General features: G+C 44.6%; 1 protein-coding gene across 1 annotated transcript; it reads left to right on the forward strand.

Annotated features, from left to right (window-relative positions):
- The first annotated feature begins 43,569 nt into the window (after nucleotides 1-43,569).
- On the forward strand, nucleotides 43,570-46,235 carry Crnn (cornulin). Its single transcript, XM_038312108.1, has 2 exons — nucleotides 43,570-43,707; nucleotides 44,793-46,235. The coding sequence occupies exons 1-2, from the start codon at nucleotides 43,570-43,572 to the stop codon at nucleotides 46,233-46,235; spliced, it is 1,581 nt and encodes a 526-aa protein (XP_038168036.1).
- Nucleotides 46,236-60,948: the final 14,713 nt, after the last annotated feature.

Consider the following 60,948-nt stretch of genomic DNA (forward strand, 5'->3'; position numbering starts at 1 on the left):
TAGATCCAAATTCTGAAGTCAAGGTATTTTCAAGATATCTTTCTTGGATTAGTTCACCAGCATTTATAAACAAATATCTTTTAGCAGCTGTTGCTCCTTCCTCGGCATTCAAACAATTCAAAGAGAGCATAATAGTATACAGCATCAAGATTCTTTGTGTATTTTCCATCTTTGTACAGCTTTATTTTAACCTCTATTTCATTTATTTTTACTTTTATTTTTTATTTTTTGACAAGTTCTCTGTATATCTTTGACCTGGAATAACTCTGCAGACCAGGCTATCCTTGAACTCACAGAGATCCACTTGCCTTTGCTTCCCAAGTGCTAGGATTAAAGGTGTTTGTTACCACACCTTGAACTCACAGGGATCTGCCTGTCTCTGCCTCCCAGGCATTCGGATTAAAGGTGTGTGCTACCATACCTTGAAGTCACAGAGGTCAATCCACCTCTGCCCCTTGAAGTCACAGAGGTCAATATACCTTGCCTATAAGTGTTGGGATTAAAGGTGTGTACCACCACACCCTAGCTACTTCCTTTTTTCTTTTTTACTTTTAAGAACTTTAACCTTTAGCTTACATATATTTTTAACACACTGAAAAACATTTAGAGGTTTTCTTCATCTTTGAATCTCTCTTTATTGTATATCTCTCTTTTTCTGACCACATGAGTCTTTAATTTACTGAGCAATATTGGTAGGACTAAAGCCGTGACTTTGGCGGTTGGATCCAGCCCATTCCTTAGCTTTCTGCAATCACAGCCTTGTGGCTGAGATACCAGCCAGAGCCAAGTTCATTGCCACAACTCTACAGTGTTTCAAGGTCCCTGCCAGCAAGCAAGCTGCAACAGTGTTAAGCAACAATCAAAAGCTCCATAGTCAGGACCGTCTGCTTGAAAGAGAGTTTGCTCTGGCAGGAAGGCCCAGAAAGACAGCATTTTAAAATGGCACAGCTTTTTTCCTGCTACGGCTGAAAACCGAAAAACACACGTTCAGCTTTTCATCAACACCATTTAAGTGTTTCGTGGCAGGACCTCTTAAAAGAGCTGCACAGTTTTGCAGCTAAAGCTGAGTCAGGAAGCCTCTCTTAGATGAGAGCGCTTTCTTGCCTCTAGCAAGCAGAGCCAGACCCAAAAACATGCTTTATTCTTTCCCAAGCTTTCTCAAGCTTTCTGTGGATTCAGTTAACCACGTTGGATGCCATTCTGTAGTGGGGAGCTGTTGGGCCGCTTCCCGCCGCCCAGCTCCTGGCCGCCCAGCTCCTGCACGGCTAGCTTTACACGCGAAATAACAACACACAAATTGTATTCTTTTAAACACTGCCTGGCCCATTATTTTCAGCCTCTTATTAGCTAATTCTCACATCTCTTGCTTTAACCCCTATCTAATAATGTATATAACACCACGAATGGTGTCTTACCGGGAAAGATTCAGCACATCTGACCTGGTGGCTGGCTTCATCGCATCTGGCTCTCTGAGGAGAGACATGGCATCTGCCTGAGCCATCTACCTCACTTCCTTCTTCCTGTTCTGTCTACTCCACCCACCTAAGGGCTGGCCAAGGCAGTTTCTTTATTAACAAATGAAATCAACAGATAGATAGAAGACACACCTACATCAACTTGTGTTTGTGATCTTAGCCATTCTGACAGGTGCAAGATGGAATCTCAGTGTCATTTTGATTTGCCTTTCCCTGATGGCCAATTGTGTTGAACAGTTGTTTCTTTCTTGGCCATTTGAGATTCCTCTGTCAAGAATACTCTGTTTAGACCTGCACTCCAGTTTTTAATGAAGAATGCAAATAGATCCATACTGACATCCTGCACAAACCCAAGACAAAGTGGATCAAAGACCTCAACATAAAATCAGATGCACTGAACTTGATAGAAGAAATGTGGGGAATAGCCTAGGACACACTGACACAGGAAACAACTTCCTGAACAGAACGCCAATCACACAGACACTAATATCAGCAAACAAATCGGACCTTGTGAAACTGAAAAGCATCTGTAAGACAAAGTGTAGCATGTCTTTGGACCGCAGGCTAGGGTTAGGGTTAGGGTGAATAATGACGTGAAGACTTCTTGTTAAGTGTGAAAGCTTGGCCTTAGCTTAGGCCTGTTTCCCACTAGCTCTTAAAACTTATATTAATTTACATTACATTTTATATTATATTAATATATATTTATTTTTAATATATATTTATTATATATACTTTAATATATATTTATTTTATATTAATCTACATTCTGCCATGTGGCTTGTTACCTCTCCTCAGCACTTGTTGTATGTCCAACTTCCTCTGCATTCGGCTGGTGAATCCTCCACCTTAGATTTTTTTCCTCAGAGTCCTGTCTCTGCCTGGAAGTCCCGTCTATCTTCTCCTGCCTAGCTACTGGCTGTTCAGCTCCTATTAAACCAATCAGAAGGTGCCTTGGGCAAATGAAAAAGGACAGAGACATATCTTCACATAGTGTACAAAAAGATTATCCCAACAGCAAGGACACTGTCAATAGGAAAAAAAGGCAGCCCACAGAATGGGAAAAGAGTTTCACCATCCTCACATCTGATGCAGGGCTAATATCCAAAATATATAGAACTCAAGAAACTAGACATCAACACACTAAACTATTTTTAATAATAGCAAATGACAGAGAGTTGAAGTTCTCATATTGTCTGGAAAGCAATAAAATACTAAAGTAAGCTGTAGCTTGGAGACCCATTTAGGCTATCTGCTCTCTTGCCCCCAGCCCTTCTACTTGCAGTGAAGGCCAAGTCTTCTTGGCCCCTCACCCTCCCCTTGAGAGTCCCACAGCCCAGACAGCTCCCTATCAGAGGCTCTCTAGCCATCATGTGTGGCCTGGAGACTCAGGAAGCTCCTTCCATTTGGGATGTCCAAGCCCTGTTGTTCCTGCTCCTGGCCCTACTCTCTATCCTTAGGACTCATCCAGGCCCCTCTCCATGAAGGACTCAGCCAGTTATCTAACTAGGACCCTTTGCTTGCAATGACCTTGAGATACAGACCCAGTCCATATTGCCAGGAAAAATTTGTTCCAAGTTTCTTGGCCAAGGCTCTGAAGGCACACCAGACTGTGGCTGTCATGCGAAGACCTGAGATTGAGGCTGTGGCTCTAAGTACTAGGCAAACAAGAAATCAACATCCCAATCCACTCCTGAGCACTGTAAACACCCAGTTTATAGAAGAAAGGGGTTTGAGCAACAGCAACAAAGATGAAAAAAAGAAAAAGTCAACAAACTAACTCCAGGTTTACAAACCCCAAGGCAGGAAAACATCAACACAAAAACCAAAATAACATGTATCCTCCAAAAAGCACAAATCCCATAGTGATGACCCCTGATGAAAATGGCCTGGAAGAACTTCCAGAAAAAGAATGCCAAAGAATGATTATAGCTATAGATAAGACAAAATGATGAATAAAACAAGGAAGTCAATCCAAGACAGGAAAACAGAGTCTGAACTTTCAAAGAAAATCCAAACTGAAGCCTGGCATTGGTGGCACACACCTTTAATCCCAGCAGAGGGAGTTTGAGTTTGAGGCCAACTTGGTCTACAGAGCAAGCTCCAAGAAAGCTATGGCTGTTACACAGAGAAACTCTGTTTCAAAAAACAAAAAATTAAAAAGAAAAAGGAAAGGAAAGGAAAGGAAAGGAAAGGAAAGGAAAGGAAAGGAAAGGAAAGGAAAGGAAAGGAAAAGGAAAACCCAAACATAAAGACGCTGGGAATGAGGAAGTCAGTATGCCATATGCAAACGTCAGTGAAAAGCTTCACCAACAAAAGCAACCATGTGGAAAACAGGGTTGCTGGGCCTGGGGGTGCAGGCTCATGAAAACATGCCAGACTCTTACATAGGTGCTAGCAGCCAAGTCAGTTCTTTGGGACGGCGCAGCAAGCTCTCTGCCCACTGAGCCATCTCCTAAGCCCCAGAAGACGATTCCACAAATCTACTGAATTAAAGATCTGAACCAGACATGATGGCACATGTCTTTAATCCCAGCACTCAGGAGGCAAAGACAGTTGGAACTCTGTGATTCTGAGGTCAACCTGTTGTAGGATATACCCTAAATAGCAAGTTGCAGGCCAGTTGGATACAAAGTGAAACCCTGTCTCAAGAAGAAGAAAGAAGGAGCAGGAGAAGGAAGGGAAGGTAGTGGAGAGACTGGGATAGGATTATCCAGATGGGCCATCCAGATCTATTTTTATATAAGAAAACTTTGCCTGGCCCTGTGCTAAGAGGGAGTTGCAAGCACAGAGAATGTCGGGAAGGGGCACTGTCGTCAGCTCTGTAAACTGAAGGAGCTGGGAACAAGACCAGGTAGAAACTCTCTAGGAGCTAGAGAGACAGGCTTCCTTAAAGCAGTCCTGCTAACACTGAGTGCCGTGTCCTTTACTCGCAGAACTGGAAGGTAATAAATGTGACCATTTAGTTCCTGACTTTGGGTTCATCTATTATAGTACCCATAGAAAAATAATAGGAGGACAAATGGAATCTTTTATTATGATGTATTTATGAAAGAAAATATTTCCAGTTATATAAAGATCAAACTCCAAAATATAGATGAACCATCAGTAAGTACAATATTACATAAAAGAAATAGGATACAAAATAGCATGGAGTCTATGACTCCATTTATTTCTACTTACATGAAGTTAAAGAAGATATAAAAACAAACCTGTAGAAATAAAGTTCAAGGCAGTAATTCTCCTTTGTACTGCATGAAAGAGTACAAGAGGCAACTTCTTCAGGCACTGAAAATACCCTATATGCTGACCTAAGTGTGATTGCATGAGTGTATATGTATGTAAATCTCTGCTCACTGAGTATTAGCATGTGTATGTGCGCATGTGCACATGTATAATGGTTAAAACATAGATGGTTTAATTGATGTTGAGACAATCCACACTGCTGTGGGAACTCCTTCAGCCAATAGCCTTTAAAACCATGCCCAAAGTAGGCCAGAGTGCCATTGGTCAAAACAACTTTATTCATTAATCAATAAAAGCAACACATATACAGAAGGACACCCCATATCAGCATACAGTAAAAAGCATTTTTAAACTTTTCAATCCTGGATCATCCACAGAGGGTGCCATTTCAAAGAGTGAGTATTAGCCACTCAATGCTTGCTTTTGTCAGCCTACCCAGTCTGGTTTTCCAGCTCTTCAAACATTTCCTCACAGTTCTGAAAAGTCCTATTCATGGGAAACTCACAGCCACATGTTCACAGTGACATATAGTTTAGAGCATAAAGAAAGAAAAAGAAAGGAAGTAAAGAAGTAAAGAAGGAATAAAGAAGGAAGGAAGGAAAGAAGAAAGAAAGGAAGGAAGGAAGGAAGGAAGGAAGGAAGGAAGGAAGGAGGGAGGGAGGGAGGGAAGGAAGGAAGGGAGGGAGGGAGGGAGGGAAGGAAGGAAGGGAGGGAGGGAGGGAGGGAGGGAGGGAGGAAGGAAGGATAAAGCTAACAACTAGGTAATATTTGACAAGTTGTCTGTGTGGCCAGATTAAAAGATGAGCCTGTCTGCATGCAAAAGAATCTAAATAGATCTGTACTTACATCCTGCACAAAATTCAACTCCAAATGGACCAAAGACCTCAATGTAAAATCAAATACACTGAATCTTATAGAAGAGAAAGTAGACATGAGCCTTGAACTCATTGGGACAGGAGAAGACTTTCTGAACAGAACACCATTAATTCAGGCACTAAAATCAACAACAAATGGGAACTCATAAAACTGAAAAACTTTCTATATGAAAAAGAACAGTGTCATTTGGATAGTCTACAGACTAGGGCAAGGTTTTTATCAATTACAAATCTGATAGAGGGCTAATATCCAAATTACATAAAGAAATCAAAAAAGTAGATACCAAGAAAAAAATAACCCAATTTAAAAATGGGGTACAGATCTAAACAGAGAGTTCTTGAAAGATGAAATATGAATGGCTGAGAAACACTTAAAGAAATGTTCAGCATCCTTAGTGGTCAGAGAAATGTAAATCAAAACTACCTTGAGATCTCATCTTAGAACAATCAGAATGGATAATATAATAAAAATAAGTGACAAGACAGGACGTGCTGGGGATGCCGAGTAAGGGGAGCACCCATCAGTTGCTAGTGGAGACACAAACTTGAACAACCACTTTGGAAATCAGTATTAACAGTTCCTCAGGAAGATGGGAATCCATCTACCTCAAGATCCAGCGATACCACTCTTACACATATACCCAAAGGACACTTCATCCTACCACAGAGACACTTGCTCAACAATGCTCATTGCTGTTCTTTTCATAATAGCCAGAAATTGGGAACAACCTAGATGTGCCTCAGTGGAAGAATAGATAAAGAAAACATGTAGTACATTTACACAATGGACTATTACTCAACTGTTAAAAATGAAATTACCAAAATACAGATGGGGTGGGAATTAGGGGACTAGGAAGGAAACACAGGGAGAGACATCTAAAATTAAGGGCCATTTGGTGGTTAGTATAGTAACCTAATATAGTAGATATGGTAGAAGCTTCCTAAAATATAGACTTATATGAAGGCAATCTAAATCAATGAAATCATTAAATAATTGTGGAGATAGAGCCCATGGCCGTCTCTTGTCACCAAATGAAGATTTCTGTATTGGGATTGGGTTACATATAGTTGATTGTTGGCCAAAAGGGTCCGACTGGAATCTCTAAAACAACCCAGCCTGTTGCCAAGACCATTGGTTGCTCTCCACAAATGGATGACAAGGCCCATATGTAGGCTGAAAGCAATGCCTTTACAACTCAGTTAACATGAGGAAGTCAAGCTGGTGCCTAGACACAGACTTCACCCCTAGCATCTTTTGTACAGAAAGGTACTCTGCATGCTACTAAGGAAAAACATAAACACCAACCTAGCCACAAGCCTTTGGTGTCCTACCTGAGAGATAAGCTAGTGCAACAGTGGCCCAAGCTTGTGGGGGTTGCCAACCAATGTCTGATTTGAATTAAGACAGACTCCATGAGATGCAACCCACACCTGACCCTGCATGGGTGGCGCCTAGGGATCTTGGGTAAAAACAAGTACTAATGCTCTTTTAAAAAAATTTAAGAATGCAGCAATAAAATGACTCCTGATGACAGATCAGTGCCTATCCCAGTCACCATCAGAGATGCTTCCTCCTGCAGCAAATGGGGACAAACACAGGGACCCACAGCTAGACTTTATGCAGAGTGAGACCATGAAACAGTAAGCCCAAAACGGGGTGGCCCCCTCTCCTCAAGACTCAAAAAGAAGTGGAAAGTGCACGAGCCAGTTGAGATGGAGGACACCAAGAAAACAAGGCCCCCTAAATCAGTAGCTCTCAACCTTCTTAATGCTCTGACCTCATCTCATGGTGTGTTGACCCCCATCCATAAAATTATTTTTGTTCTTGCTTCATAACTGTAATTTTGCTACTGATATGGATCACAATATAAATACCTGCTATACAGGATATATGATATGCAAGCCCTGTGAAAGGGGTGAGAGGGTTGTTAGACTTCCACCACCGCCGCCGGAGACGTCCCAGCCTACAGGTTGAGACGCTGTTCTAAGACAACATGTGTCGAGACCCGTGTGGGTCCAACATAGATAACTATTTTCCCTAACTAGACTGGAACAGAGTTGCAAGGAATAATCAGACACAATTTACACGGTCATCCTTGAAGGGCCAGATCTCCCATTTATTCTCCAGTTTATATATCATCCCATCAATTGAGCGGCAAAATACATTAGGCTGTCTCCTAGGTAACCAGGTGAATGGCCTTTTGTCACGTACGCATCCACCTGTTTGCCAGTATGCTAGCTGTCACGTAGGCCATGAATTAGCATCTCTATAAGACATCCTCCAAATTACAAAAGGAAGGAGCATCAAACATCCTGATCAGCTTCAGCCAACACCTCTCCTCGGGCGATCTACATTAATAACAAAAGAAAATAGGAGCAGCACATCCAGGCTGCTGTTAGGCTGAGACAACTTGTCTGCAAAGCAGCGTGACCACCTCAGACCGGGCCTATGGCTCTTGTGCCATACCGAAATATGGGCCTACAAACATGCTCCAAGCACAAATGGACTGTGGAGCATGCACGCTGTCTGGACAGGTCCGTAGTGGGGGAGGGGGGCTCTAGAGCTGAAAGGAGAGGCAGACACATAAACCCATCTCTAACCCAGAAGCCTTCTCCATTTGATAACCACTCGCAAATGAAAATTTAGTTTCCTCAAGGGAGTCTCACTGGGCAAACAAACTACTCTTCAAGGTAGGCTGACTGCATGTCCAGCAGTAGACGGCCTACAGAAAAAGAACTCAATAGCATCTTTGGAGGTTTCTTGTCTCATAATGTTATGTCAGGTTTTTCCTATCTTTCTTTTTATTTTAACTCAATGTTTACTATTTTATTTTACTTTGTGTGTGTGTTTTTTTCTCTTTTACCCTGTAGGTCCCTTGCATATATATTATGACCTCCAGCATTTGCAAGGGCTTTCTGAGTGTGCAAGCAAGTGGGTCTGTTTCATATGCCTTCTCTTGGATTCTTTTCCTTCTGTTAGTTTCTTTGTCCAGTTCCATTGTGCTAGCTTTTGTTTCATATTATTACATTTTATTTTATTATTATCCCTTGGAAGGCTGCTTGTTTTCTAATGAGAGACAAAAAAAGGAGTGGCTCCAGAAGGGAGGGAAGGTGGAGAGGAGCTAGGATCGGTCATCGGGATATATTAATTTCAATAAAAGGAAAAGGCAAGGTGAGCCTGTGTTAGTAAAACTCAAAATGCATGCAGGTGTTCTATGTGAAAGTCCAGACCGCCACACCTGGAGAGTCTCTGGGAATTTTGACATCTACGAAGCCTTTTAAAGGGGCTGCTCTTGAGTAGCAGCATCAACATGAAGTGGCCCAAGTTTGCAGAGGCGATCATTCCTTAGAAGGTTGTCATTAAAGGGGGACTGTTCTTGTATAAATCGCACTGACAGAGGAGTAGGATGCTTTCTGCGGCTCGCACATTTCTCACAGTAGTGCTCAACACCGCATATACCCTCCGGACTTGGCCATAGCTTAGGAATCAGAGACAAATGGTGCCGACTCACTTATCTTCCACTAGGGGGAGACAGACACTGCAGGTACGGAGGAGATGGACCTAGGACATCCTGGGGATGAGAAGGAGCAGAGTGTTTGGGGACCACTGAGCACGGCTTAGAGTAGATGATCTTTATTTTCGTCTTGATTATTTAACTGATGGTGGGAGGCACAAGCAAAGGCAAAGGACATCAGAATAATGACAGCACAAATGATTTGAGAGCCAATCAAGAACTGATTTGCTAGACACTGTATACCCAGGAGGATCAAGGAAAAATGAGGAGGCCTTGGGTGAAAAGGTAGCTTTCACCCGGACAGCAGGTGGCGCCACACTTCACGCCACAAGCATTCTGGAAGGATTCTTTCCAGGCACTAAGGCCAGGAAGGAACTAAATACCACCCTGTCTACAGTGCCCAAACTCCACCCAACACATCCAACACACACAGCACAGTGCAAATACTAGGCTCTTGTCCCCCTCAGCCACGGGAGCCAGAGCAGGAAGCAGTGAGGTTTTACCAGCTTCAGAGCTGCTCTCTACTCTCTCTTTCAAAACACGAAAAAGTCTACTTGATGTCGACCCACCCCCGAGATAAGAGAGACAGAAATGCAATAATCAATCTCAGAATGTCACAGACGCTGGACCTAAACCGGATGTGAGAAAGCACTCGGGCAGAGGAAATGAGTACCCAATGGGAGCCTGGGGTTTCTCGGGGCCCATTCATCTCCATGAGGCCGTGTTTCGCACTCACGAGGAGAGGCCAGTGGGAGCGTGGCAGCTCCTGGAGGCAGGAGTGGTTCATCCAAAAGAAGAACATACCTGAAGGCAAGAGACATAGCCAGAACTAGGTTCCTGGAACCAGAGCATTGAACTTATTAGCTCACTGACCATGGACAAGTAACACTTGCTGGGCCTCAGTTTCTCAGCTTGTAAACAGATCGACAGTCCGATGACAGGGGAGGTGATAGATGAGCATAAGTAGGTGCCTGGTGAGGCCCAGCATGTCATAAAGACTCCAGTAGTAGTAACCCAGATCTGGGGCTCCCCTCTCGCTGCCCCCCAGCCACAGAGCCTGCCTGCCATATGAGTTAGACTCTCATTCACCACAGAACATTGCCATGGCTTCCCGGAATCCACTAACCAAGCTATCTGCTAGGGGCACTCCCTGATCCACTCAAAAGTAGGGTTTTGTTCCTTCTGGTCCATTCAAATTGCAGGTTAGCCTCCGTACCTCACACTTCCAAGCTTTTTATGTGGCTCTACTTTTACGGTCATTTTCACCTTCTTAGGTTTTATATAATCTATGTATTGGGTTTGTGGTTCACTGACTGTCACCCAAGACTGTGTACTGTCAACAACATTGAAGGAACAACACAAAGAGGCACAATACTTACTTGTTTTTAGAAATGAATGCATGGATGCATGGGTGTTCTTCCATCTCCAAAATTTGGATTTGCTCGCCTGCCAAACAGAAAATAAATGTGAAAAAAAGTTGACTGTCTGTGGGAAGAGGAAGCAGTGCCCATAAAGACCGTTTCCAGCAGCTCTTTGGAGGGCACAAATGAGGTTAGGGAACATCCAGTCAGACAGCGTAGAAAGAGTGCAGAGAAGTAGGGCTGTGCTCACACACTCACTCACACACACACACACACACACACACACACACACACACACATGCAATACCCCTCATGTGTTTAAGACTCACCCTGTGCAGAGAGATGAGAATTTGCTGAGTTCTGTCTCTGGGGAGAAGCACCAAGGGTAGGGAGCTTAGGCAGGGCCTCTGGATTTGGGAGTTTGTGCCTACTGGACTCAGCTGTAGCTTGGTGCAATAAAAGAAGGTAACACTTGGTCCTTACCCTGAGATTCTCCTTTGTCTCAGTAGCAAACACAGAGGTCAGTGCCAAGTCTGACACTATTGAGTTGTGACCACGGGAAACTCTGCACCTGACGTCTGTACCTGTACAGCAGCAACAGTGGCCTCCGGGCTTCTCCTCACCCCAATGCATTTGATTTTCCTTACATGGTCTTCCAATCTGCAACCTTTGATGCAAGGCTGTGCACTTCAGGACATTCCCTGAAGAGGGAACCAGAGTACCACAGAATCCCAAGCCTGACAGTCAAGGCAGTTACAGGAACAAATCAGACAGCGTTCTTTGGGGTTTCCAGACTCAGTCTCCTCTCTCTTAGTGCCCCTACCCTTGCTGTCCAGGAAGCTGTTGCCAAGCATCTCCCCCTACAAAGACTCTGAGATCAAAGCGTCTATGTGATCAAAGCGCTGCCTCTGTCGCTGTGTACGGTTGTGGACATCTTGCTGAGAGAACGCTAATGGTACAGAGGTGTCAGGCAACAATGTGCGTGTTCTAACAGGTGCCGTCTTGAAGATATATTTGCAGACTGTTGTACACTCCCGATTCCAGAAGCAGGTATCTGGTTTACTTCACTCGTATCTGTATTTCATGACTCATATGGGAGATTGGAGTGGATCCCAGGAGCTTTTATTAACTCGAATGCAAACCAGTCCTCACCCAACATATTAGACTATAAAAGTACAATTTCACCGTCCAAAGTGAGATTTCACTCCTTCACCCTTCAGTTTCTCTGTAGGCTAGATCTTTCATTTCATTTTCTACATTACCTGCTTTGTTTGTTTGTTTGTTTTGTTTTTTCTGTGAGGTTCATTCTCTTTGCCTGGCCACCCTTCTACCTGAGGGCATCTCCCTGGGGAGCTGCACCTCCAGAATGAGGTCACCTGAAGGCTCCACTATCATCCTACAGTTCTCTCAGACTCCCAATTGTCATCCCAACTCTGGAGAGCAAGCAAGTCTAACTGTCCTCTGTAACAGTACAGAAGGGCAGCACTCACCACATAAGGCTGCCGTAAGGAATGAACAGGACCAGCATTTTAATGCCAGCACTGTACCTGGTGGGCATCACCATTCTCTGGGGTACAGTTTCCTTTTCAGGACTACAGGCAAGCCCTAGCCGTCTAAAGCAATCTATTATTCCCTCCCCTGCCGTCTTCCATAAAATCCCATGCTGCTAAGTACCCACCCCCACAGCCTGCATTCTGTGAAGTGTACTCTGGACTTCGTTGCCGAGCATTCTGCAGTGACAGCCTTGAAGAACAGAGCCCCACTGTCTCATACTCCTGCAAAGAGTTCAGCATGAAGCTAGGCTGGTCCTCTGTCAGGCTCAGGGTGGCTCATGGAACTGATTTTTTTTTTTTTTATCTCCAGGATTCTCCCAGCTATCATGGGTTCTTGGAATTTGCCCCATGACAGGCCAGACAGTGATTGCGGAACCAGAGACAGAGGCAGAACTGATCTTCATACATTCGCCCTAATCAACAGAAGCCCCTTCAGTCTCTGTTCACAAAGGGCGGCAGGGCACCTTGACCTCTGTGCGTTCCTGGGAGATGCCGATCTGCCCTGATCTACTTCCTCTGCTCTTCCTGCTGAAGGCTTTCAGGTCTCCAAGTGAGGATGGTCATCAAAGAAGCTTGTAGAAAGAAATATTCTAGACCTTAGAACGTCCCTCAAAATTAGCTCTCGAGCTTTGAAGACTAAATAAATTGGCTCTGTGGAGGAAGCAGGAATTTTACCCCCTGGAGGGAAGCGAGATGGCCAGGCTAGTTAGAGTCTGGATGGGAGCTCCCCTGAGATGTGTCCGCCCTCTCGGCTCCTCTCTACTCTCCACCATGCCTTGACCACTTGTGCACAGCCTCTCACCTCTCATCTCTCCGCCACACAACATCTGTCAGGGATTCTGGACCCAGGCTGGCTTTGGAAGAATTGTTAAGAAGTTATGAGTGTAAGAGACGATGCCCCATCTCACCTGGGGAAAATGTCAGTGTTTGAAGGAGTTAGGGTGGGGGTCTAGGGGTGGCATGTTCTTCAATCCATTTGGAATCTTAATAGAATAGAAATGCAACTATATTTTTCTTTTTATCCCTTTGACTGAGTCTTACTGTGCACCCCAGGCTAGACTAGAATTTGAGGCAAAGGAGCAACCATCCCACGCCGGGCCTCCTGACCACTAGGGATAACAAGCGTGTATCACCGCACTCAGCTTTTACACTTTTAGGCTCTAATCTCTGAAGAAGACCACAATAGCGTTATTAAACTATCAAAAGTATAAAATGTAAACTCCTTTTCTATTAAAACGTAGGTGCAGAAATGGCTTTATCCTCCCATTAGAAATATCTATAAAGTTGAAAAAATATAGAAAACGATGCTTTCAAGATATTGAGTCGGAGCTAGCCAAGGTACTGTTGGGTGAGGGGCCAACAAATTAGATCTCAGAGCTGTTTCAGCTCCCTGAAGTGGGTTTCCAGGCATAGAAAGGGAACTAGGCAAACCCAGTGGGCTCCCAGGACCGAAAAATGAAGCTGGGTCCCAGATGACCCTAGGAGTAAAAAATTGCAAAGTTGAGAACTGGAAAAAGATTCTTGTAAAGCACAAGGGAGCTATGAAACCCAGGAGTGGCCCTCTCAAGTCTGTAGCCCTGAGATGTTGAATTCTTAGCTCTAAGGAAGATCCCTTAGGCGGGAGAAGAAGCCATCAGTCCCAGGCAGGAATCACCATGGTTACAAAGAATTTCCTGCCTTTAGAGTGGACAACCCCAAACTTAGCAGGCAATCAGTTCTCCCTCCACAGCCCCAGATGAAAGACTGAAAGGAACAGCAGCCAGCTTGTAGGGCTGAGAACTTTGGGTTTTGGTATTGGGGGTAGGATGGGGCCAACATCCCTGACGGTGTCATATGAACAAAGACTGCTCGGGGACTGGGATAGCTCAGTAGTAAAGTACGCATTGATAGAATCAGTGGATGAGGACCTTAGGGACACTCATGCAACACCACAGAAAGATTCAGCAGAGGCAAAGAAGATGGGTGAGAGGTCTCATATCAAGGTCCTTGAAAGAAAAACTGAGAAGAAAAATAACGGGATGCCACACAAATCCATCCTAGACGGGACGGAGATGGTTAGCAGTACGTTAGTGTTGCAGGTGCCTAACTACGAGGCAATTCCAAACGAAGCAGAGGAAACCAAAGCTCTAGCAGAAATAAATAAGTGACGCGAGCACGGGACATCAATTTCACTGGCCTGACACCTGTGTAGCTGGAGTCCCAGTGAAAGACTGGAGAGACGGTGAAGGAAAACGTAAAGAAATCGTGACCATGCTTTCCAGATAGCAATTCTTAAAGAGAAAACTCGACATCTAAGAATCTTAGCGATTTTCCAACACAGAAGGCACAAAGAAAATTGAGTCAAGGTACATCCTGGTCAAATCCGGTAGGATAGTAATAAAAAAAGCTACCCCCGAGGTAGCCAGAATGTGAAACCATCTGTTTCTCACAGAGAAATGCAGAGGGGAGAGGTAGAAGCCTCCTTGACAGAAACAAGCTCGTCAGACAACGTAGCACGGTAAATGTAAACTGCTGAACAGCCCAGAACTTTATACCCAGCCAAGCTGTCTGTCAGACACGGGGAGAAATAGGGGCGTCTTGAGACACTTTATACCCAGCCAAGCTGTCTGTCAGACATGGGGAGAAATAGGGGCATCTTGAGACACTGAAATGTTGATAGAACCTAGTCAGTCAGAAGCCTGGGTCTCCATGAAGAGATGAGGAGGCCTGGGGTGGTTAATATTATTTATCATTATCAGAATGTCTTTAAAATGGGGCAGTGAACTGGAATAATTACAGTTTTAAAAAATCACAAAGATCGACCTCCCTCTGCCTCCCAAGCTACAGAGAAACCCTGTCTCATAAAAAAAAAAAAAAAAAAAAAAAAAAAAAAAAAAAAAAAAAAAAAAAAATCACTCCACAATGGGACAGGGTACACAGGAGCCAGGTGCCTCTCTCTGATCCTACGCAAAGCACCCTTCAGCTCTTGATCAGTAGGGGGCGACTGTGGACTTCGGAAATGACGGCCATAGCCACTGCCCTGTCCTTCAGGGCAAACTCCCTGGGCCTCAGAGCTATACAGCAGGGACAAGGGTAGGATCCATAGCGGATAGACCGTAAAACCTGAAAGGCTCCGGAAGGATCCCCAATGCCTGTACCAAACCGCTCAGGTCCTTCCCCAGCTTCTTAGCAATTTGTGATGAGACTGTTTGGCCAGCTCCCTCTCTGAGCTCCCCCCCGCCCATCTCTTATTTGCAAAGTAAAGGGTGTGACAGGTAACATCAGGGGCCTTTATGAAATTCTTTGGTCTTTGCCTACCAGGTGTCAACTTGGCCTTTCCAGCATGGTCCGGGTGGAGCTGGTAATCCAGCCCCCAAATTCCAGGTTCACCAGTCATTGCTCCCAGTTCCTACATGCTAGCACTATGTAAAAACACTTGAGGCAATTTTCTCGTTTTGTGTTTTTTATTCTAATACCAAACACAAAGGAGATGGAAATAATGATCCCAATTTTATAGATGAGAAAAATAGAGGCCCCAATATTGAAGAAACTTGTCTAAAGTCAACTGGTAAGGGGCGGGGCTGGCACCTGAGCTAAACTTCATTTCCCACACGCACACAGAAGAAGAAGAAGGCTTGGACAGCATGAGGTTGACACCAGTGAGCTCAACAACTGCTTCCTGGAACCAGAGGCCCTGGCAGGAAAGAGCTGGGTGGCCCTTCCTTCCGTCACCCTTTTCTTTTGCCTGTGAAGCTGACTCCAAAGGATGTTTAATGTTTAAAACCCTTTACAACTGCTGGGTTTCTGCTTCTACACAGGCCCACTCAGACACAGGTGTGGTTTAACACATCCAGACCTTATACTGGGCTGGCATCTTGGGGATTATGAATAGCTGCCATTAGTAATCTTCCTCGGCACTGCATGAGGATGTCTCTGGTAAAATGACTTATTAAAAAGCTCAAACTCATCTCCCAGGAGATATTTCCACACAGCTTGTGTGACTTGACCACAGTCACATAAGTGTCTAAGAGTGACAGCTTCAATCTCTCAGCTTTACCCTGGTGCTCGTCTGTTAAGCTCCTCTGAAGGCTGAGCTAAGTGTCACCGGTGTGAAGAGGAGCTTGGTGTGGAATAAGAACAGAATAAGAACAAGTTGTTGGTGTGGTATCACACAAGAAGAGCCTCCTGCCATGCTGAGGCAGCACCCAGGATGCAATGCTGACTGGGGTCACCCTGCTTCTGCCCTCATTGACTCTAGTATGGAATATTCCCTTTGTGACTGGGCTGGGGCAGTCAACTCCAGACAACTCTTCCACTCAATCTCCCCACCCCTCAGCCTCCTGCAGAAGACAGGGAGGACCCAGGAGCAGGAGGGGATCCTGTACTGTCCTCATCCTTAATGAAGGAGAGATAGAATCACAGCAAGACTGCCTAATTAACACCTTGCCCAGAGTTTCGGTTGCTGATGAAGGGCACTCCTAAGGGCACGCCTCCCTACCGAGGCTCCCATGGGGAAACGTGTTGCAATTTACCAAAGGTGGGACAAGAGCATTAAGACCAGGGCAGGGCTGAGGGTCCCTCCAGCTGGAATTCTTTTCACATCGTAACACTAAATCAGGAACAAAAGTGGCCTCTGATGCAACTTGTGTCTCATCAGATTAGTGAGCCGGTGGCTCACACAGCTAACCCAGACCTCAGGATATCTCAACCAGATCGTTTCCCCACGCCATTCTCCCACCCAAATCCCCTTCTACTCCCAGTGAGATTTCCCCAGGATCGTTTAGCTGAAAACCCAGCATCAGAGTCTAGTTCCTTCTACACTTCAACTCTGGTCCAAGGCCATGAACTTAGTTTTTACAGACCTGACCCCATCCCCAGGCCTTTCTCCTCCCCAGATTCACACCTAGCATAATCTTATCTGCATTCGTCTGCATTATTTAAAGGAAGAACAAATACAAATAAATAAGATCATCACAGAGGAGGTGTGAGATTGGAAAGTACCATCAAGCAAACAGGAGGATGTGTCAAGTTTGCCTGCAGGCCATGAGGCAGTGGCACTGGAGCAATAGCTGGCCCACAAAGTCCTCTGTGGAGGCTGCACACACGTTCTGCAGCCTGACAGACATACTACCTGTCTATCCTCAGCCCACCCTCTGCCCACCAGCATCCTTCCACCCTCATCCCTGCTCTTTCTCCATCGCTCTTGCAAGCCTTCCTCATGCTTTATTTATCGTCTTTCGTGTCCTGGTCTACCACTACCCTGTATGGTAAACTCCAGGAGGGCAGAAATGTGTGTATCTTGTTCACTGCTATACCCTTGGCACCTAGAACAGGGCTTGGCCCTGCAGATACTCACTAAAAACATACACCGAATTAATGAAAATGACATCACTTACCTCTGGCGAGGAGGTAATGGGCCAATTACTTAACTAGCCTTTCAAACTCCTGGCCCTCCTCGAAGAAGCAGTGGTCTCCAAATTACCTTTTTAATTGTGTAAAACCAAGAGGAGAGATATAATACCGACCCACCCACTCTACCCCTGACACACACACACATACATACGGATCATGTGGAAGGAGCAGAGGCCCTTGTCTAGTCAGGACTCAGAACCCAAGTTTCCTTTGTTTTTTAAGAGACATTTTTATCACGTCCAAAGTTTACAGTCCTATTTAGGACATTAACAGAAAATTACAGACTTACAGTTAGTAAAGGGATAAGGCCCACACATGACGCTCACGTGCTCAAGCAGTTAAACATGGGTCACTGCTATTTTAACATTCTTTTTTATTATTTTTATTTTCTTTTTTATTGTTTTTATTAAGCTATATATTTTTCTCCACTTCCTTACCTCTCTCCCCTTTCCCTTTCTACCCTCTCCCTTGACCCCCACACTCCCAATTTACTCAGGAGATCTTGTCGTTTTCTACTTCCTATGTAGATCCATGTATGTCTCTCTTAGAGTCCTTTTTATTATCTAGTTTCTCTGGGGTTCTGGACTGTAGGCTGATTTTATGTCTAAATGCCACTTATGAGTGAATACATATTATATTTGTATTTCTGAGCCTACATTTCCTCATTCAATAATTTTTTTCTAGATCCATCCATTTGCCTACAAATTTCAAGATGCCATTATTTTTACTACTGTGCAGTACTCCTTTGTGTAAATGTACCACATTTTCTTTATTCATTCTTTGGTTGAGGGGCATCTAGGTTGTTTCTAGGTTCTGGCTATTACAACTAATTCTGCTACAAACATAATTGAGCATATGTCCTTGTGGTATGATTGAGTGTCTTTTGGGTATATACACAACAGTAGTAATGCTGGGTCTTGAGGTAGATTATTTATTAATTTTCTAAGAAAATTTCATACTGATTTCCAAGATGGCTGTACAAGTTTGCACTCCCATCAGCAATGAAGAAGTGTTCCCCTTACTCCATATCCTCTCCAGCATAAGCTGTCATCAGTGTTTTTGATCTTGGCCATTCTGACAGGTGTAAGATGGAATCTCAGAGTTGTTTTGATTTGCATTTCTCTGATGACTAAGGATATTGAGCATTTCCTTAAGTGTCTTTCAGCCCTTTGAGATTCCTCTGTGGAGAAGAATCCAAATTTCTTAAGAAGATCCCACTCTTGTTTGGCTTAAGCCTCAAGCCAGAAGTCAACCAGGACTGTTCCCCGTTTTTCATTCCCCACATGTCCAGTCCTCTTCAATGAAGGGTCAAGGGCATCCTGGAGCAGGGGCAGAGCAGCTGCCTTCACTGTCTTCTCTGATGTCACCTAGGTCAAGTCATCTTTTCTACCTGGACCCCTGCAACAGCCTCCTGGTCGCTCTCTCTCCCTCAGTCCCCACTGTTCACACTCTCTGATTGAAACCTTTTATTATTTCTGTTTGCTTAGAATACAGTTCAGCTCCTGAGATCCGCCCCACGCCTCTCCGGCCCTGGCTGGCTACACCACACTCCACCGGGCTCTGTTTCTTTTTAGTTTCCTTCACAGAAGCTCTCCATCCGTCCACAGTGCTCCTGCTCTCTCGGGCCTCTGTTCAAACGTCGCCCCGTGAGGTAGCATTGCCTAGCTCTGTGAAGGATACCCTGCCCCACAGTTAATTTCCCCCGTGCCATAGTCTGTCTTTTACTCCCGGTGTTTGCCGTGCTTTAGTGTCCTTTCTGGTAGACACTAGACTGTGGGTAGCATTTGGTGAAGACTTTATCTCTCGGACTCATCTTCCTTTTCCTAGGTGCCTAGCACATGGTGCTTGCAAGGATTCTCTTGAAAGAATAAATCTCTCATTCTGCCAGTCTTTTACCCACTGAAGTGTTTGCTTGAGATTCTTCTGTGCTCACAGATACTCTCCTACACACACACACACACACACACACACACGGACACCCAACACTCTCTCACACACATGCACAGACATATACACACACATACGCACACACATGCACACACACACACACCCAACACTCTCTCACACACATGCACAGACATAAGCACACACATACGCACACACACGCACACACACACACACGGATACCCAACACTCTCACACACACACACGCACAGACACGTACACACACACATATGGACATACGGACACACGGACACCCAACACTCACACACACAATACACAGCATCATCATCAGTTCTGCTTGCAACTTCATAAGCCTTTGTTGCTTTTGAAACCCTCTGCCTTGAAAACAGCCTCCTTTCTCACTAGGCTGGGTCATTGCATGCTGTTGTGAGCCTCTGGGACCGGCTTTACCATCTGATCTATGTGACCTGCCAGTCCCTCTGCACCAGTGGGTCCTTCATCCTTGCGTCAAGGTACGGTCCAAACAGTATCCCTTCCTGGAAGTGTTGCAGATCCTGGACCCTTTCCTTCTCTATGTTTGTGCTTTGTGGCATCACCGAAATGACAGTGAGTGATCTTGGTAGTGTTGTTGTTGTTGCTGTTGCTGCTATTACTGTTCTGTGCTTCTGTCTTTGTTGTAAAATGTGACATCTCCTTCATGTCAAGGACATTCCCAGTTGTTAGTGCATTCTCAAGGCCTAATAGAGCACATAGGGAGAGTCCAGTACGTGACTAGAACTGCCTGGAGGCCTGAGCCCCACAGAGGGACATTTTTGTGGTTCTGCGTCTGTCTCTAGCTCCTGGTTCCTCTAAAGTTCTTTTCCTCCACCCTCCTAGATGTGTGTGTTTCCTCATTTTTCCATCCTGCACTTCTTCTGCCATTACTCTACACAGATGGTTGGGTTTAGCATCTCTTCAACATGGGCATCTGCAATGGGTCTGAGGTGTGATATCTGTACCCTCATGGGCTCTCTGTTTGCCCAGGCAGCACCCAGGGACAGAAGAGGAATTGGTTCCTTTGACCATTCTGCCTCCTCAGCTCATGGAGATGGGTTTGGCAGAAACAGGCAACATTTTGGGACATCTAGTTACACACACACACACACACTCACATGCACACACATACTCACATGTACACACACACACATCACCACCACCAACAAGAACAAGCAAATAAAACCTAGCAAAGTTTCTGATTCTAATATGTCACTCAGCAATTAAGAAGCCCCCTCTGTGGACTGGTCTTAGCAATGCATAGTAGCTGCATGTGGGTGATTGCCTCTGAAAAAAATGCTATGCAAGCATGATTCTAGAAAAACTATACAATGAGGTCTCAACTCCAGGCCTCTTCTCTGGGCCAGAGTCCTTAGTTAAAAGACATAGCAACACCTGCAAGTCTACCCCCCATCCCAATCAACATTAGTAGCCAATGAGCTTGCAGGAAATCTCAGACTTTGGAGTGAAGTCTGATTCATGATCCCCAAGTTGCACACTGCACCCAACAAGTCCCTCCTGAAGCTATTCAGTGTCTTATGTGGCTACATCCTGTGGGCAAAATGAAGATACACCAGGTCTGGACTCTGGAAAAGTCACTTCAGTGTAGGGGCCTCTGGCTTCCTATCCTGAAGGGGATGACATCTGAAGTTTGAGCATGTTTTCAAGATTGCATGATAATATGTGTAACTGAAGACCTCCACAGCGTCATCATTGTTGGGAAGAATAGGATAATTCCAACATGTTTAAGCCATGTTTAAACTTTTGTACTCCGTCTTTACCCTAAGAAATCTACTCTTAAGAAAGAATCACATAAGCATTTTTTTTTTTTTTTTGGTTTTTCGAGACAGGGTTTCCCTGTAGTTTCTAGAGCCTGTCCTGGAACTAGCTCTTGTAGACCAGGCTGGCCTCTAACTCAGTACATAAGCATTTTTAAAAAATGTTTTCCATTCATATGAAGGAGAAGGAAAAAAATAAAATACCTATTAATTTAATTTTTAAAATTCACAAAGAGCAAAAGCCACAAGCATCCTAAATATTCAACAGTGCCAGAATGAATGGAATATTACATAATCATTTAAAGTGATCACAAAGACTATGTAGCAACAACAACGAAAAATGCTCATGACGTCATGTTGGTGAAGAAATCAGGTCACTGCATAAGCACAGGTATAGAAACAACAAGCTTGCTGAAGAAAGACGGGCCCATGAGAGCTTCTTTACCCTCTGTCTGAAATTCTGTGTGGGTCATTCTGTTGTTAGTTTTCACATTTTTACAGGAGTCTGTTTTCTTTAATCTGCTCTGCTTGCAAGTATTTCCCTCTCACCCATACAGCCTACCCAGCAACTGTGTGAGAGCAAAATGTACGTGTATATGAGCTTTAAATGCCCCTCGCCCACAAGTCTGCGGAAGGCTAAGCTTGTGGCATCCCAAGCCACGGCAATGCTTTCAGTATGAGAATTCTAAAGGAATGTGTTTAGTAGTAAAATTTTTTGCTTTGGAATAGCTGTGGTAAATTTGTTACAATTGTGGAGAGAAGCCTCTTTTCAGAGAGGAGATAAAAATGGCGACATCTTATAAATTATTTAAAAAGGTAACTTCATGGAGCTCAAGTCTTTGAAAAGGCATTAGTTGCTTTTGATTTATTATTGTTTCCTGAAAAAATACACAGGAGAACACTAAGTGGTTATTTAGCCACACAGAGGGAGTCTTCAGAAACTGCTCTCAGAGACTGAAAACAGAGGCACCAGCACAGCTGCACCCCCAGAACCAGCATCAAGCAAGTTCTCTAGTTGGACAGTTCCTAGGCACAGCCTATTTCTGCGCCCATCCGTCCTTGCGTTCTGCCATCCACCCGTCATGAACTTGATGGTTGACGATCTACCATTCATCAGTCTCATCTCTCTGCTCATCCACTCATCCATCTGCCCTTCTTTAAACATTCCTTTATAAGAATGAGGGAGCTTCAAAAATATTCTGAGTCTTCAGGGGGCTATTAATATCAAAGGCTAAGTTCCAGGTTCTCAAATTAGGCCAATGATGTAACAGGATTGGTACCCAGAAGACGTGCTTCTCATTGCCTCCCAGTCCTTGCGGGCAGTTCTGAAGCTGATTCAGTCACTGGGCGGCCTCTCAAAACCTATCTTGGGAACAATAGGCCTCAATAATCAGGCCACTATTTGTCACCAGGGCACACCCATGTCATAGCAGCATCCTGCTGATTGGCTAGAACCGATTTAAGGCACTCCAAGCATTTACCACCTAAATCTGTCACTTATTGGTGCTGTAGGTGGAATGGGAGAGGTTGTGTAGTATATATGACTTGTCAAGCTGCCAGTGAAAACCAGTTTCCATCCACTGAGTGGGGAGATTTCATTACCTAAGCCTGGAACGTGACCTCCATCAAGTGCTAATTGAGGTTGATGAGAACAACCCACCCAGACCTTTCTACTTAGGTCAGAGCATCACTTAGGTTAGAGTCATCCCTAGAATGGGTCTTGATGGAGAGTCAGAGATTGTACCTACAGAGAGTCTGTGATATGTTCACAGAGAAAATTAAACGTCTACTGAATGTGTCCTCTGAGTGAGGGCTAGAGTTAGGTGTTAGGAATCTGGAGAAAAGCCCAACATTTCCTATCCAGGCAGAGCTCAGAGTCTAGCGGAGAAAACAGGCTCACAACAGTGACAGGCCATCCCAGCAGAAAGGACAGCAGTCTGTCTTGAGAACATCTGTCTCGGAACATCTGTCTCAGGAACCCCAGAGGTGTGGAGAAAGCACACTGGAACTCAGCTTGGACAGCCCAGTCAAACACTCCTGAATCCTGCTAAACAAAGCCAAACTAAGCATGGAAGGGTCAGAGAGGGGACCCCATGCTGCCAGGACAGCTCGCTGTTCACAGCAGGCCTTGAGGTAGCTGACACCACTTTTATCATTTAGGTCAGATTTGAAAATGTGAGCAACAGGATGACAGACTTTACCCCTCACACTGGCAGGCCACTGCTCTTAGATTCTTAGTCTTTTCATTTCCTTTCTCACGACAGTCTTTCACTCCAGTTGGTCCTGGAGCCCCCACCCAGCCACCTACTACATTCTCTCTTTAAGACCTAACTCTTGGGCCACCTCTTCTATAAGATGCTCTAGAGTGGGCTGCTCCCAAAGCCATCTCTGCTGTACTTCACATTTAACTCTATTGTCACCTATGGAGGACCACATTCTGGGTGGTTTGTAGGTTCATCCTTGTACCCTCGGGATCTCTCATGGGGGCTTGGCATGCAGTAGGTCCTTCACATCCAACTTCTGAGAGACCGACCCTCCCAGGACTGACTCACACTCAGGTGACCCAGTGCAGCATCCAAAACCATCGCCTACAAGGCTCAGCGTGTTGTCCTGGCTGGGTGCCACTAGCTGACTTGGGTAAACAAGTGATGTGGGATCTGTGAGTGTCCCAGCCACTCTGCCACATAGCATCAGCCACCCCCGGCACACAGCATTTGCTAGTGTTTACAGAAAACTTCTGAGCTCACCAAGCACCTGTCCACAACCAGCACCCAACAAGGATGGGCTGAGCACCCACTGTATACAGGACACCAAAACACCACAAACCTTCATGGCTGGAAAGAGAAGCAGGGGATCTTACTGGTCACTAGGGATGACGTACAGCTGCTTCTTTATAGTCACTTGGAAGTGCACTGTGATTCATATTATCCTCGTAATATTTTCTAGACTTTCCTATAGTGACGCTGTCTTTCATACAGCCAGACATTAAAAAAAATGAAATTTTAAAACAGAGTGGATGTATCAAAGGTGCATCTACATGAACGCTAAGATTTCTAGATCATCAATGGAATGAGATTCAAAATATGGTCAGGTGGCCTCTATCTATGAGGAGGCAAGAACAATGAGTGTGTAAGGAGATGAGGGGGATGGGAGGGTAGAAAGGGCATCACTGGAGACAGCCCCTCCGTCAGCCATCTCCTAGTGCCCTTCTCTCCCTGCCATAGGTCATTGCTCTTGCTATGCTACCTCAGAGGTGGGGACCCCTGGAGCCCTGGAGTTTCTCTCTCTCTCTCTCTCTCTCTCTCTCTCTCTCTCTCTCTCTCTCTCTCTCTCTCTCTCTCTCTCTCTCTCTCCTACTCTGTAAGGAACAGATTAGTTCTCCTTTTTTGCTTAGAAAGATCAGAGATGCGGGCTATCTTCAAAAAGGAACTTTATTTGAATAACCAAGGGAAAACACAGCCAAGAAGAGCACCGGGAAGTGACCCCAATAGAGAGAGTACAGAGCCACAGTCCTTACTCTCAACAGAGAATCCACTGCTTCCCCACCTTTCTGGGACACCAAGGAAGGTAGGAAGAAAACACATTTCTGTGCCTCAACTCTGGGCTCAGCACAGAAGGCAGCGGCAACCACTCATCCCCAACCCAGATGTCCAGAGGCCCTGGATCTCCCTGCACAGCCACGTCTGAGAGCAGGTGAACCGACCTCTCTCCTCTCCCACCTCCCTGAAATCCAACAGACAGATGGTGCTAGGCCTGGACTCCCTGAGCCTCATCGGCCCTCAGGGCCTATCGACACTCCAGTGCACTGCTCTGATGCTGAGTTCAGTCTTCCAGTGCTCACTGAACATCCTGCCAATCACCCCCGACCTCCTCCATCACAGCTGAGATCTAGTATCAGCTTAGCCTTGGCTCCTATGCAGGACTTGCTGGAACCTGCATCCTTGGCAAGCCTCCTGGCGGGCCCAGAAGCACTAAATAAATGCAGCTGGGATGTCCCGACTCCTACCCTCGCTGGATCTTCAAGATAGCCAGACCCTGGTCTCAAGCCTCCATGCCTACTCTGCCTACTTAGACTTCAATTGTTCACTCCCAAAGCCTAAAGACCCCTCTTTTGAACTTTCCAGGAATAAACCATAACTATGAGACGGGAAATAACACTAACACAAAGAATGGGATAAGGTTGTGCTTATGAAAAACAAAACTGTGTCGTGTACTGTTCCCAGTATTGACCCCTGGGCTTTGAGCCAGACAGTAGCTTCTCTCTGTATTCACCATCTGAAATGCATTCTCTCCCTAGCTCAGTATGGTGAGCTCAAGCCTCTGCTTGTTACTTGTTCCTACAGGAGAGCGGCAGGCAGAGATTTTCTTGTTATACACGAGGCTGAACACTAGGTGGCAGTCTGGCCACAGGCCTTGTTGGAGAACCAAGCCTTCCACATAGCTCAGAAGCAAGGTCCCAAGGAATCAATTTCAACCACCCTGGTGCCAGGCATGTCTCCTGCTCCACCTAACTTTACCCTTGTCTCTTCAGCCATGAATATTGGTAAAGGGACCCAAGGGAAGCTTGCTACTGACAAGCTCAGGCTGAAGCCTTGAGGGCAAGAGGAGGAGATTCAGGTTTGGCATTCCGTCAGCTCTTCTGGTTGTGATGGCTTCCCTCACAGAACAAAGGTCAGCGGCAGATGCTGGGGCCTTGGTGGCAGAAGAGGGATTTGCATAGTGTCTCCATGGACCAGAAAGCTGCCATGTCTGCTGTGCCAGGAGTTCTTTATGGGTTGCCACTAAGTTCTGCCCAGGCATGTTACAATCAGCACTTTCAGTACTGACCATGTTCCCCGGATTCAGGCAGGAGGATGGGGCTCCTGTTTGGAATGATTCCTCCTTGCTTGAGCCTCCCTTCTACCCTTGCTTTCTCTGGGCATGCTTTCTTAGCCTCGCTCACTGGAAAGTTGTGTCCGCTCTATCTCCTCATGCCCTTCCACTTGCCCCTCAACCCAGGGTGTTCCAGCCTCTCTTCCATGTGCCTAGATCTGGGTCTGGCACCAGCTATTAGCTTATTGCCAACACCAAGGCCCTGTTCAGTCCCACCTTCTTGTGCTCTTTGCTGCTGCCTACACCTGAACCCACTCGATGGAATTCTTTCCTTGCTCCCGTCTGACCCTCTTTTAAAGATTCTTCTTGATCTGCTTCCTAAGCACAGCTCCTAAAATTTTGGACATTTGAGCGACAGCTTCTATACTGGAGATTTGCAAACCTGCCTCAGTACCCGACATGCTCAGCTAACCCCATCTTATCTCCTGCTGACTCACCGTGCAACACCGCACAACACTGCACAACACTGCACAGCACTGCACAGCACAGCACTCACCTGTCTGCCTCACGTGCCTGTTTCTACCTCAGCAAAAAGCCCCATTGGGAGCCAGAAGAGGCCAAACACAGAGCAATGGAAGCCATTGCGGACTCCTCCTCCCTGCCACTACCCACAGCCACCTCATAGCCACTTCTCAATTCTCCAGCATCTCCCGCTCTATGTCCCATACCCTGTCCCAGGCCAGTCTATGCCACAGTATCCAAAATGGCTTTGGTGCCCACTCTTTCTCGGCCCTCCACACTGTATCATCCTCCCAACAGGAACTTCTGTTCTAAAATTCAAAGCTAAACAGGCCATTTCTATGTTCAAAGCCTTTCTTTCAGAAGAGAAGAGGTGAGACTCTACAGTGTCTATGATCTCTGCCCATGGCTTGGAAACCCTCACCTTCTCACCCCTCACCCCACAAGGTAAGTGTCCACAGGCATCTAATGCCCTTGTCTTCCTGTCTTCCCTACACATTCCTTCCAGCCATGTTTCATGTCTCCCTTTTGTTCACCGAGGTTCAGTTTATGAACAATTAACTCTTCGATCCTAGCTTTATACTGAATTCCCCTTCTTCATGTTTCCTTGTCCAGGATTATCATTGTGAGGTCATATATCCAAACTCAGTTTAAGGTCAGGAACTGTGTTCTTTTGATCCCTTGTAACAAGTCCAGCACCATAATGAGAAGAGGTGAGATGGATATTTGTTTGACCTGTAGCGGGATGGCAGAAAATGATAAATTGCTCCAAAAACTTCCCTACTCATACAGAGCTGGTCTGGAATGTTGATTTCTCTCCATATCTCAGAGCTAATCATGAGTGAAATGGAGACCCAGGACTTCCAAACAAAACAAAGCAGCCAGTTGGATGCCGTCCTCCAGCCAAGGAGCTGGGCCTATTCTTTTTTTAATTATTTAATTTATTTCTTAAAAAAACAGTATTTTCTCATTTTACATGCCAATCCCAGTTCCTATTCCCTCCTCTCCTCCTACTCCCTCTCCCTTCCCCCATCCCATTTCCCATCCACTCCTCAGCAAGGGTAAGGCTTCCCATAGGGAGTCAATAAAGTCTAGCACATTGTTTGAGGCAGAACCAAGGCCCTCACCACTATATTTAGGCTGAAGAAGGTATACCACCAAAAACAATGGGCTCCAAAAAGCGAGTTTGAGCAGTAGGGATAAATCCCGGTCTCACCACCAGTGGTCTCACAGTCTGCCCCAGTCACACAACTGTCACCCACATTTGGAGGGCCTACTTTGGTCCTATGCTGCTTCCCCCACTGTCGGTCTGGAGACAGTGAGCTCCCATTAGCTCAGGCAAGCTGTCTCTCTGGGTTTACCCATCATGCTCTTGACTGCTTTACTCATATTCTCACTCCTCCTTCTCTTCGACTGGACTTTGGGAGCTCAGCCCTGTGCTTCTCTGAGTCTCTGCATCTGCTTCCATCAGTTGCTGGATGAAGGTTCTATGATGACAATTAAGGTCATCGCCAATCTGATTACAGGGGAAGGTCAGCTCAGGCACTTTCTCCACTATTGCTTAGGGTCTTATCTGGGATCATCCTTGTGGATTACTGGGAATTTCCCTAGTGCCAGGTTTCTTGCTAGCCCGATAATGGCTCCCTCAATCAAGATATCTCTTTCCTCTCTTTCCCTCCCTGTCCTTCCCGTGTTTCGACCATCCCATTCCTTCATGTTCCCCTCTGTCATTCTCTTCTTCAGCCTCCTCCCCTCCTTATCTGCACTCTTAAAAGTTTGGGCGCTGCTTCCTACCTCACTCTTGAGTAGAATTCAGACTCTACCAAGATTCAATTTGGCCTCACATTGCCTCAGAGAGGTTGCTCTTGTAGATGGGAACAGAATGATACAACCAAACACTAACTAGAGAAGGAACCAGCCTCTGCCGGAGACTCTGAGCATAGACAGCAGTGGACAGGAAATGTAAGCATTCTTTTTGTTGCCCCTAACAGGAAGAGCAAAGCAGCCACAGTGACCACAGCAGCGGCCTTCTCTACATTTCCTGGCATTTCCCAGACCAAGACTTTACCCACGCTCTCCCAGATTGCTCTGCACAGTGTACTGTTCAAGACAAATGCTCATGTGAGAAGCCCGCTATGAGCTGTCCTACCAGCTTGAATGAAGTCTCTTTCCCCATGCTTACACTATTACACAACAGTGTCTATATTTATTTTATTACACTCAAGTTTTGACTTGTGCCTCATACCCTGCCTCATCCACGTCCCTGGCAAGTCTGTAGATGTTTGTCAGGAAGCATGAGTACTGTCTTCATCCCTGGTCTGGTACTGAGAAATGCTCGTTGAATTGAACACAAATTTTCAAAGCAAGCCAAAGGTTATAAATTCGAAGTAGGCAAAGAAGGCCTTGTAGGTGGAGGGTGTCGGGAAGAAGTCCTAGAATAGGTGTGTCTGGAGGAGGCTGCAAAGTATAGACACTACATCCCTTCAGGAGCCGGACTGCCATTAGGGCTTCTGGGAAAGAAAGGCCAGGCTTCCCTTCCCCGCCTCTAGCCCAGCACAGGATAGCAGCAGTGTATCCCAGTGGATGGAGATGTGGTCTTCAAAACAAACACCCAACACTTAATAGCTGTGTAACCTTGGGCCAACCACCTTTCTTCTCCAAGCTGTTTCTTCACTTATAGAGGTGAAGTTACACTCAGTAGATTATGTAATGATTAAAGGTGTTAACATAAAAAAGCCGCTTACAAGGCCCTAAAACTAATCTAATCCTTTTCATAAACTAATGTACACATTAAACCATTTAATTGTTATATAGCTCAATGCAAGCACTGTTTTTGATCCTGACTCTACTGGTTCAGAAATGGAGATGCAATGACGTACCTAGGGTGAGCCTAGATTGGAGAGATCAAAGCTAATACAGGGTGCTTGGTATCCTCCTACCTAGGGAAGCAGACCATTCCCCTAGCAAGCGTGACATATTTAGAGATGCCCACCTGAACCACCCACCATTTCTGCTGAAAAACAGAGGCACATTTAGAGCTCCAAAGAACAATCACTTTGCTGCTCTGTGATTCATAACCACCAGCCAATACTTCTGCACTTGATCCCTCTACACCCTGTGAAGGAGCCAAATTATCCCAACTTCTGACAAGCATGCCGAGTGGGCGTTCATGCCAGCAAAGGGAGGGTAGAGGTGCTTGTAGCTAGCTAGCCCTGGGAGTGGTTCGGTGCACCCCCTCCAAAAGGCCCCTATTGGCCAGAGCAGCCTCCAGCCCAAGGGGTGGACAACAGGCCTTGAGACATCAGCCAGAGCCTGAGCACTGATAGTCTGTCTAAACAACTGCCCCATGAGTCAGCCCCCTGCCTCTGCCCAGAGCCCCTGCAGCAGCTGGGCCTTGCTCATTCACACTGCCAAGAAAGAGGAGAGTTTCTAGAAATACCACCATGACTCCAGAGGCCAGAGAGGATTGAAAAAAGAAAGGGATGCCTAGTCAGAAGATAAAGTACAACGATCATTTTTAAAGTAACCCACGGAAGAATTGATTTAGAAGACTATAGTTAAGTTTCATCTCCAAGAAAGGGGGACAAAGGCCATGAGCCAGAAAATTAGATACAAACGACCAACAAAGGTGTCCTGAAAAGGATGACAGAGCTAGGACCTACCCCTAGACTCGTCTTCTAATGTAGCAAGTTAAAAAGGCGTGAGGGTCCTGGTCTACAAGAGCTAGTTCCAGGACAGGCTCTAAAAAAGCTGCAGAGAAACCCTGTCTAAAAAACCAAAAAAAAAAAAAAAAAAAAAAAAAAGGCGTGAGGGTAAGTTCACAGGGACTGACCTGGTGGGGTTTAAACTGAAAGCTCACTGCAGAGACGCTCTGGTCCAGGATACGGAGCTGTGTAGTCTCTGCCGTCCTTACACAGTTTCATTTCTGGACACGTGCCTTCAGGTGACCTTGGAAAACAGATGCAAAGCGCAGGCTTAGAGACATTCTGCTGGATGCCTAGGATGTGGTTCAGGGCAGAGCACTTGCCTAGCATGCACGGTACTCTGGTTTCAACCTCTAGCAATAATTTTTTAAATAAGAGGAATATGATATGATTATCTGTTTTCTATAACATAATTGATAAAAGGTGACTGATTCTTTGTTGTCTGCCACTAAGAATGGTATAAATTCCGCAGCCAGGAACCTTGTCAGACTACCACCAAGGGCAGTTCAGATGCCAGGGTCAGGCTGACACTCGAGGCCATGTTCATGCCTGATGATCATGTGACCATTGGAGCCACACAGATCATGATGGCCTGTGCTGCCACTAGGGCCATATTGACATCTGGTCCGAGCTGTGGCCAGGGCCCATGTCTGAGTCCTTGACTCTATTGCAACCAGGGTCCATGTTGAGGTCTGTGGCTCCTGTTGCCATGGAGACAGTATGACTGCTTGGTGTCTCTACCGCCAACTGGGACCATGTTGAAGTCCGGAGTCCATGCTAATGCTGGTCCCATACCAATCTGAGAAGCTTACACTGGGGCCATGGTGACATAACCGGGCGTAAGCTGCTGTTGCTGGCCATGTCTGTGTCTGTGGTCCTGCCACAGCTGGGGTCTGTGTTGATGTCCATTGACTGTTACCACAGGGACCCATGTAAACTATGTATTGAACCATGAGTTGAAATACAAGGACCTCACCAAGTTAATCCTGCCCCTCACTGGCCCGGGGAGAGTCACCCATCCCTCACCAGAGAGCTGATCCCATCCCTCGATAAGCCTGGAATAATGGACCCTCTAATCCGGGCACCAGAAAGCTGGTCATGCCCCTAATAGGAGAGCTGGTTTCCCACAATGGGGAAAGATGGTCCTACACCTCACCAGAGGGTAGTAGCCCCAGCAGCCCAAATTGACCAACCCAGCAGTCACCCACATACATATCTAGGGCTCTGAGCTGGTACACCCTACCATCTACCCCATCTGTTACCTGCTGGAGTGCATGAAAAGATTGGCCAGCGGAGCCATGGCCACTTGGTCTATACAACTCAGGGCAACAGCAGGATGTCTGGGGAGTTTCGTGGGGTTCCAGCGTTGATGGTGTGCTGGAGACCAGATGCTTTGAACCTGACCAATAGCTCATTATACAATGACCATGTGCAAGAAAAGCTGTTTGGACAAAAGAGGATACTGAATGATATCAAGCAGCTCCCAGTGCCACTAAAGACAAGTGAAGAGGCTATGGAGGGGCGAAGATGGAGAAGCAAAGCGTTTTATTTTGTTGGTTTTTGGTATAGACTTGTTTGTTTGCTTATTTGTTTTGTGTTGGTTTGTTAGTTTCCTAATTGATATTCTTATTTGTATTTTTATTTTATTTATTTATTATTTTTTCTTCCTTTTAAAAATCTATATCTTAATTTTTATTTCTTTTTTAGTTTTCCTTTCCGGGGACACTGCAAGGGTCAGGAGTTGATGCAGAGGGACTGGAAGATGGGTAGGATGGGAACATGATGTGAAACTCCCAAAGTATCAGTTGGGAAAGTATGTTTAAAAAGCAAAGATTAAAAAATAAAATAAAAATAAATATACAAATAATGAATTAAAAAATAATGATATAAATTGTTGATGATTATCTAACAATCTTTAAAATATAAATTTCCCCTAATTATGTGAAAATCAGAGAAAATAAAGTGAATAGTTGATACTCAACTATAAACTCACTCCTCATATTATATATATATATATGTGTGTGTGTGTGTGTGTGTGTGTGTGTGTGTGTATGAACACACACATACACATGACAGAGAGACAGAGGGAGTATAAAAGAAGTAGAAGGCCCAAACTTCAGAACCAATGGTTTGAAGGTTCAAGTTCCATTCATTAACTGTAACTTACACTAGGTCTTGTCACCTTTCTGTGCCTTGTTTTCTTTGTCTGGAGATGGAAACAGCAGTAGCCCTTTCCTGACTGGTGCTAGAAGGGTAAAGTGTGTCACCATCTGGGGCTCAGGACAGCCACCATTACCTGTCTGCACACGCGTAATGAGAGAAAAGACACATCGTCTACTCTGGGTAACAGAATTAGTGATGTTTATTTTTCTTTGATGTCTTGATTTTTCTTTCAAGTACACATACACTTTTAATAAGAATTTTTAACTGCTTCATTAAAATACTAGGGAACTGGAGATACGGTTCAGTGGTTAAACGTACTCCGCGCTCTTGCAGAGAACCTGGGCTCAGTTTCCAGCACACACATGGCAGCTCACAGCCATTTGTAACTTCAGCTCTAGGGGATGTGAGATTCTCTTCTGACCTCCACAGGCACCAGGCACACTTGTGGCATACAAATACACATGCAGGCAAAACGCTCACACAGGTTAAATGACAAACAAATGCATCTTCTTAAAAAGACTTTTCTATACTTCCTGAGGAGAAAGACTAAAACAAACAAGTTAAACCTCAAGCTACTGAGAGACTGTGGATCTACTCAGAAGTCTTCTGGGGAAACCATCCATTGTGAGAAACCATGTCTGGAGGAAACGGAAAGCTGTGTTGTCTAAATTTATGGGTCCATGTAACAAATTCTGATACCAGATTTTTGAACAAACACCAATATAGATGTTGTGAAAATGATATGTGTTGGATGGGACTAATATTTCTATTAGCAGAGTTTGAGTAAAGCAGAATATAGAAGGCAGCAAGCACTCCTCCTTCTATGGTTGGCCAAGACACTAGCTTAGGCCTTACAGAATGTCAGCAAAGTGAATTACAAGTGACAGACCCCACGGAATCTTAAAGACAGTCTGAGCTCTATTTCAAGAAGGCATCAACTGTGCATTCACAGTGGCTTCCAGAAGAGCATGCAAGTGCTGCCAGGCTGAATTCCAGTCTTCTCCCTGGGAACTGTGAAGCCATGCATTTGTGGTCCTCCGGATTTTCTATTTGTGCAGTCTATTTCTCTGTCAGCCATCAAACATTCATGTCTCTGTGCCATGACTTTGATAAAGCAACAGAGAGCATTCTGACAAATGTCCATTTGGTCAACTGTGCAGAATTTTCACCCACTGCAACTCAGATGACTTCTGACCTCCTTTGCTACTTGGCGTGTTAAAGCTACAGATGACACCGCCTTGCAACATGCTTACTATCCAGCCATGTTACACTCTAAAACCTGGTCCATGACCATAGGAGCCTCTGGTCTCTCTGTTTAACCACAGTTAGCCTTCTTTTTTAAGGATCATGAGCTCAACTCTAAATTGTCAATACTCCTTTACCAGCTTTGACCCTGTCTTCATTACTGACATCATAAGTCTTCTGTTTATTGAAAGCTTACTGTCACCAGCCACCAGGAAAACGTTTTAAGGTTCATTATTTCACAAAATCTATATACCACCCCAGAAGGAAAAGTATTATATAAGCTCCATTCTCAGACAAAAGACCAAAGCTCAGAGAACTTACAGGATTTACCTCAAGTCTCTGAGCTCCATTTTGGAGGAGCCTCAAGTCATCGGACATAGAGAAAGCCCTGTGTGTGTGTGTGTGTGTGTGTGTGTGTGTGTGTGTGTGTGAGTGTGCACACGCAGAGGTGCCTGTGTACATGCTTGTTTGGGTGGATATGTGTGCATGTAAGCAATGTGCATGTGTGCACACGTGCATGTGGAAGTCAGAGGTCAACATCAGGTTTCTTCTGAGTCTCCCTCCATGCTATTTTTTTGAGACCAGGTCTCTCACTGAGCCTGAAGCTAACCAGTTCAGCTAGACTGGCTGGCCAGTGAGCTTGAGGAACCTACATGTGTCTGAAACCCCAATTCTGTGATTATAGACACTTTGCTGCACTTGGTTTTTATGTGGGTGCTGGAGATTCGAACTCAGGTACTTATGCCTTTAACACAGTAATCTACTGACTGGGCCACCTCCCCAACTCTTCAGTTTCTAGATTAACAACAATAAAAGGTCATTTCTGCTTCAAGATATACTGGGAAGAGAAAGATTCAGAAGAAAGTAGGAAGGTCTTAAGTACTTAGCTAGTGACAGCAGAGAAAGAGGTTGAAATCCATTGTGAGATAATACCTGATAATTCACGGTTCCGTGCCTCAGTCTTGGAGAGTTGCCTTTGGAATTCTTCTCTGCCATGGTGCTAACCTGACTCCTAGTGGGATCTCTCATTTAGGCCCTTGATCACAGAGCCTGTGACACACAGACAATACACCCCACTCCAATCACAGTCCTCCATCGAGGACTCCACGAGCAGCCAATGGAGCCAGGAAGAAAATTCACAGTTCTTGCCCCAGCTCTACCCTCAAAGGCCAACGTGACTTTGGAAATGTCATTTTACTTCACCGAAACTCAGGCCCACGCTTTGAAACACAGGGATAGTAAGAACCTCGCAGTATGTAAAACACTTTGGGACCTGAGAAGCAGGGTATCGGTGTGGTGAGGTTCCAGTGACTCAGTGATTGCCCCAGTCTGCACAATGAAGAGCCTCAGTTCCGTTGTCAGTGACTGAAGTTGGGCATGATGGACAAACAGGATCTCTTCCAGACCCCAGCACATGCGCACACTCCCTTCTCAGGGTCCTATAATACCTATGAGCTGGACATCCATCTCAACCAGAATTTTGCTTCTAGAGTGCAGGCTTGGTTGGACCACTTGGCTTCTGTGACTCAGGATTGGCATCATCCAGCCTTTTAGGCCCTGCCTGTAACCAGCTCCCCTGATGTCAGACCCAGCAGTCAGGCTCAGCTGGGTTTTGTCAAGGCAAATGACTATTGTCTTAGCTACTGCTGCCATTATCCCAGCATACATTTGAAAATCTCAGGGTACAGACAGGTAGAGTTCTTCCATACTCAGCACCAGTTGGCAGGCATGTGGATCTGTGGGCCCCTCCTATACATGGAAAGGTCTCCAAGTGTCTGGAACTTTGGAACTTCTAGGTTTAGAATTATAGGTCTGAAGTAGGGACCAGATACCCAAATGACCAATCACAATCTCCAAAAGCCCCTATCTGCTGCTAGTAAGTTTGTATCGTTGTAAATTGTGTCTAGTTATGCAGACACAAAAGTTGCATACATTGAATATTATTTCTTTCTGTTTAATAGATAATTACAATTTCACTAGCAATTTATTTTCAAATAACAGAACCTATCATTAGCTTTAGTTCTAATTATTCTCAAATTGTGCTATTGTACAAATTACTTATTAGTTGCTTTTTAAAGAATAGAATGTATAAGCCATGTGACTATTAATCTCATGTATATTCCTCTTTCCTGTAATCAAAAGACTCATTCATTATCATTACTTTAAATAACCCAGACATGATCTAGGGCTCATCAGTTTACAAGGTAATTTCACATTTATTGTGCATATGTATATGCTTAAGCTTTTGTCAGCTGGATGTAAACAGAGTCACTTGGGGAAAGGAACTGGAACTGAGCAACTGAGCTCCATTAAACTGGCTTGAAGGCAAGCCTGAGGGGGCATTATTTTATTTTTTGATTAATAATTGATGTGGGAGGATACTGCCCACAGTGGGCAATGCCACCCTTGGGCAGGTGGTCCTTGTTTGTATAAGAAAGCAGTCTGAGTAAGCCACGAGAACAAGATCATAGACAATGTTATTCTGCATGGTCTTTCATTCAGCTCTTGACTCCAGGTTCCTGCTTTGAGCTCCTGTCCCAACTGCCTTCCATAATGGACTGGAATTTGTAGTCTGAAATAAACCTTTTTCACCCCAAGTAGGTTCCAAGAGAACCAAACTTAGAGTGTGCTTTTTAAAAGATCAATTCTGGATTTCAGACTCCACATGCTTGTATGGCAAAATTTCCTGGGTATATTATCTGCACAATCCCTTGATGTATATTATAACCTGGCCATAATGAGCTGATATAAGCAAAGGTCATGGCATTTGCAGATAAGGAAATTAAGGCTTATTAGACCATGTAGCTAGCCACATGTTGGACCAGTGTCTCCATCCCTGAGGATGAGAACAACACCTATGTGTGTCTCATCTTGTTGGTACCAGCCTGGTGAAGGTGGTCTACACAGAATCAATGTATAAATTTAGAAAGTGTCCAGTGACCTTCAGAATGACCTTAAAATTTTGACAATAAGACATGAACATAGGAGGAATACTATTGGCAAGGGCTGCTCGTTCATTCCCAGCTGCTCAGATCTGAAATAATTGCACAAAACTGTATTAATTAAAATACTGTTTGGCCAATCACTTAAGCATATTCCTAGCTAGCTCTTATATCTTAAATTAACCCATTTTTATTGTTTTATATTTTGCCACAAGGCTCATGGTTTACCAGTAAAGTTTAGGGCATGTCTGTCTCCTCCTGTGGTTACATGGCATCTCACTGACTGCACCTTCTTTCTCCCAGCATTCAGCTTAGGTTTTCTGCCTAGCTCTACTCTGCCTTCACAGGCCAAAACAGCTTCTTTATTCATTAACCAATAAAAGCAACACATAGACAGAAGGAATTTTCACATCAGAATACTAGCTAGGAAGAAGGGGGCTAGCAGAAATTGGGGGTAAAGAACAAGTAAAACAGTAGAGGTGAATATGATCATAATACAGTGTTTGTGAGCATATATATATATATATATATATATACATATACATATTTGTCAAAAATAAACTATTATTTTTAAAGTTCTCAATATTCAGCACCTTACTTTATTCTCATCAAATAAGAATTGTGTTTTCAAGTCCCTAGAACAACCTCTACTTAGTCTCTGCACACCCCTGGTGCTCCTTTGTTGCTCAGGACACTGTCATTAGCCATTACCTCTAATCCCGGATACTTCTGTGGGAGGGATCGGTTAATGTGTTAATGTGTTGGTTAATGGAGGAGGAAATAGATAAATGCTGACCAGCCCTACTAGAGAACAACTCCATCAGGTTTATAGAATTCAAACCAGCACAATCCAGTCCACCCTGGAGCAGATCTGCCTTAGAGATTACCCCAGTTTGGTCCCAAGATGCACTTTTGACCTCAGACACAGAAGTGCACTATTCTATCCCCATGAATAAAGAGATAGAGGCCAATAGCTCTAGTGGAGTGGAAACCTGGAGACCAGCGTGGTGTGGATGATGTTTTACCCAGTCTTCACGTACCTGTGATGCTTCCCTGAAAACATGGACAGGACCTCCTTTTCAAGTTGTCGTGCTTACCACAGACCTAGTTTGCTCTCCAAAGAAGGCAGACTGTGGAAAGAAAGCTGACAGATAGTTAAAGACAGTGCTGGAACAGTAAACCAAAGCTGTAAATATGCACCAGCAAGAGTGCTGTGAGCAGAGAAATCTCATCTGATTGGGACAATCTGGAAACTCAGGGCAGAGGAGGCAGTGACAGTCACACGGGAAGGTTTCTGCATGTAGATGATAGAAAGGAAGCATTGAAACAGAGACGCTTGCAGGAGGTCAAGTGTGATGGGAAATGACAGGTCCATACTTTTGACTACCTACTAGGGTAAGAGCAAGAACACAGTGGGAAACATATCTGGTCCCATTACCCATGAGTCAGCAAACCCTAAGTACAACCAGGACACTAGAGTTTGGAGAAGGATTCGCACGAAACAGGAAAAGGAAGCTCCCCTTATCCCCATTAGCTCCGGCCATATATTTTCGTCTTTTTCCAATGGGAAAGAGATTAGGAATTTCTAGTTTGCTTTCTCTATAAAGACTGAGAAATTCAGACTCCTGGACATGGCAGATTACAGCTCTCCTGACCAAACTAAGGTTGCCGAAGACACTGCCCACATGCTCTGCCTGGATCACAGCTGAGAAACAACATAGCCAGCACTTCTGTCTGTCAGGGATTAGACTCAGGAGTGACATAGCCTAAGTCACTAGACTCTTGTCAACAGGGTTATCAGGCATCTACCTAATCTTCCAGGCATTTCCAGGGCTGACTCAGAGCTGCTCACTGGGTTTCCAGCGTGTTCTTTACAGGACTTTACTGGAGAGATAAGGGTTCAATTGGAGAGAGGATCATGGAGGCCCAGAACTGTTGACTGTTTTATTTTGTTTCCGTTCCAAGAACCACATCTCTGACACCTTTCAGTTAGGGTGTGTTGGCAACAAACACCACCAAATTTCTCTCATACAAGCTGGTTCTGGAAACAGCCCTCTACTCTGCAGAAATGTTTTACTCTTTTTCTAAGGCGAAGAAAAAAATTGTTCTGGTTTTAGACATAAACCAACTTTTGCTCTAAAGGAAATAGTTTATACTTTTTTTTTTTTTTTTTTTGGTTTTTCGAGACAGGGCTTCCCTGTAGTTTCTAGAGCCTGTCCTGGAACTAGCTCTTGTAGACCAGGCTGGCCTCGAACTCAGAGATCCACCTGCCTCTGCCTCCCGAGTGCTGGGATTAAAGGCGTGCGTCACCACTGCCCGGCTGGAAATAGTTTATTCTTAAAGATGACCATGACATGATAGCACCAATTCAGGGTGCCTTGGGCAGCATGCTCCATTACGGAAGTTATATGAACATTTTACAGACAGAGAACAAAAGGTAGTTACAAATCACACTTGCTGGACATACTGATAGGACACCACGCAGGTCGGTGATCTCAAGTCAGGGACATCTCCGCTATGAGTATCGGATCTGATCTGACTACATCCTTGTCTTCTGAGTCGGCATAAGCTAGACATGTCAAGCTTAGCAATATATTCCAAGTTTAATCTACAAGTCAAGATGGTGTTAATTCAGACACACAGGTGGAGGATAAATGGCTATTAAAGTACTAAAGGTAGCCTGAGGTCATTTTGGCTCTCACTGTATTCTAACTCTGCAATCATGGAGTTAATAATTGGTCAGTCTTTAGAATATCTTCAAAATGTGAGTGATATTCAGCAAATTCAAATAACATTGTCTGTTTCTTTAGGGTACAGCATAAATGGTCAACCTCTAGCCACCCCCACTTCATCATTGTGCGTTCCTCAGTGCATGTAACGTCTGGCGAGCAGGCTTTCAGGAAGGGATGGATTTGTGGTTGCTGCTATGATGACAGAAATTCAGGCCACTCAAGAATCTTCATTGTGATAAGTCAGCCGCCACTCAGCCCAAGAGAAGCCCTGGTGTGTGTTCACACACCAGGTGATCTGACGGGTGATGAGATGACACTTCATTGGAGGGACGGACTTCACAAATGATGCTGAGTCCACCAAGCTGTCTACAGTTGCCTCCTGTGTGCGTGTGTGTATGCGCGTATGTGTGTGTGTACATGTGTGTGCATGTGTGCGCGTGTGTGTGCCTGTGTGTACGCACATTTGTGCATGTGTGTGTGCCTGTGTGTGCACGTGCACGTGTGTGCATGTGTGCTCCTGTGTGTGCACATGTGTGTGTGCATGTGTGTGTCTGTGTGTGCGCACGCGTGTGCATGTGAGTGTGCCAGTGTGAGCACATACACAGACACAGTTGACCATTATATTCCAGTGACGATGAAATAGGGTAGAGAGAACCCAGAGGAGGGTGTCACTACCGTGAAAGCTCAGCCACCCTCCCAGGACAAACTCACTGACACTTTCACCTTAGATGTTGCTCTGAAGCGTGGAGAAAAGGGGTTTGAACAAATCAGTAAGAAGAAGGATTCTTTCCTTTGGTCTTGCCTCTCCTAGCCACAGGGCCGCTGGGTTCCTACTCTTTAGTGGAAAGACCGGGCACGATCATGTTCAGTCTTTTCTCTCACCAGCTGTAAAATGCTGCCTTTTCAGGGCAGAAAGTGGGTTTTGTTGTTATTTCTATAAAAATCGAAACCACCAAGGATATCACAAGAAAACTCATAAAATCAATTCCCCTGGACTCAAAGGATTTCACAGATTCTGAACCGACCAACATGGAGCCTGCATGGGACTGACCTAGGCCCTTTGCATATATGTTACAGTTATGTAGCTTGGTCCTCTTGTGGGACTCCTAACAATGTAAGCAGGGCTTTCTCTGACTTGCTGGCTTTTGGGACACTATTCTTCATACTGGGTTGCCTTGTCCAGCCTTAATATAAGGGGAGGTGTTTAGTCTTACTGCAACTTGATATGCCATGTCTTGTCAATATCTATGGGTAGCTTGTCCTTTTCTGAATAAAAACAGAGGAGTTGGGGGGTGTAGAACGGAGGTAGAGGAGGGGCTGGGAAGAGAGGAGGGAGGGGAAACTGCTGTTAGGATGTAAAATAAATAAATAAATAATGAGAAACTGAGACCGCACCTGGCATGTATGGGGTGAAGATAGCTCCATCGATAAAGTATTTAACTTAAAAGGCACAGGACCTGAGCTCAACCTCCAGAATCCAGAATAAAAATCTTTGGGTATGGTGGTGCATACTCACAACCCCAGCGCCGGGGAAGTGGATAGAGGCAGATTCCTGGAACTTGCTGGCCAGCCAGCTTACACTACTGGGCGAGTGCCAGGCCAGTGAGAGACTCTGCCTCAGAGAAAGAATGTGGAGTATGGAAAGTACCTGAGGAACAACATCTGAGGTTTACCTCTAGCCTTCATACGTGTGTACATACATGTGTGCAAATACACGCAGACACACACTCATAAACCAGGCAATCCCAAAACGAGAACTTAGAACGTGTCTAAGTGACAGCAGTAGTATCAGAAAGCGAAAGGAAAAAAAAACTTTGAAAAGAATAATCTTCACTGAACAGATATGTTCTTGAATAAAGAAACAGGATTTCTATGACTCTGCAGGCTCCTGGAGATGCATAGTATCCCACAGGATCTCAGGCCTGTGTAAAGCACTGCTTAGCCCATCTCATCAGAAGAAGCCTCCTAATCCTAAGAAGATAGACACAACAAGAGACAGCCCCAACCATGGTGGAAAGGGCCTGTAATTAAACAGAAGCAGCCTTGGGTCAGAAGGTGAGCTGGAGAAGAAGGGAGGTGGGGCTGGGCTGGGCTGAGCCTAGGATGAATCAAGCTTTCTTGTAGGGTGGAGACATCCTGTCTAAAATACATATGAGTGCCATTAAATTCTCTATAAAAGGTTCCTGTCCCACTGACAAGTCCTCCACACACTGCTTAACAGAAACTTGTCCCATCCTGCCTGGGCACTAGGTAAGTTCCCTCCAGAAGAACTTCTTGCTCATTCTCAGTGTCTTGGCAGGCTGAGCTCATGAATCCAGGGCAGTCAGATCTTAGCTGGCAGGTCTCCTTGCCTAGCTGGAGGCAGGAAGGGCCCCCACAGAGTCTTGGCAGGCTGAAGCCAGAGCACCTGGGAAAAAGTGCTTCTGAGGCAATCCGCTTTCTCCTCTCCTGGCGCTAGCCTGCAGCTCTCCTCACTGGACGGTGTGGGGAGCAGCAGTGGAGCCGCCCACCACCCACACACCTTCCTGGATCAGCATAACATTTCCCCCATAGGATTCTGGAAGTATCTTTGCAATGCTCAGAGCCCCTGGAATCAGAATCAGTTTGTTTCTGCCAACCCGGACAATAAATTCATTGTCTTATTGAGCAAGGGGCTAATTTGAACTTCTTTCCTGACTCTAAGTTTATACATAGGCAAGATGAATTTGTAGATTTATTTTAACAATCCGAATCATCACTAAAAGTTCATTTGTTCTTCTAACTATTTATAGGCTGGTGATAAGAGACTGTAATTGTGTTTTAAAACATGGGATGGGGGCATCCATCTGTGTTAAGGGAGATACTTGAACTTCTATGCCCTGAGGCACAGAGAGGGAAGGGTCTAAGCTACTGACTTCTGGGTCTAGAAAAGTTGTCCCTGCACAACTCACCTGGGATATAGACTTCTCAGTCCTCAGACCACACTCATTTGCTTTTTTATTGAACTATGCCTCCTTCCTTGCCTTGCCTCACTCCTTGCTTCTCTACCTATGCCACCTTCTCAACACAGTCCTCCTCTCCACCTCCAAGGTCCCTTCTGGTTTCCCAGAAGCTGCAAGCTTCCATCTCCCCTTGTACTTCAACCCTATCATCTTTAGCACCTCTCCTCCTTCTTGTCTCCCCAAGTCTTCTGCTTAATACATCTGTGTCTCTTGCCCAGTCAGCCACACCCATCTTCACCTTCACCTGTCTAGTGGAAATGAATGCTTTTGCCTTTGACTGGGACCCATTCATCACAAGTCTTTTAGACTTGATGGAGCATGTATCTTTTATAGAGGCTGACCTCTCTGACAGGTTCCAGGACTGAGGGCAGAGAGCAAATGCAGAGCATCTTGGCACCAACAGGTGCATCCCATCTTTTCCACAAGTCCCTTCTCAAAGGAAGTCAGGAGGGTAGGGTTAGACCCTTGGAGATTCTGGGGAGCTTCAAGTCAAAAGAGGGGCTAACCCATGTGTATACTTACCACCCTCTCTTGTTCCCAGTAGGATACTACCACCCTAGAAACAGGCAAAAGAGAAATCCATCCAAAAGTATAAGCTGAAGAACTAATTGCATATGGGTTAAAAGAAAATAATGCGTGACCTTTACAAATCTACCTGCTCTGAGCCCTTCCCCCACCCACCCCCCAGCCTGCGAAAATGTTAGTGATAGCAAGGGTCATCAGCTGTTACACAGAAAAATGCTTTATGAGCAGCTCAGTGTCTGTGGCTGTACACAAATTATATATGTATATATGTATGTAATAATGATGATGATGATACTTAATAGCTACTACTTAGCAGAAAAACCAGGCATCAGCAGGGTGCCTTTTATGCATTATCTTCTAAAGCCTTTATGATAATTCTCTGAAGTAAGTGCTAAGTATTGGCTTCACTCAGTGAACAAACAGAGGCTTGGAATAGCAAAGATCTTGGTCCAGTTCACACCAGGTAGGAGGTGAAGCCTGGCATTAAATGCTGATTCAGAAACTTCCAAGTCCTGGGGGTTCCTCCTTTCCACGACAAAGTCCATTTTGAGGGAAAAGATGAAGGAAGGTAGAGAAACCTTAAATGCATCTGAAGACACAAAGAAAGGAGTGAGCCACAGAGTACGGTGAGGAAACAGCAGGGGCTGAGCTGACTATGGCGCCCATACAGGGACTTTTCCTATCTTCCAGTTAGTTAGCTGCACAGACTATGAAGCCCATACAGGGACTTTTCCTATCTTCCAGTTAGTTAGCTGCACAGACTATGAAGCCCATAAAGGGATTTTTTTTTTATGTCTTCCAGCTAGCTGCACAGATGCCTCAGTTGCTGCAAAACATTCACGGGATCATCGAAGCCTTTGGGTGCTATGCCAGGTCAGAGGGTGGCTGCAAAGTGCTCACGCGGGGGGAGCTGAAGAGGCTCCTGGAACATGAGTTTGCTGACGTCATAGTGGTATGATATGTGGGGATGAGAGGGAGAAACATGCTAAGGACAGTCAAAGTGTGCTTACCTGCAAGGGCTTTTACCTGGGGGTGTAAAGAGCAAACAGCCAAAATTCGAGCCTGCTAGCTCTGTTGGCAGCTGTGCAGGCCAACACAAAAGACATGGAGGGAAAAGGGTCACGGCAGGTGACACCTCTTCATCCTTAGGGAAAGGGCAGATTCTTGGATCCAATTCTCTCTTTAAATTGAGTTTAATTTCAAGACAGGGTAAGAAGACTTCCCCAGGCAAGAACAGACTCTTCAAATGGTCTGGTGGGGTGGTGGGAAGTAGTCGTTGCTTTCTGGCGCTTCTCAAACCTGACACATTTCCTGCATGGGTCTGAAACGGGACTGCTTATTAGCATCCATTAAGACACTGCCTTTGCTTAGCACAAAGCTGCTGAAAAACATTAGCTCACTAGTGGGGTCAAAAATGAGATTTTGGAGCACTAGTTCTGAACAACTGTGGGTGCAGGGACTCCAAGAGAACAACCCCACCCAGAAAACCAGAACTAGAGCCCTAAGGCACATTTCTGCTTTGGGTTAACATCTAAAGTAGACTGAATAATGAAGTCCTTAGGTACAAAGACCAGCACACGAGGATGGTGCCTACATGCTTAGAGCATCCTGTTGTTCTGATAGGATTCCCCATCACGGGAGCTCTCTGGATTCCCGTGGGGCCAGGCTCCTGCTGTGTTTCAGGTAGGGTGGGTGCCAGGGGCAAAGTGGCAAGGGCAGCCACAAGGAGCCAGGAGCCCAGACAGCTGCATACAAGCACAAGCATTCCCTCTCCAATGCATCTTTACCCAGTTGATCATCCTGCAGATCTGAAATCGAGGATGTATAGAACAAAAGGTGTGTCCTGTCCTTGAGTAAGAGAGATGATGCAGCAGAAGACACACTAACAAAACATCACACTGTGATGCTGTGGGCAGCGCTGGGGTCTGAGAGTCCCCAGTCCGCAATGCGGTGAGGGAGCCTAGAAACAGAGTGCAATGGATCTGACTGAGTTCTCCATAGAGGAGCAATGCTGACTTGGCCTCATTTCTCCCCCAGAACCCCCATGATCCCTCGACTGTGGATGAAGTTCTGCGCCTGTTGGATGAAGATAACACGGGGGCTGTGGAGTTCAAGGAATTCCTGGTCTTGGTGTTTAAAGTTGCTCGGGCCTGCTTTAAGACACTGAGTGAGAGTCCTAGGGGTGCCTGCGTGCCTGACAGATCTGAAAGCTACTATCCTGGATCCGGGAAAGAGCTGGAGCAAGGCCAGAGAGGTGGCATTGGAGTGGGAAGAGATGGAACAGAGCAGAGCTATGAGGACAGCAGCCGTGGACAGAGGGATCAGGCGTCTAAGGAACAGATCAGGGTGGGGACACACACCCAGAATCAGGACAGCTACCCTGCACAGATCAGCAGTCACAACGGGGAGGCTGAGTCTCAGAGACGGGAGATGGTAAACCAGCAAACACAAGCAACAGGACAGGTGGCGCAGACCCCGAGGATAGAAGTCAAGAGTTGGACCAGAGAGAGGAGGTCAGAGCAGCAGTCACAGGTTAGCCAGCAGACAGAGGAGACCACATCTGGAACTACAACTCAGACCCAAGAAGGTGCCTTCCAGACACAAGGATTCAACTGTGGCCAGGACAGAGGAACTAGCAGCCATAGCCAAGACAGAGTCCAGGAAGACCAAGATGCTACACAACACTATCAGACACAGGCAGAGTCTCATACCCAGATACACACCCAGATGGTAGAACAGGGCTATAGGCAGCAGACAGGAGGTAGCAGCGTCCAAACACAGGGATCCATCTATGACCAGAACAGAGAGACTGAGATTCACAGTCGAGACAGAAACCAAGCAGGCCAGGCTGCTAAAGACCACCACCAGGCACAGTCATATACTCAGACACACACCCAGATGAGGGAACAAGGCAGGAGCCAGCAGGAAGGAAACAGCAACATCCAAACACATGGGTCCATCCATGACCAAAACAGAATGACTGAGATCTATGGACAAGACAGCAGTCATACAGGACAGGTAGGGACAGGACACTTCCAGACACAGGTAGGATCCTATTCTCAGACTTTGGAGCATGATAAGAACCAGTCTGCAAGACAGATAAGGGCTCCAGAACAGAGACAGACCCAGATACAGTCAGGTATGGGGCAAGCCTGGACACCAGTAAGCAACTGTGAGACACAAGACCCAGTGCTCGGAGGCCAGGTCCAGACCGAGACAAGCACTGTGAGAGGAAGACAAGAGTGGAGCAGCGGCCAGCCGGGCCCAAAGGGAGGGCAGGGGGAGAGCGCACCCACTGTCATTAGAGATGAGTGGGTCAATGACCACACAAGGGAAATAGTGATCCGAAGCCAGGATCCAGGTAACCTGCATGCTCCTGCTTCTTCAGCTCAGGGCCAGGATACAGCACAGATACAGGGGGAGAAGAAAGGACTCACAGCTAAGGGACTATATTCCTATTTGAAGACAGACCAGCCATGACTTTTCCTGTCTCCAGTGCCCAGTACCAAAAGACAGCTGGCATGAGACTAGCCTACCCTGCTCGGCCCTACCCTGGAACATTGATGGAAAGCCATGATTCTTCTCATTTTGTTCTTTCTCAGTGATCATTTCTACAGGGTGCTTTCTTGTTTAAACTCGCTCCTTTTGCTTGCTTTGCTGTGCACTGTCAGAAACAGGAAGACATAGAAGAGGTCATCTATTTGCCCTGAGTTCCCCTCAGCTCTCGGGGGTTTTCAGAGATGCTTTATCTCTTCTGTCTGTCCATTGCCATTCAAATGCATCAATAAAAGCTTAAACACTGGCTTCTGTATTCTATTCAATAATTTCTACTGACGAGACCAACTGCAGACTTTAGAGTTCTGATGTTGACTTGAACATCATCCCATTACTGAGGAGCACTGAGCTGAGAAAACATGATTCTGAGAGTTAGAAGAGCTGAACAGAGGAGAGAGCATGTCTTATACTTGGCAGATGCTTTCTGGGACAGCCCTCAAAGGACGACTAAGATATATACATAGGTAAAATTACTGTTATTCATTTCCTCTAATTCTAGAATGTTAAGACTCTATTCTCATGCAAGGTCACAGAGGAAAGTGACTTGAGGTTATTAATAAATACAAGAAGACCCTCAGGGACTATGCAGGTAAGTGAAGAAGGCATACATTTCCAGGGGCTTAGCCTGGAGTGAGAGACCCTGAGTTTCATCGCCCCCCCCACCTCTGTGCCAACACATCCTTCCTGTTGCCTCACTCAGTGAGCACCAACAAGACACAGGGCAAAGATTCTCAGCTTTCTTTACTTTTAGAATCACCAGGAAGGTAGGGTTTTTGTTTTGTTTTTATTGGTATGTGTATGTGCACCACACAGAAGCCTTCAGAGGCTGGAAATAGGCATTAGATCTTCCTGAAACTGGGGAAACAAATGCTTGTGAGCTGCCTTGGGGGTGCTGGGAATTGCAGGAAGCACGCCTAACCACTGATCCATCTCTCCAGGCTAAGAAGAAATGAGTTTCAAACCCTCAGCCTAAAGAGTCTCACTCTTTGAGTGAAGCCTGTGACTTTTACAAACTTAGGGGCGGATGGAGAGCGAAGAGTGGGAAGTCTGAAGGGTCTCAAGTCTTCAGAAAGTCTATTTTCCCACTGCATTGTTGGTTTGTGAAAATTTCTAAGAATAAAACAAAATCTGGCAGGCTGAGTACCTCCAAACATGAGCCCCTGCCAATCCCAGAAAAGGAATTTCCCCAGTGCCTCTCAGAAGGAATATACCCTTCCAGTGCCTTGACTGTAGACTTCCGGCCTCCAGGGCTATAGGAATAAAAGTTCTGTAGTTTTAAGTTATTAAGTTTGCATTTATTTTTAACAGTAGAAATAGGAAATGAACAAAAAATAAAAAACCATCACCGAGGCCAAGTTTAAGTACATGGGGAAGCTGGGGCTGGGGCTGGTCTTTGTGATGACAAATTGATTTACTGTCCACCCTCACAGGACTTTTGAGTATAAAGACCAAAGATAAATAGCAAGGAACTTGAAGGACCCAGGGAATGTCACTGCCATGAGCTCTTGCTGTAGAATGAACAGACAGAAAGCTGGAAGAGCGGAGACATTTGGCATGCAGTCTGATAACACATGTTTAAATTCATCGAACTGCTATATGCTCTGAAAATATAAACATAACCAGTTAACAGAAAGAGAAAGCCTCTGGAAGCAGTTAGGGAGCTGGTCATCTCACGTGAGTACGTACTTTTACAGGAAAGCTAGGAGTAAAAGGATTTCACTTCAAGTTAGACAGTGAGAAGGGAAAAGGAGGAGTATATGAGAAGAATTATAAGGTTCTAGCAAATCTTATTATTTATACTAGAGAATGAGCAGACAACAGGCAAGAGGGAATAGAGAATACATTGTAACAATGATGAGAGACCAAATGGCTGAACATTCTGCAACACCAATAGTTTAGATATAAAGTAAATAAAACAGAAATTCAAAAAACAATGTTACTTATGCATGCAACACACTTCTATAAACATGAAACAAAATAAGACCAAAGGAAAAGCCTGGTACAATTTATAATGATGTAAAGAGCTTGTCTATCCATTGAAAGAACAATTTTTCATAATAAATTTATCTGATAAGAAGAAATAAAGAAAGAGAGAATAAAAGCTAGAGGGAAGAAAGAGCTTAGATAATAATCCTTTAAATGGGTAAGTTAGTAATTATCGGGAAAATACAGATTTAAACAAAAATTTAAAAGCAAAGGTCAAGATCTTGATCCCAGATTAGGTCATAAAATAAGAAAGGACAAGAAGTACCAAGAAGCACAAAGAAGGGCCAAGAAGAGCCAAGAAGGGCCAAGAAGGGTCAAGAAGAGCCAAGAAGGGCCAAGAAGGGCCAAGCAGAGCCAAGAAGGGTCAAGAAGGGCATTCCTTTTTGAGGATGCCTCCTAGCCAGAGCTGTGTCAAAATGAAGCTGAATACTCCCTTCCTAGCCACTGGCTATCGGAAACTCACTGAAGCGGATGATGAATGCAAACTTCAAACTTTCTACAAGAAGTGTACGGCCACGGAAATAGCTTCTGATGCTCCGTGTGATGAGAGAAAGGCTTATGTGGTCTAAATCAAGGCTGGGGATGAAAGCAAGGTCTTCCCATGAAGGAAAGTGTCTTGAACCCAGCAGAATGTCCCTGCTGTTGACTGAGGAGCATGCTTGTTACAGACCAAAGAGAAATGGGTAGAGGAAGCTAAATCTTTTTGGGGATGCATTGTGGGTGTCAATCTGAGAAAAAAGAAGGAATATTCCTGGCCTGACAAATACTACTGTGCCTCAGTTATTGGGACCCAAAAGAGCTAGCAGAATCCATCAACTTTTCTAGTCTCTCTAAAGAAGATAATAACCACCTTAGCCACCAAACAATCTTAACCCTTAAAACCCTTAAAGAATGTAAGGAGCCCAAAGCATGCTCAATCCAGCATCTTGTGAAAGAATGTGTCCTGCAACACAAATGCCAATGTCCTGCTCTGAAGAAACAGCACACTAAGAAAAATAAAAAGGAGGCAGGGAATATGCCAAATTTTTGGCCAAGAGAATTAAGGACATCAGAGAATAATGCCAGGAACATATTTCCAAGTAATGTCAGCTGCCTTCACTGAGAGCTTCTCCTTTTGAGTTCAGTCAAAAATGTAAGAATCTTTTAGAGAAACAAGCAAATGGCCAGATCTTAAAGACAAGAGGACACTTTAAAGTGCCAAATGAAAATACACTTTTTAGTATCTATGCATTTGGTAACGGCCAACTCTAATAAAGTAGACTACAGGAGAGAGGAGGGAAAAATGAAAGACAGCAATGTTGTAAGTATGAAGCCTTTAACTGCCTCGGTTCAGCACAGTAAATGCACGGAAAGAACAACCCAACCATTACGGTACACATGTACTTATTTTAGATCTCTCTCTCTCTCTCTCTCTCTCTCTCTCTCTCTCTCTCTCTCTCTCTCTCTCTCTCTCTCTCTCTCTCTCTGTGTGTGTGTGTGTGTGTGTGTGTGTGTGTGTTTGTGTGTGTATGTGTGTGTAAGAAAGAGAGAAAGAGGAGAGAGAGAGAGGAGGAAGAAAGAGGGGTATGCAGGAGCTGGAGTAGTTACAGGTGGTTCGTGGGCCACCCAATATAGATGCTGGGAACAGAAATTGAGTCCTACAGAAAAGCTGAAACCACTCTTAAACCCTGAACCTCTCTATCCCTCAATATGGTTTTTATATGAGTATGTGAATGCGTGTGCACACATAATCACATAGATGTGTATGCATGTGCTTGTGTGCATGCATGTGTGTATGTTTTTGTAGAGGCCAGACCAACAAAGTATCTTCCTCAACTGCTTTCCACAGTATTTTCTGAGACAGAGTCTCTCACTGAAAGCGGAGCTCTCAGATGCAGATAGACTGGCCTGTCTTGGCCTTCCCAATGCTGGACCTGCAAATACATGCCACAGTATGTTGCCTTTCCTTTTTTTTTTTTTTTAAATAAGTGCTGAGAATCTGAGTCAGGTCCTCGCGTTTGCATGGCAAGTACCTTAATGACTAAGTCATCTACCCAGACCCTGTATAAAGAACTAGTTTTCAAAATAAGTTTTTACATGGACCAAATTATTTCATAACCTAACCATAAAAAGAGGGAATAGTCAACAGAGGGCCACAAAAAATTCTCAACAACATGACTGCCTAAACAAGGATGACACCAACAGACATGCCAAAGCCCACGGGCAAAGCTGTGAAGTCTCAATCTTCACATAGAACAATAGGCAACTAAGGACTAAGGAATGCTGAGAGCAGGGGAAATAGTTTTCCCCAGGGAAGAGTGCATTGGTTGGTTATGCAATACCAAATGCTCAGCCCCGAAAACACATATACAAGTAACAGCGTTCAGACTGAGCAGATTAGATTTAGGAATGTGTATGCTTACATACAAGTAACAGCGTACAGACTGAGCAGGTTATAGTTAGGAATGTGTATGCATATGATGTATATGTATATAGATATATGTCATAACAACAATTAACGGAAAAAGAGGCCATGACTTTGAAAGGGAGCAAGGAAAGGTGTGTGGGAGGATTTAGACGGAAGAACAGGAGAAATGATGCAACTGGATGATAATGTCATAAAGAAAAGCAAAGAAAGTTCTTGGGAGAAATGTCTTATGCTTAGTAAATGCTCAAAACCACAATTTGTAGCTAGGAAAGAAAATATTAATTTATTATCGTTCAAATTAAAAATCATATGAATATGATTCCTACAGATGCATGAAATATTGATAAATATTGCCAGCCACGTTATCACTGGAAACAGTGGCACACACCACCAGACAGCTACTGGACAAAGGAGAATACTAGAAAATAAAACTGCAGAATTTTTTGAAAATGATAGTAATTGAAAAGCTGGAAAAATACCAACAACTCCCTCAAAAGTGGGATGAAGAATTAATAAAAAAAATACAAGGAGAAATGAACAACTAATAATAGAAAAGCAGTCAACTGGTGAATAAGTAAATCACTTTATTATTATGCTATAATTTTAATCAATACAATATAAACTATGAAGGCATTTTTTTAAGACAAAAAGGGGTTAAAAAATACAAATGCACAAAATGAAAATTAGTAATGTATAAAATATGTAAACAAATAGTTCACCTAAGAAATACAGTCCTTTGGGTTGATGAGGAGGCTCAGTGGTGGTTAAGATTCCAGTACCCATATCAGATGGCTCACAAACACCAGTGTCAAGGGGTCTGAATCCCACTTCTGACCTTTATTGGGACGTGCACACACACGTGCACACACACACCAACACATAAATAAAATCTCTAAAACTACTGTCCTTACATATATTACAGGCAGCATAGCTTGTTTCATACTTAGAAACTGGAACTACATTGAGAAGTCGTTTTCACCACTTGCATGACAAAGCCTAAACATTTAGACACCTCCAGGTGGGAGCAGACAAAGGAGCCTCAGGAGAGGAGAGGTTGGGCAGCTCAGCACTGTAAACGCCTGCCTGTCTCCTTCCTGCTCTGTGTAGATGTGGCACACAACTGCAGTCAATAACTGTTTGCTAAAGAAACTGACTGACTTAATCCTTCTTTTCAGACACTGAATTATGATAATCCCTGCCCAGAGCAGTCACTGCAAAACTGGACACCACCCAACTTGCTGCTGTTGTGGAGAAGCACGGGCCTCAGAACCAGGTTCCCACAGAGCTTCCAGAAGAGGAGGGGGTTATAAGCCAGGAAGCCCTCTGACAGCTCTGTTTTCTGCTGTAAACCGGTAGAGAGAAGCTGTGACTGCCAGTCCTCAGGATCTGGGCTCTGCAGATGTGACTGCAGCTCAGAAGGATCTTCTCTCAAAAAGCTCAGATTGGGGGTGCCTCCAAAGCACTGCACTCAGTGTAACCAGGTGCTCCACCCCAGCCATGCCTGCTGATTCCTTTGGGGGTTTACTGGCCTTCCTAGAACTTTTAAGTTCTTATAAATCCTTCTCCCTTAGGCAATGTGCCTATTATTTTAGAGCCAAAAGGCAGAAGGAGAAAAAGAAGGAGAAGGAGAAGGAGGAGGAGGAGGAGGAGGAGGAGGAGGAGGAGGAGGAGGAGGAGGAGGAGAAGAAGAAGAAGAAGAAGAAGAAGAAGAAGAAGAAGAAGAAGAAGAAGAAGAAGAAGAAGAAGAAGAAGAAGAAGAAGAAAAGTGCAAAATGATATACATACTCGATTGGTATGCAAAATTCACTTGAAGCTAGTGAGATAAACCCTAAGATTTCTCTTAAAGGACAGACTCATTCTCCCATGTCATCTCAAGCATAAGAAAATTTGCCTTTATGCCACTGAGATGTGATTCCTGTGACTTTTTCAACTTTTCCTATAATTTTGTTGTTTTAAATTATTTAGATAAAAGTAGTACATTTACCTGATTCTAGTATAACTTTGCAACCACAGGGCACAATCTTAAGGAAAATAAGCTACATTAAAAGTTTCTTAATACCAAATTTAACAGTGGATGAGATTTATAAAGTTTTATTTCTATACAATTAAATGCTTTTTAATGTCTGCATTGTACATCTAACAAACAGAAACGGGACTGGGAAGATGGCCCAGTTAGTAAAATGCTATCCACGGAAGCATGAGGACCCAAGTTCACATAAAAATCCAGATGTGATGGTCCACACCTGTGCTGGGGCTGGGCGCGATGGGACAGATCCCCAGGGCTTGCTGATCAGCCAGTCTAACCAGTCAGTGAGCACCAGGTTCTGTGGGAAGACCTGACTCAAAAACTAAGGTGTTCAACATCAGAGGAAGATACCTGATGTCCACCTCTAGCCTCCACATGTGTGTACACAAATGCAGGCACACGGCACGTGAACACATACACATTCTACACACACCCGGCCAACAACTTTGGCATACTTATAGAAAAGCAGTGATCTATTTCTGCTCCACACATTTTTTTGTGGGTGTTGTAACGCTTATAAGCTCTTGTTGTACTGGTCACAGGAAAGTGGCCCTGTTCTCAAGGGTACTCAGACTGAGACCCTGAAAGTCTAGCAAGTCCCAGAGCTAAAAAGGGGAGACATATTATGCTGCTGCCCCCTAGTGGCACTTAGGAATAGCACCGTTAGAATGTCCCTGAAGTAAATTTGCTTTTTCTGGAGAGGGACGAGGGCTGGGACACAGGATAAACTCAGCAGCACAGCCTTTAACTGAAACACCAGAGGGGATGGCCTGGAATCTTCAGGCATTCTGTATGCCCAGTTTCCCCGAGAAATGGATTTCTGCTCTGTTTCTCTGTTGAGGAGTGCCTGTCACACAACCACTCCTGTTACTAAATGGTTCTCGGTGTCTGTAGAGCTGCATCACCTACAAAAGACCTTGGTACCATTGCACAGACATGGTGATGCAGCTCACTGATTTTCTCACCTGTGGAGCATGTGTTTAGCGAAGCTCCTTCAGTGAGCGGGAAGGTACGCACCCTATGGATGGAAATCAGTGTCCTGTCTGTTTTTCTCAGGGGTCTTGAGATCAAAGCTCTAGCCTACTCTTGTCCTGGATGTTTATGGGAACACCCTGGTTTTGTTTCTTAGCACTGATGTAGACCACACAGTGCTGTGTGACACTCTTCAGCATCCCCTGTTTATATATGAGCACCAAGTAATGAAGGCCACTTCCCTTTGCTAGGAGCTGCATAAAATGAGCAGTGTTGGGCTGGAGAGGGAACAGCCTCTACCTCCACATCTAACCAAGAGAAGGAAAGAAACTAGAGCAGCCAGGCGACTTTCTTCTAGTGTTTGCATAAGAGGCCGGGGGCTTATAGAGTCCCAAGACCCAGTTCTTACTGGGGGCTGTGTGGACCACGCTAGAGGAGAGGAGACTATATTCCCAAGGCAGCACCATTCTTTGCCCATCATGACTTCCTTCCCTGCAAGCCTTCTTCTCGTGGTACAGATCATCTCTCCAGGAAAAGAGATACAGCGTGGGATGGAAAGAATGGGAGCGCACGCATTAGCAGTCTCTGCTCCTCTGTCTGGAAAAGAATACTATTTAGGAAATTAGGTAGCCAGTTACTGTACTAGACATGGGGCTTTGCTTAAGATTCATGTCATCTTGTGTGGTGTAGGAAGGAACTCAGCCAGTGCGCGGTTTTAAATACCCTAAACAATGAGACACACATTTAGCTGCACATTGTTATACATTTATCTCAGGGAAATCACAAAAGACCTAAGTAAGAAAGAAATACAAAAATTTAACTATTACGCAGAAATAGTCATTGTTATCTGACCTTCCCAGACTCTCCTCTATATAAATTACCATAAAAGTATCTCTATGAAAATGTATCCCTATATGTGCAAATATATATATGAATACCTATAAATTATACATTTATGTATCAATTATATAAATTATATCCTCACACAAATTACACTTACATATCTAAGCACATACACAGGATACAAACATGTATGCTCATGATTAGTGACAGAATAACTTCCTATGTCAGTGACTTAGTGCAGGTCGTGTCAGCAGGGTGAGTGGTTAGGATTATGTGTTAGGGTGAAAGGTCACACCTCAGTTGAGTGCTTCCCAAGAAGTGTGATTCTGATCAAGGCATTTATTTGTCTTAATAGCTCTGTCTCTATTGTGGAGAAAATAATGGTACCTCTTCATATGTAGGTGTAAGAATAAATAAATACATACACTTAATTCCCAGCCATGGCACGGGAAGCCCTCAACAGATGTAAGGAATCGAGTGAAGCATCCAGACCAGCCATTTATAAAGCAAAGAACGAATGAAGAAGGAGTGGGCGTAACCAGAAAGACTCTGACCAGTACAGAAGATCCTCATAGACTATAATTCCTTTCCATAAAGATAGTTTTGACTTTTAGCAGCTGTACAACCATGGTTAATTGGGGGATTTTCAACTCAAAGAAAAGCCAAGAATTAGGGACGGATTGGTACTATCCTAAAGGTACAGATGCAGCACCAACCCTCCCAGGCTGCTGTTCTGTCCACTGGGGCAAAGCAGGTCAGCACTGCCCCATCTTTCTCCCTCTCAGGATCAATCGGCTGTCAGGCAAGAAGAAGTTGGGCAGACACTCTAGTTGGCGTACTTTTCCATAGGACAGGGAGAAGATTGGAAGGTGTGGGCAGCTGGAGAGGTCAGCCAGTCATTTGCATTGAGCGTCCGACTTATAAATATTTAACAAAGTAGAACAATCTAGGCCATATGGACAAGAAAATTCACTCTTCTCTGTTTGCTTCATAATGTATTTTATCACTTAGGTTTTCTTTTTTTCTTCTAAAGCAATTTCACCACATGCAGAAGAGAATTTTCACAGATGAGCTGATACCTATCCAATTTCTTGATTTTTGACACTACATAAATACAAATAAAAATGCTGCTACTCGCTGGTTTGTATGTGACCATGAACACACACACACACACACACACACACACACACACACTGTGTTTATTACAACATGACCCAGGGCTACTCGTGTCAAGGAGCTTGCGTGGAACTAATGGACAACTTGACATAACCATGCCCTCTCTTTGTGGAGCCCCTAGACTAACCCTGGCTTGATAAAGTTTCCGGTGACCCCAGAATTATCACCACTGATCCTGCAAGTGGCAGTTTGGGTCACCTTCCCTGAGGCAGAGAGACCTGTTGCTAATGGGGCTCTGCTCACCACAGCCACAAAGTTCCCTCCCAAAACACCTGTCAATTCACTGGGGACCTTTTTCCATTGACTGCTACTAACAACAAACACATAGCTGCCCTTATAAACCACACAACTGAAATCTACCTATTTTCCATGACACACCAGCCAGGAACTCGGTGCTCCAGTTACCATCTATTATCCTAGATAAGATCAGTAGCCATACCTACTGTTGAAGTATTTGTTTGTCTTATGAATGGGTGTCATAAAATTTAATTACACCACTTGTCCACAGCTGCTGAAAAATGAAGTCACGCCTTCACATGCATAGAGTATTAGCTATTCCAAAATTAAACAATGATGCAGGAATCTAAAGTAAACCACAGATTCATTCTTTTTTCCACCCATGACCTAGTCTTTCTCACTTAACTGGTTCTGGTTTTCTGCCTCCCCCTGCGTTTTCCTATTAGGTTTCTCTGTTGGTTTTTCCTGCTGTATGTCCTTATACACGTACTTCATCAAGGTAGTTACGAAGGCTGCTGGTAGCTCTGTTGGGATTTGTGCCATTTGTTGAAATCAGTCAGCTTATCTAGTTCAGTGGCATGCCACAAACACTAAGCCCACTCTTGTTCACAGAGGAGTTTGACTGTCTACCAGATGAAGTCTCATTTTGTTACCCCCACGCAGCATGGCAATCTCTACCTCTCCCCAAATCCAGGAACTGATCATAAGGTCCAGTTGTGATTTTGGGACGTTTCTCTCTTCCTTGTGGGGACCTCAGAGTGCGTAACATTTTCTGAGACCATGCGATATAGTGGACAGACATCAAAGCCAGTATCACTTGGCTGGGCCACCTAACTTTGTGTGACTCTGGACCTCTGGGTGTTTCTAAGCTTCATATTTTCATACTGGGAAATGAGGATCAAAATAACTCCCAATTAGAGTGCTTAAAAGATAAATAGAGTAGACAAAGCAGCCTTCACATAGGGATGCCCGAGAGCCACTGGGGTCCTGTGGTGTCTCTTCTCATCTTCACATAGGGATGCCCGAGAGCCACTGGGGTCCTGTGGTGTCCCTTCTCATCTTCACCCAGCCCTACCACCCTGACCGTGCACACCTATGTTCTCACACGCAAGACGTTTCTCATAATTTTCTCTAATATAATTTCTCAAATCTTTGTTCTAACATATACATCCATAATCTTAGCTTTGTAAGATTCACAGAAACCAGAAGCAGAAATGTGTGGTTGGTGGATAGGACCAATGTGGGGCTCAAGGTGGCAAAATGAGTCTGCTTTTTCTCGGCAAATATGGGGCTAAATAGCAAACCGGAACAAACTTCATGAGAAAAGAGTTCATAAATGTGTGTGAAGAACTTTAAAGCTGTTCAAGTTTTTTGAGACGATAATTTCTTCTCCAAAGATGCATTATATTTAGGAAATAAATCTTCAAAGGTTTGCATTCAAGATCTTTATTCTAGTATTATAGAAGTGAAAATTTGGAAACAATCAAAATACTATAACCATGGAATAAACAATAAGCAGTTACCAAAAATTATGTTTAACAATCTATAACGGCATTGAAGAATACATTTGATACAAAATTCTGAATACATCAGTAACTTTAAAAGCTATCTATATTAAAAGTCTTTTAAAAAGTCTATCTCCTATTATATAGGAGATAGACTTGGATCCGGAAATATACTTCTTAGTGTATGGATGCAGAGACCAAGGCTGAGGTGTGCACACCTCAATTCATAGCACCATTATTCAACCAAGAGATGGAAGCAGCTGAAGTCTCAGTTGGTGGATGAAACATATGAACTATAAATACAATAAAGCGTATTGTATATGAACATGGCAGAGTAGCCTCCAATCCTGGAAAGGAAGAAAATTCTGAAACGTTTTGCAAAGTGGATGAAATTAGGACACATTATGCTAAATGAACAGGCTAGTCATGAATTTACTATATTGCGATGCAGAATGGTCAAATTCATACTAAAGTAACAGTGATTGCCAAAGACTTGGAAGAAAAATGAAAAGGGAGCTAGCATGGGCACAGAGTTCAGTTGGGGAAGATAAAGTACCTCCAGAGACAGGTCATGGTTATAGCTGCACAGCAGTGTGCACAGTCTCCATACCCCAACACTCATGCTTCAGACAGGTTAAGACGATTTCTCTGTAGCTCCACCCCTACATGGTACTTCTAGGGTTACAGGTTTGTGTCAGGCGACATTTAAAAGATTAAGTTAAAATGAATAACTCAACTTAATCCAGGATAAAAGTAAGTACCACGAATCACCAGATGTTGGTTAGTTGCAAGATATCCTTTGTTACGCTGTTCACGCCCAGACAGAAAGACACACCATAACCCATCAGCATGCACACATGAACCATAAAATAAAGTTCAGCATTATATTTCCCTTGCTTATGGATGCCCTGGGGTCTTTTCAACAAGTTTGGCATGGTCAAAATCCTCAAAGGTCAGGTGGAGATTACTAGGGATGAACATGGTGCATTATCATACAGCAATGATGGTCGGACTGGTACCTTCATCAGACATTTGGATTCAGCCTTGACAGAGCTACTGTTGCTAAGTCTTTGGGTCCATAAAGAGAGCTGCAGATAGAGGCTTGTCCATGATGCTGAACAGTCCCCTGGTTACAACAAGGAAAGCCAAGGGTTGAAGGCACAACTACACGTTAAGCATATATTGCTTAGGACACACACATGCTAGACACTGCCTAATGGAAGAAGGTGAAGACGTTTGCAAGAAGCAATTCTCTGAGTACAGAGAGGACAGTGCAGGCTCAGACATGGAGATGTATAAAGGAGCTCACAAGGCTTCTAAAAGAGAATCCAGTCTACGGTATCCCCAGAGAGAAGTCAGCAAGAAGGGACGGGTCTTTCCCAAAAGTCCCTTGCTGGGAAAAATGATCAGGTACCACGAAAGAAGGCCGACTCTCTTAGACCTTGGCTGCAGCTGCTGAGAAGAGGGACCATCTCCTCCCTTCCTGCTTTCTTTTCTTCCAGACATGGTCTCACTATGGAACTCAGCCTAGATGACCTCAAACCCAAAGCGATCTTCCTGCCTCAACTGTCTTAAGTACTGGAAACACACCTCCAAATTCAGCTCTCAAACAATCATCTATAAAGATTTTTCACATAAAAACAAGTAAAGTACTGTCAACGAATATAAAAGAGGTTAAAATGTTAAATTGCATGTTGTTTATATTTTACGGCAATAAAAATAGATATTATATATACATATAGATAGATACATGAACATATATAATACAGTTTTGCAATTCATATACACATGAAACATTGAAAGGCTATAAGCCAGGGTTTCCAGGGACCTATGAAACCCAAATAGGGACGTTACAGTTTTACTTTGCTCTTTTGATTTTCCAATATTTTGCAATGTCTCTACTATAAGCCTATAATTCTACAGTCAAGGAAGAAAAGTGCTTCTTTAAACCATTAGTCCTCATTAATGGGCTGTTTCCTCTGGTGGAGGAGGCTGGTTAGCTGCTATGTATGAGGCTCATAATGGGGACTGGCTTCTTTTCAAGACCTACCTTCAGTTTTCACAAGGCAATTCCAGCCTTGCGGTCATCATAAAAGCCTCTCACTCACACGTGGGCACAATTGGAGAATACTTACAAGCTCCCTGAAACTCATATCTGGGTTTATGACTGTGGTAATGAGGGAGGCCTTCCTACAGTCCCGGGAGCTATGTTTGGCCTTTTGCTGGAGCCAGCAAACCTCAGTTACAGGCTGAGGCTTCCTGTCCTTGCAGCAGAATGCAGTCAGGAAATGGCCACAGCAGGAGCTGGCCATCACAATTCTACAGTCTGTCTATAGGTCAGTGATTCTGTCATTCTCTTTCTCCAAGCATTTGATCATTTATTCGTAGGTCGAGGGGCTTAATCTAAACTATGACCCCCGCCTCTGAAATCTGAGCTAGGACTCACCTCCTCCAGGGAGCCTTCCAAAAGGACTCCTCCAGATTCTGAGAGCCACTTTAGTCCAAGCATCTTTACAAAGTTACAGTAAAGACGTGCACCTAAATATCCTTTTAGCACCTCAACAGTACTCAGCAGACTGTGCTCCATCCCTTCATTCCTCCTGTCCTGTTTCCAGCAGGTAATTCCAATCATTTGTGATTCCATGGACCACGGGTGACTGAGCAGATCCTATGTGCACTGTGTGTATCGCTAAATCCGAGGAACTCTAAGCAAGGCTTCATTCTGGAAAGGGTCTACAGGGCACCGCCCGGTTTCCTCTGACTTCGGTTCATGTTTGGGTTCCCTGTGCTTTGCTCCTGCTTGACCTCCTGTTATGTTCCATCCTCAGCCAGATGGAACTCCAGAAACTTCCTTAGCATACCACGGCCTGTTGGGCAGAGGCTTTGTACACACAGTGGTTCTTCCTCCTGCAGGTGACAACTTGGTATTCTTCCAGACCCAGATCACATGGCAATAGCAGGCGTTAGTACACCACAACACTGCACATTCTTCTGTCTTCCCAGCAGTAACTGACTTTTATCTTTGCTCCTAACCAAAGTCCTGAACAGGTTTTGTAATTGTTCTTTTTGGTTTTGTTTGTGCCTGGTTTCCTATTCACATTTTAACAGTGGTTTTCTCCTTTCTGGTAGATTCTGTATACCTCCCTTTTCCTGAAAATATGACTCTGCCCAAGTAAGCCTTTGTTGGTGACCATAACTTACAGCTGGAAATCTTGGCTTCAAGCCAGCTCTCAGACCGCCATGCAAATGGAAAAGCAAGAGACAGCAATGCCAGGTAACAAAAGAAACAAAAATGAATTTACAAAAGCACAACCCCAGAAGATGAAGTCTGCAGCTGCCACAGAGAGTCCGAGAAAGCCTCAGAGTGCTGGTAGCATAGAGACTGTGTGCTATGGGTGCTGAGTGTGGACTCTGAAGTCTGCCTGTTTTTATTCAATGCCGATGTTGGCCGCAACTTAGATATGCCAATGGGAGCTCTGTTGAATG

Source organism: Arvicola amphibius, chromosome 14 (genome assembly GCF_903992535.2).
Source record: "Arvicola amphibius chromosome 14, mArvAmp1.2, whole genome shotgun sequence".
NCBI classification, from domain to species: domain Eukaryota; kingdom Metazoa; phylum Chordata; class Mammalia; order Rodentia; family Cricetidae; genus Arvicola; species Arvicola amphibius.

Bases quoted from the DNA above. Each gene is read 5' to 3' on its own strand.
- Crnn (XM_038312108.1), top strand. From the start codon at position 43,570: ATGCCTCAGTTGCTGCAAAACATTCACGGGATCATCGAAGCCTTTGGG. The intron at 43,708-44,792 runs GTATGATATGTG...TTTCTCCCCCAG, and splicing joins AGTTTGCTGACGTCATAGTG to AACCCCCATGATCCCTCGAC.